Genomic DNA, 72,089 nt, shown 5'->3' on the forward strand with positions numbered 1-72,089 from the left:
GTCTTTCTATTCTACTATTTAACAAGCATAAACCGATGAAAGCACTCAATGGATGTTTAAAATTTAATTTATGTATTTGATGGCCATTGAGGGCATATTCGGCATTTTATCAGAAGAGTTTTAGATTATTATTATTATTATTTTATTAGAAGAAAATAGAAACTGGACTAATGGTCAATGAGAGTCAAACCTAATTAACCGGCATCAAGCGTTAAAATGGAGGGGTATGTCTAAAGAAAATTAGAGTGAGGGGTTATGTCTAATTCCTAATTATAAATGGGGGGTATGTCTAAAAAACCTTATTTTTTTTTATATATATAATAAAACCACCTTTTACATTCAGCCCTGCTAAAATAGGAAATCCGAAGAAACTTCACTCTTGTTTTAAGTATTCTTTCTTTGATATTAACTCGTTTGTTTCTTGGGCTGAAAATAATATCTCAAGCAATTTTTCCGATTTCAATCAATGGCAACCCAATTAACCTTTCATGGATATGATATCTTTGGTACATAAGACGCAAACTATTAATCTTATGAGAATCCGTATAATCCCTTCAGATATTCCTTGCTTTTGGTGTTGGACTGCTGGTAGATATTACTAGCACTAATGTTGCGCCACGTGCACACTAACAACTAGCATCTTTGACCACAATTAACATAGAAAACCAAAATAATAATAAAAAATTATTTTTAATTGATATAAACCGGATTATATATTTTCTCATGAAACAAACGAAATCTGAAATCTTAATATTCCCTTTCTTCTTCTTTATGGCGTAAACTTATCAATGACTTGTAAACTTACCAATCCAACACCCCCAAACAAAAGAAGGGCTTGAAATCACTACCATAATAACACTAGCTAGTCTGTCTCAGTAATCATGCCTGAAAATTTCCTTAGCTTCTCTATATATATTCAAGTAACAAATCATCATCTTTCGAAAACAACAAATCCCAAGGAAGAATCGAATCAAGTTCAAAGCCTGTCAAACCCATGCTCTAAAAAAAAAGGCTTAAACTCATTAATGGGATGGTAACAAAAGTACTTCATAAGAGACCACTTAATTTTCTGCCCAACTCCGACTTTCTTTAAAAGCTTCTCCTTCTTCCTTTTTCGCTAATCATTATGTTTTTTTTTTTAAAAGGTTCTTGATAAATAGTGGGGAGTTTTTTGCTTATATATTTAGCATCAGTAAAAGCCTTGGTCTCAATATATATAATTCATTTGGAGTTGGATTGTAAGTTTTTAAGTACGGTTAAGCTTACGCCTTAAAGAAGTGGAGTTTCTCACTAGTCAGAGACTTAGAGTCCGTTTGCTTCCTGAGAAAATATATAATCCATTTCTATATTTATCATTAAAATACTTTTTTTAAAAAAATTATATTGGTTTTTTATGTTAATTGTGGTTACTAGCTGTTAGTGTGCAACGTGGTGCAACATTAGTGCTGGTGAACAAATTCGGACTCGTAATTCTATTTAGTGAGCAAGTCTTGTATATTGTATATAAAATAAAGTTTCAGTCTCTCTTCAATTTGAGGAAGACAAACAATTGTGTTCTTTATTTTCATATATAAGATATAAGACTTACTCACTAAGCAGAATTACCAACAACATGGAAAGACTTCCTCACCAAGAATCTAGTAATTCCTGTTGGAATCTCTTGTATTTCAAATGACTAAGAGTGTGTATGCAAAGTGGAGGTGATGAACAAAGAGTGTTCTCTCCACTTTAGACCATAGAAGATAGTCCCACATTGGTTATCCACCAATAACAAGTTAAGTATATGAGAACTTCCTCTACCATAAGGGCGTGCCCTTAGGGTACAAAGACTTTTGTGTTAGGAGGGAGGACTCACCCAAAGTCACACACGTGCCCGCCCGCACGACACTGCACCGAGCCAAGTCGTGTCGGGGGGTTAAGTTCGGGCTTGGGCTTACTGTGTGTATCAAGCTAGTGGGTAGTGGCTTGGCCAATTGCCTAAACTTGTTTCAATGTTCTATTCATAGTTGCTTTCTCTTCCTTATCAGTTTTGGAAACCGATTGCTGTGACCGACTTTGCCTCTATATAATGAGGACTGTGCATCCATAGAGGGTAGATTAATATCCAGCGAAACACTTCTACAGAACTCGCGAAACCCATCCAGAGAAACAGAATTTGCAACCCCAGCTTCTTCTTCTCTTCTTCTTATACCGCCAGAGAGAGTTATACTACCGTTCTAGAGAGCAGCCTGTTCGAGTGCAAGTCAGTCTGCTAAACCATTGTATCCTGTGAGGAAGATGCCGCTACTACCTTTTGCACCACTGGAAGGGGTGAAATCTTTCCTTAAGGACAACCTAATCCGCTCCTTGGTTGTTCCCTGTTACTGCTATCCTTGTCTCTTCATTGTTTTCTTTATTCGCATCCAACAATCTTAAGGAAAGAGTCGAGATGTCTACACCAACAGACACGCCGAACAAAGAAACCAATTCAGGAGTCATGGAGGTTACTTCAAATATGAGAGATGCTGCACCTCTACTGAATGCTCGCAACTTACCGAATGTGTCAAAGATTGAATCCTTCAGCGGTTCACACTTCAAGCGATGGAGAGAAAGGGTGTTCTTAGCCTTAGATGTACTCAACTATGCAAAGTATCTTACTGATATAGCACGCATGGAGGGTTCTAATGATTTTGAAAGAAATCAAGCTGCTTGGCTTAATGGGAATAAGGTATGTCGTCATGCTATTTTGAGTACCTTATCTAATGAAATTTTTGATATTTATTGTTCAAACAAGAATGCATGTGATATATGGGAGAGTTTGAACAAAAAAATACATAATAGAGGATGCTGGTACTCAAAAATATGCTGTAGGGACTTTTCTAAAGTTCTAGATGAGAGAGGATAGAGATGTAACATCTCAAATCCATGATTTTCATGTGCTAGTTAATGATTTGAAAACTGAGGGTATTGATTTACCCGAAACCTTTGTTGCTGGATGTTTGATTGAGAAACTCCCTGAGTCTTGGAAACACTATAAGAATAGTATGAAGCATAAACGCAAACAGATGACTCTTTAGGATGTGATCATTCACATTTACATAGAGGAAAAGAACAAGACTCGGGATGAGGTGTTGTCTAAGGAATTCCATTCCAAAGCCAATATCGTTGAAAGTAATCCTAGCAAATCCAACAAAACCACTAAAAAGCAGAAGTACAAAAAAAATAAGAATTTCAAGGTCAAAGGCACTTCTTTTAAAAGGAGTGGTACTGGCAATGGAAATTGTTATATTTGTGGTAAACCGGGACATAGAGCTTTTCAGTGCAGGCACAAGAAGGACATTGATGATCCTCCCAATGCTAATTTAGTTGAGGGAGATGATATAATTGTTGATGGTAGTATCACAAGTGTTCATGGCCACTGGGAAGAAGAATTGGGTACTAGATTCTGGTGCCACCCGCCACGTCTGTGGTGATGTTAAAGCCTTCTCAGATTACATACTAGTGAAAGATGAAAATGTCTATATGGGTGACTCAAGGTATGTTCCTGTTGAGGGAACATGCAAGATTTTTTTGAAGTTAACTTCAGGAAAAACCCTTTCACTTAGTAATGTTCTCTATGTTCCTGAGATTCGTCAGAATCTGATTTCTGTGTCATTACTGGGAAAAGCTGGCATTAAGGTGACTTTTGAAAGTGACAAGTTCGTTCTGAGTAAGAATGAGAGTTTTGTTAGGAAAGACTATTGTAATAACAGTGGTCTTTTCATGTTAAATGTACTTGACAACATTATTATTAATGAGAATGAATCTGTTTCTGCTTACTTGCTTGACTCTTTTAATATATGACATGGTAGACTAGGACATGTAAATGTTCAGTATATGAAAAGGATGAAAGAATGTGGTTTATTGTCTGATATTTGAGATTTTTCTAATGATAAATGTGATATATGTGCTGAGACTAAAGCCACAAAGAAACCTTGTAGAACTATTTCTAGAGATAAAACTGGATTATTAACCCTTATTCATACGGATTTGGGTGAATTCAGAAGTATCATGTCTAGAGGGGGGAAGTTTTATTATATTACATTCATAGATGACTTCTCTAGGTACACCATGGTATATTTACTTAGAAACAAGCATGAGGCCGGTGAGATGTTTTTCAAGTACAAAGCTGAAGTTGAAAACCAACTTAACTGTAAGATTAAAAGACTTCGGTCTGACAGGGGTGGAGAATATGAGTCTAACCCCTTCTAGAACTTTTGTGACAAGAATGACATTATTCATGAAACTACTCCACCATACTCTCCTGAGTCTAATGGAGTATGTAGCAGAACGGAAAAACATAATACTAAAAGAGATGATGAATGCTATGCTATCCTTTCTGCTTGCCATATACATAATAGGATACCCAACAAGAAAATAGGGAATAAGACACCATATGAATTATGGAAAGGTCATGTACCTAACATGAAATACTTCAAAATGTGGGGGTGTCTTGCAAAGGTTCTAGTGAACAAACCTAAAAAGAGAAAATTGGGACCTAGAACTGTTGATTGTATGTTCATTGGTTATGCTCATAATAGTGTTGCATATAGATTTTTAGTAGTAAAATCTGATAACCAATTGGGAATCTTTTGTATTTCAAATGACAAAGTGTATGCAAAGTGGAGGAGATGAACAAAGGATGTTCTCTCCACTTTAGTGCATAGAAGATAGTCCCACATTGGTTATCCACCACTAGCAAGCTAAGTATATGAGAACTTCCTCTACCATAAGGGCATGCCTTTAGGGTACAAAGACTTTTGTGTTAGGAGGGATGACTCACCCAAAGCCACACACGCGCCCGCCTTCACCGCACCGAGCCGAGTCACGTCGTGTCGGGTTCGGGCTTGGGCTTGGGCTTACTGTGTGTATCTAGGTAGTGGGTAGTGGCTTGGCCAATTGCCTAAACTTGTTTTTGCTTCAACAACAAGTTTCGATGTTCTATTCATAGTTGGTTTCTCTTCTTTATCAGTTTTGGAAACCGACTGCTGTGACCGACTTTGCCTTTATATAATCAGGACTGTGCGTCCATAGAGGGTAGATTAATATCCGGCGAAACACTTCTACAGAACTCGTGAAACCCATCTGGAGAAACAGAACTCGCAACCCCAACTTTTTCTTCTCTTCTTCCTATACCGCCAGAGAGAGTTATACTGCAGTTCTAGAGAGCAGCCTATTCGAGTGCAAGTCAGTCTGTTAAACCATTGTATCCTATGAGGAAGATGCCATTGCTGTCTTTCTACACCACTAGAAGGGGCAAAATCTTTCCTTAAGGACATCTTAATCCGCGCCTTGGTTGTTCCTTGTTACTGCTGTCCTTACCTCTTCATTGTTTTCTTTATTCGCATCCAACAATTCCAAGAATCTAGTAATTGGAAACTATACAAAAGGAAATACACATGAACTTAGAAACTAAATATATAGATATATTCTAATACAACAGAGCATCTCATTTATTAAATAGAGTATTGTAATGTCGATTGTAAGTTTTTTGATTCATAGGAGCACCTTGGTTGAATGCGATCTTGTTTGTTACTGCACTGAGTAAATGGAGCTGGATTTTCTCCATTAATATTCTCCAGTAAATGGTGTTTTAGTTGCTTCTTTGTTCAGTAGCATATAGCTGATATACATATTCTTTTGGTTCATGATATTTGTTATACTACAAGAGTTTAAATCACATGCAATTGTGAGTTTGTGACTGCCAGCTTATCCGAGCTAATATTATCACATGCAATTGTGAGTTTGTGACTACGCACAATGGCATTCTTCTAGAACCTTCATGGGTCCTTTGATGGGGAACCAATAGTAAACAAGTGCATGAATCCTCAAACCAGGTACTATACCTGTAAGTGAGCTTCTGTTGCTAAAACATCTTTTGGTGTATCAAATATATTGTGCTATAAAATCACCGAGTACTCCTTACTCGGTACCTAGCCGACCAGTTCAACACATTACTCCCCATGAGTGATTAGGAATGAAAAATCATTGAGAAATCGGCCGATATTTCAATTAATAAATACTCGGGCCCGGGCGAGTTATTAGTGTGAAATCGGGCCTTTTTTTTGGCCCGCGAAACAATTAACAAAAAGTTCCAAAGCAAATTTAGGGCTCACGAAACACTGAAACATCTAACAAAAAAGGTTCGTACGCTCTTCTTTAGCAAAAGTTCAGTTCGTCTTCTCCACTCCAGGACTTCCAGGTACGCTAGCTCTTCTTCTCTCCATTTTTTTTTCTTCTTCTCCCACTTCTCCTCTTCCTCCTTCTATTCTTAAGTTCTCTCAGTTCTCCTTACTTCTTCAGTTCTTTTCTTCACTTCTCCTCCTCCTCCTTCTGTTCTCTCACTTCTTCTCCTTATTTCTTCTCCTCACTCTTTAGTGTTTAGTTGTTTACCGATTGATTTTTTTTTACAGAGATACCTTCGAGAGCTTCGAATGAACCATCTATTGGGAGTAGTGCTAATGCTACAACAACAACAACCTCAATGAAGAGGAAGTCAGATGATATATCATGGGAATGGGGTGAGTGTAGAGACCCAAATAATAGAAATTTTGTTTGGTGTTTGTTGTGTAATAAAAGGATGTCTGGAGGGATAAATCAGTTGAAGGAGCATCTAGTTCATAAGAAATAGAATGTGACGTCCTGTCCGAATGTGACCATAGAGATTCAAAAGAAAATCAATGCAATCTTGCTGCAAGTAAAAGATAAGAAGCTAGAATTCAAGGTATTCTTGAAAGACAAAATGAAGATGTTGATGAAGTCGAAGAACAAGAAATTTTTAATGGTGGTGGTAATACAAGCCAAGGTATTTCCATTGGTGGTGCTAAGAAAAGAAAAGTCGTCGACAATGTTAGAGGTTTTCTTGATCGATTATTGCTAACCGATAAAAGGAAGCAAATCACTTTGGATAAAAACAACCCTCACAAGCAAGTTTTGAAAAAAAATAACATGGAACAAGATAGCAAAGTGGGCATACCAAGTGGGATTAGCTTTCAATGCAGTACGCCCACCAAGCTTTACAGAAATAATTCATATTACAGACAAGCTAGCATATTTAGAATTTCTGGTTATTTAGTTATTTTCTTTTTGAAGTAGTTGGTTGTTAAAATATTGTACTTATTATTATTAGTATTTCCTTACAGCTATGCCCCCTCCTAGTTATCATAACATGCCGGTGACTTTACTAAAGGAGGTGTATGACAAGATAAAAGAATTTGTTAATACTTTTAGACCACGTTGGGAGCTATATGGATGTTCGATTATGTCTGACTTTTGGATCGATGGAAAAGGTAGATATTTGATAAATTTTATGGTTAGTTGTCCAAAAGGCATAGTTTTCTTGAAGTCAATTGATGCATCGGAACATGTCAAGGAAGCAATCTACATTGTAGAAATGATTAATGAAGTAATTGTCGATGTAGGGGTTAAGAATATTGTTTCAGTAAGATACTTGGATATTTATGATTTGTTTGTACAAAAGAATAAATACAAGTTACTAATTCGTTTATCAACTTACTAATGCATTTCTATTTTCAATAGTTTGTGACCGACAACAGATCCAATTATAAATTGGCGGGAACAATGTTGGAAGAAGAGCATGGTTCAATGTTCTGGACTGCTTGTGCATCGCATTGTATTAATTTGATGCTTCATGATTTTGGGAGTGGAGAGAAGACCACATTGCCTAAAATAAAGTCTATATTAGCTGAAGCAAAAGTAGTGGTGGTTTATCTCTATAACCGTGGGAGAGTGTTAGCTTGGTTATGGAAGTTGACCATAGGCAGAGAGTTACATAGATCTTGTGTAACTAGGTTTGTTACTCAGTTTTACACATTGCGGAGCCGCATGTGGGAGAATAGACATCACGTGCAGGTGTTGTTTGTTTATGAATATTGGAGAAAGAGTAATTTTGCAAAAAAACTCGATGGAAAGAGAGTTGAGAGAATAGTTGCAAAGGAGTCTTTCTGGAATAATGTTTATTTCTCTTGTCAAGTGATGGCTCCATTAGTGGATGTTTTGAGAATGGTGGATAGAGAAGAGAAGCCGTGTATGGGCTATATATATGAGGCTATGAGGAGGGCTGATGTCACAGCCCGATTTTCTAAACAATTAAAATAATGAATATTTGAAATATAAATATCTCAAACATCACTATATCCAATTGTCTAAAAACCCAGGCTATGACGGGGTGGATACAACACATGTCAAAACCTAAAACTGACATCACAACAGGATCAACTTAACAACAAAAATCTCCAAAATTCTCTTTATTACTTTATCAAAGTCTATCTTCCATCCAAAAACCATAAATATAACATTCTAAGAATAACAGGTCCTCAACATCGTATTCTCATTCCATATGAAAAGGAAACTACGTTATTACATACTTCCAAAAAAATTTTAGACCTAATAGAATAAACTCCTTACGGATTTGCTCCAATTTGCAAGAATCCAAATCACACGCCAAACTCCATCGCCTTCCACCTATGTTCCCAAGAACACACCCACGTTGCCAAAACAAAGCAAACATGGGTCAGCAAATTGAATTTGCTGGTATGAGTAGACTAAATACATATAAACATTTCAAACTTTACTTATCCAACTAACACTTTAAATCTATCATAACCTAATCATTCTCAGCTTGGAAGACAGGTAGTTCCGTCATCTCAACCGGCATAGTTCTTCCCAAGCAAAACTTATATTATCTTAACTCATTCTAATACCTCGTTTTAATATCTAAATACCGGAATTTAAAACGTACCGATATCCACTGCTGTATAAGGGTAGGACCGCGTCCCTGCACAAAATGTTATTAAGTCCTACCCTCCTGCAAAAGAAAGTTAGAACTTGCATATAACATATGTAGATATCCTATGTATTCAAAAGTAACCCAAACACTCGCATAATCAAAGAATACAACTAACCCGCAAGGCGAATACCTTAGTTCCTCTCTAGGGCAGTCCAAACAATCTGGTCATTCATGGCACATTCAATGAATACCCCTATATAACGCTTAATCGGGCCATTTATGGCACATTCAATAAATGCCCACCTAACATATGACATCAACAGTCATAAAACTCAATTTCCAAAACTTGAGGCGTAGAGAGTTCTAAAAGGGTGCGGTACATTTTGTTTACGCATTATTGAAATTTATTTTATATATCATTTCAGAGAACGAATGAGTATCTTGATTAAATTAATTTTGGTTTACGCGTTATTAGTTTTATGGATGTCTAAGTGTCATAGCATTGCATGTATCATAAAATATTCGCAAAATCACATAGTAGTTAATACCCAAACACACGATATATATAGAGGTCTTAGCCTAAAGTCAAGTATGCTAATAGCCCTAAACCTATCTTAATAACCCAAATCATAATCCGAAGTTAAAAGGTCAAATTGGGTCAATCGGGTCAAAGTCAACCATAGTCCAAAAGTCAACTCGGTCAAAGTCAAAGTCAACCCGCCAAGGGTCAACAAATAGTCAACCAACCCCAAACTCCTCTAACCCAAAAGCCCAAAGTCTAACTTAAAAGTCAAATTTTAAAAAAACAAAAAAGAAAGATATAAGCCCACGATTTTGGCCCCAAGCCCAAAATCGCTTTTTTTCTACCGTTCATCTCCTTCACTCCTTCCTTCTCCGACCACCACCGACCACCACAACGGCCACCACCGCCACCATGACAAAAAAAAACCTAAGCGGTTTTGATCCTCACTAAAAAGCCCAATCCACCGATACCACCAAAACGCGATTTTGTTATCTTACGACAAAATCGAGGTCGAAGGCCATTACAACCCTTTTTAAAGCTTCAACTTATCACACACACCTAACTACCTCCAACCACCCATAACCAATCAATAACCAACCAATAATAACCAAAATAGTTCAAACAATGCAATAGGATTTCGCTCATGGTCACATGATTCTCCGGTCGCCATTAATGTACCATGACCAACCTTCAAAGCTCTCCACTGACACCCAATCTCCACCCACCATCACCCATCTCACACCAATTAGAACACTCACAGTTCCAACATCACCACAAATCAAAAAGAATATACTTCAAACACAAAACAGAAGTACGGTTTGGGGCTTTGAGTGGCGATGGCGGCCATCAACCACCACACCCGTTGTCGGACTTCGACGTTTTAAACTCTCAACTTGTCGAAATGGATTTATCATTAGTATTTAACAATGGTAATGGTATCTAATAGAGACGACACCATTAACGAGTTTTTTTACATTCTTTGCGACATATCATTCGTATAAATCGCTTAAAGGGGTTTACACTATACAAGATATCGATATTGGCAAAAAAAATCATGTGAACAGATATCTCAGTTTTCACAAAATCGATGGTAAACAAAATAAAAACGTGAAATATCCACTCACCAATCTAGGATTATCGGCCAGCTACAAGAAAAACTTCCTTTTCTTCTTTCGAAAAATCCCCGCTTTTAAATCTAAAAAATCGTCAATTGTTTTTCCCCGAAACTCTCGTGAGAAAACTCTATTCTGTTTTCTTTACGTTAAAAACAAAACCCCCGAATAGGGAAGAAGGTTTATCCCATAAACCCACGTCTCCTATTTCCACTAACACTTATCCTATTTTTTTTTTTTTTTTTTTTTTATTATACATTATTATTATTATTAGGAAAATAAACGAAATAAAACACGGGGTATTATAATATACACACCTTAAAAGGATCTCGTCTCGAGATTCAAGGTAGAGTGTAGATTAACCAAACAACAGTACGTCAAACAATAAAAATGAGACATATGTGTATACGCAAGTATACACACCTTAAAAGGAATACCCATATACAATATCATATAGATGGACATACTAATATTCAAATCACATACTTTGAAAGTGTGTCTATATACGTATTGAACACAAAAATACGTGTATATACTAGCATACACAACTCAAAAGAAATAAACATAATTAGTCTCTTTAATTGCCAACACTTAATTAAAATCATTCTTTCTCAGTTCAACAAATTCATATCATCAACGACTTATACTATGTCCACTATCACATAGGATCAAACACCTACAATGTGATGCATGCACACCTGCTCACACACCAACGATATGCAAGTATACACCGGTTCACACACCAACGATGCATACTAACTCTACCATCACATAGGATCAAACACCAACAATGTGTGGTATGCACACTGGATCACACTCCACGGTGTACAACAGATACACTGGATCAAACTCCAAATTTCTTACTTAGATGTTATGTATATTGGATCACACACCAACGATATACATAACTTGGACAATATATAAAAAAAACTTCAGATCCAACCTTTATCAAAAGGGTTTTCCTTATTCCTTGGGTAAATTCCAAATTACTCAAATATGAAATTTTAAAATAACAATTTCTTCTTTGACCAATACTTACTTAAAAATAGAAAACTCTGTTAGGAAAACAACACTATAACATGCTTTGAACAATTTCGATTATAAATTTCATAAGAGCTAACCGTTAAAACAACCAAAGATTTTATTTTCATAATCATACGATAAATTCTTACATGCTAAGAACCAATAAAGGAACTAGTAAACAACAAATTCAAACATACCTAACATTAACCAGTGCAGTTCTTAGCATAATGTCCCAACTGTCCACATTTATAACACTTGCCTACTAGTTCATTTGGTTTAGAACATCTTCGAATAGTATGTCTAACTTCCCCGCAGTTCAAACAATTACCATCAAATCTCTTTAGCGAAGCACTCGCGTCCTTATTCACATGCTTATTGGTTTGCCTATTATATGGGTGATGCCGACTTTTTCTCCCCGCTTGACGTGGTGACTAGAAATAAGGTGTAAGCTGGCTTGTTTTGGGGCATTCTCTTTAATCTTATCATCTTTGGGTTTATTATCCAATTGTTCATATCTTAATGCCAAATCTAACACACGATCGAAAGTTTCTGAATCAAAGGGTATCAAATAACTCGATAGATATGGCTCTAGTCCACGGATGAACTTCTGGTTCTTCTTTACTTGGGTATCCACTAGATAAGGAGCATACCTCGATAGTTCATTGAACTTAGTCACGTACTCCATAACAGTTTTCCCTCCTTGGGTTAGATTAAAGAATTCCTCAGTTAATTGTTCCTTAACAGCATTAGGAACAAACCTTCCCTCAAATCTTACCTGGAAATCCTCCCAAGTCATAGTTCCCACATCCACATTATCCTTGATAGACCTCCACCAAAATAAAGTTCCAACTGGTGAGAAGCCAACTCCTGCTTCTGCACCTCAGTGAGTTGCATCTTAGCAAACACAGACTCACACATTGTAACCCATTTCTCAGCCTCAATGGCCCCTTTCTCTCCCTTGAACTTCTTGCCTCCTAAAGTAGCAAAATCCTTGTTTCTCCTAGCAAAAGAATCTCCTAGATTAGCATGTTGACCCCTCTGAATAGTTTGTACCAACTGAGTTAATATTGCTCCCAAATCAGCAGATATGGTATTACTTCCAGTACCAGTAACGTCATTGTCCTCTCCAGCCATCACCTTAAACAAAACGGACTTCTATTAGTACTCCAAACATCTTAAACTCAAACACACCCAATCACCACATTCCGAGGATCACCTAGACCTTCCCAATCTAGGCTAACCTAAGCTCCGATACCAAAATGTCACAGCCCGATTTTCTAAACAATTAAAATAATGAATATTTGAAATATAAATATCTCAAACATCACTATATCCAATTGTCTAAAAACCCAGGCTATGACGGGGTGGATACAACACATGTCAAAACCTAAAACCCACATCACAACAGGATCAACTTAACAACAAAAATCTCCAAAATTCTCTTTATTACTTTATGAAAGTCTATCTTCCATCCAAAAACCATCAATATAACATTCTAAGAATAACAGGTCCTCAACATCGTATTCTCATTCCATATGAAAAGGAAACTACGTTATTACATACTTCCAAAAAACAGACCTAATAGAATAAACTTCCTGGACTGCTCCTTGCAAGAATCCAAATCACACGCCAGTTCCATCGCTTTCCACCTATGTTCCTAAGAACACACCCACGCCAAAACAAAACAAACATGGGTCAACAAATTGAATTTGCTGGTATGAGTATAAATAAATACATATAAACATTTCAAACTTTACTTATCCAACTAACACTTTAAATCTATCATAACCTAATCATTCTCACTTGGAAGACAGTAGTTCCGCCATCTCAACCGGCATAGTTCTTCCCAAGCAAAACTTATATTATCTTAACTCATTCTAATACCTCGCTTTAATATCTAAATACCGAATTAAAACGTCTCGATATCCATTGTCAGATAAGGGTAGGACCGTCCCCGCACAAAATGTTATTAAGTCCTACCCTCCCCGCAAAAGAAAGTTAGAGCTTGCATATAACATATGTAGATATCCTATGTATTCAAAAGTAACCCAAACACTCGCATAATCAAAGAATACAACTAACCCCAGAAAGGCTTAATACCTTAGTTCCTCTCTAGGCAGTCCAAACAATCAATGGTCATTCATGGCACATTCAATGAATACCCCTATATAACGCTTAATCCGCCATTTATGGCACATTCAATAAATGCCCACCTAACATATGACATCAATTATAAAACTCAATTTCCAAAACTTGAGGCTAGAGAGTTCTAAAAGGGTATTGGTACATTTTGTTTACGCATTATTGAAATTTATTTTATATATTATTTCAGATAACGAATGAGTATCTTGATTAAATTAATTTTGGTTTACGCGTTATTAGTGTTATGGATGTCTAAGTGTTATAGCATCAAGGTCATAAAATACTGCAAAATCACATAGTAGTTAATACCCAAACACACGTATATATAGAGGTCTTAGCCTAAAGTCAAGTATGCTAATAGCCCTAGACCTATCTTAATAACCCAAATCATAATCCGAGTTAAAAGGTCAAATTGGGTCAACTAGTCAAAGTCAACCATAGTCAAAAGTCAACTCTGGTCAAAGTCAAAGTCAACCTGCCAAGGGTCAACAACAGTCAACCAACCCCAAACTCCTCTAACCCAAAAGCCCAAAGTCTAACTTAAAAGTCAAATTTAAAAAAAAACAAAAAAAAAGAAAGATATAAGCCCACGATTTTGGCCCAAGCCCAAAATCGTTTTTGCTAAATGCTCATCTCCTTCACTCCTTCCTTCTCCAAAACCACCACCACCACCACAACAGCCACCACCGCCACCATGACAAAAAAACCAAATGGTTTTGATCATCACTAAAAGCCCAATCCACCGATACCTCAAAAATGCGATTTTGTTATAATCGACAAAATCGAGGTCGACGATTACAACCCTTTTTTTAAAGCTTCAAAGCCATTTTCAATACTCACACACACCTAACTACCTCCAACCACCCATAACAAATCAATAACCAACCAATAATAACCAAAATAGTTCAAACAATGCAATAGGATTTCGCTCATGGTTGGGCCGCTCTGCCGCCATTAACACCATGACCAACCTTCAAAGCTCTCACAACACCCAATCTCCAGTCCACCATCACCCATCTCACACCAATTAGAACACTCACAGTTCCAACATCACCACAAATCAAAAAAGTATATACTTCAAACACAAAACAGAAGTACGGTTTGGGGGCTTTTGGTGCCGATGGCGGCGCCATCAACCAACCATTATCCGCACTTCGGGTAGTTTTAAACTCTCAACTTGTCGAATGGATTTATCAGAAGTACTTAACAATGGTAATGGTATCTAATAGAGACTTTAATGAAGACACCATTAATGAGTTTTTACATGACATTCGTTATAAATCGATTACTACAATATTAAAGGGGTTTACACTATACAAAGATATCGTATTGGCAAAAAAAAAACATCATGTGAACAGTATCTCGTATCACAAAATCGATGGTAAACAAAAATAAAACGCGGAAATATCCACTCACCTGCAATCTCCGATTATCAATAAGACTACAAGAAAAAAAAGTTCCTTTTCTTCTTTCTCGAAAAATCCCCGTTTTTCTCTAATGCTAAAACAAGTGTCAGTGTTTTTTCCCCCAGAAACTCTCGTGAGAAAACTCTATTCTGTTTTCTTTCTGTTAAAAACAAAACCCCCCCGAAATAGGGAAGAAGGTTTATCCCATAAACCCACGTCTCCTATTTCCACTAACACTTATCCTATTTTTATTTTTTTCTATTATACATTATTATTATTATTAGGAAAATAAACGAAATAAAACACGGGGTGTTATAGCTGAGGAGCAAATTGAAAAGAACTTGGGATCGGACACAAAGGCATGGACGAAGGTGAAGACTATTATATTGACAAGAGGTGGGAATATCAACTCCATCGTCCATTGCATGCAAGTTACAACTTCTATGTTTTTTTTTTAAAAATTAGCAAACATGGATGTCATTATTTCTACTTGAGCCTTGAGGTATATATTAAGTACTGGCTCCAAACATTTTGGTATGAAGCCTGGTTTTATCTAAATCCGTCAATCTATTTCAAGGAAACTAAAGTTGTGATGGAGACAAACAGTGTAGTTAAGGCAAGTCTTTTTAAAGCTATGGCGGTGCTTATACCTGAGTCTGAGTCGGAGAAAGCAATGGATCAATTGAAACTTTATAGAGATGCAGAGGGGACATTTGGAATAAAGGCCGCCATAAGTTGAAGAGAGACTATGCAACCCCTTAAGCTTTCATTTGATATAATAATTTAATTTAGTAGTATTTGTATTGTATCTTTTCAATTACTAACTTTAACATCATCATAACGTGTTAAATATAGATGAATGGTGGTTGCAATTTGGAAGTGATGCACTTAGCCTCGCAAAATTTACGGTTAAAGTTTTATCACAAACATGTAGTGCATCACCATGTGAACGTAACTGGAGTGCCTCTGATAATGTAAGTACCATACATTAACTAATAGAGTCAAAAACTACATTAGTCATGTAATGGTTATCTCTACAACTCTATGTAATTATTTTAATATGTTTTCTTTTTTTTGTTCTCTCATTTCAATTTCAGTTACATTCAAAGAAGAGGAATTGCCTTCTTCAATCAAAATTGAATGATCTTGTCTACATTCAATACAATCGAATGCTAGAGAAGCGATTCAAAGAAAGGTTGGCCGACAGTGATAGTGATCCTATTCTTTTGAAAGAAGTTGATGATTGAGTCATACCAAGTGAGATGCAACTTTAAGAATTCGTGATGGATGGTGATGACCTCACTTGGGAGCAAGTTCGAGCAATGAGGGGAGCTAATATTGATGTGGGGCCAAGTACAAGGAATAGAACTAGAAACTCGGTGACAATTCGATGAAGCTGACAAAGATGATGAGGTGGACTTGGAGGGTCGTACAGGAGCTGGAGAGCATGGTGAAGGAAGTCGAGATGACGATGTTAATGAAAGTGATGTTGACGATATTGATATAGATATTGAAGCTGGAGATGATCAGTAGTCATTAGTCATGGAAGCTTTGTTGGCAATTTAGCATTTTAAGTGTTTGTTGACTTGTGGTCTTTTTGTCTAAACTATTAGAGTATTAGTACTATGGAGAATAGCTTAAATGCTTAACTTCGCTAAACTTTAAAGTTTTTTTTTTTGACTGTGATATTAGCATATATTGCTATTTGGCTTCATCAATTATGATATGCAGTATACACTTTTGAGTTCTTAATTAGCTCTCCATTATTGTTGTGTTTTTTCTTTTGCTTTGTAAACCAAGTAAATAGAGTATGGAACAACTCTGCTGGGAATCGAACCCATAATCTCTGGTTTTATAGACCAGTGCCTTATCCATTAGGCCACATAGTCGTTTGTTGGTTTTATTATGTTGGTATATCAATGCTTTTACTTGTTAATTATATTTAAGTAATTTAACAGGTATATGTATAGAAATATAGTGTTTAGAAAAAATCGCCCGAGTAATCATAATTAATCCCCGACCGAGTAGACCTACTCGCTACTCGCTTTTCGACTAAGTAGCGTCCGATTTCTGATTTAACTGCACAGTAAATATATTACACTTTGTGGCATTAATTTCACGAATGATATCAGTGTTTCTCTCAACTTTCTTCTCCATTAGCAATAATAAAAGGGTTTTTATAGATTTGTACTCCTATTCGAAAACAAAATTAGACTCCCCAAATTCAGGGAAATCTTGCCCCCCCAAACTCACATAATTAATCCAAAAAAATTCTCCGTTATCTTGTGGTGAAATGTCCCAACTACCCTTTTATGTATAAAAATACCTAAATGTCCCCTTGACTTCAGAAGACCAAGTTTTTTTTAAAAAAAAAGAGCACACATGTTAGCATCTTATTCACTCTAATCAGCGCTTACGATTGCAAGACCAAAAATCATACCTTAAATTTTAACCAACAGTAATTTTTAGTAGGGTTTACTATTCTCTCTCATATTCTCCTCCATCTTACATTATCTTCTCCACTACTAACTCTTAAAATGTCGTTTGCTTCTTGTTTATCCCAAATAACCTGTTATCATGGAGATCTAGTATGCATTAAAAGTTCCAAGATAGAGAAGAATTTTGGTCGATTGTTCTATGGATGTAGACATTACGATAAGACCAACCCAAAAGCTTCTTGTGAATTTTTCAACTGGGTTGATAAGTGTTCAAATCGTTTACAAAACAAGGAAGAAGCATTGGAGGCAAGAATTGAAGCTTTAAAAGCAAAAAATCGTCAACTACTGAAGATGGTTAATTGTCAATTGGAGTTGAAGGTGAAGAAGATCAACAAAATCAAATGGTTACTGGTTGTTTGCATTATTGTACTTTTGAAATTATGGTTATCTTAGAATGGAGGTGTTTCTCTTGTTCCAGGTTTGTATTAGGGGGCAAGTTTAAATAAAATAGTAATGTTGGGGGGTGTTTCTCTAATTATAGGTTTATATTGGGGGTGCAAGTCTAAATAAAAAATTAGTAAGTAGTGTAATTCGGGTGTAGTTATTCTAGTTATACTTATAGTCTTGATTGACTGAAAAGCAACTAGAACTTTGAGTTAGAACTGTGAGTTATGAATGACAAACTCGATGTACTTTTGCCATTAATGGTCTGGAGTTATGGAGTTAGGTATTAGGAAAAAATGAATTCTTTTGACTAGATAGTGGGATAAAAATTGGAAACTAATTTTTCTATTCTTATAAACCATTTCTAGCAAGTTCCAAAAAGAGCAAACAACTCTATAAAAGTTTCTTCTCTCAGACCATTGCAATCTCACATTTCATTTTTAGTTGTGTTGTAGTTCTTAAATTCCTTGTAGAAATGGTGAAGGTGAAGTTTTGCTCGATGGAGGTGGATCATGACAAAATAGATGAATCTTGTGCTGCTATCACTACTATGTTGAAAGCACGAGTGAATAGTAGAGTTTTCATGGAGGTTGTTTTGAAGGATGATAAGTTGAGGTTAACTTCATGCCATAATTGTAGGGAATTTTGTTTCATAGAGAAGGAACGTGGAGAAGGAAGTGGAAGTCATGCACAAGCTAAAGAATCATATGGTCCACCACCAGGTTATGAGCATGTAGAGCTGAGAGATCAACTCGAGGGAAAAATGTACCTCTAGTTCCAATTCCAGCTCTAGCTCCTGCTCTTGGATTTGTTAGGAGATCTCCAAGGCATCCAGTTCCAGTTCCAGCACCACCAAAACCTCAACAAAGGCAGCAACTTAAGGAAGTGGTTCAAGCACTTCCTGCTGCTGGTGTGCCCATGCCGAAGCTTAAGAAGTGATGTTGTTATGTTGAACTGATGTTGTCTTTGTCTAGTTTGTTTTGGTGTAGGTTGTTTTATGGGTTCTATTGAGTGCTCTTGTCTGTGTTAAGCACTATTAAGAATGGTTGAAATGTTTTGAGTCTTTTGTTGAGTGCTGTCTTCAGTGCTCTTGTTATGTGTTGATCACTCTTTGAAGTGTTTCTTCTGTGTCAGGAGTCCTGTAAATGTTGCAGTAGCTTTAATATTAACTTTTTAGTTTTAAGTTGCTTACCTTTCTTGTATTAATCTTGTAAATAGAAACAACCACTTGTAATATCACCTCATCATGATCATAACAAATTAAAGACTCAAACAAAAGAAAACCATCAAATTTCATAAGTAAAAACTGCATAAGTAACAACTTCACTAGCATGAGTACCCTTTAACAAATTAACAAAAAACAAAGTGTCTACTAACAATGCAATCAAGTGACAACTTCACTAACCTTTACTCCAAATGACTACTAACAAAAAACCAAGTGTCTTAGTACTAACAAAGCATTAGTTACTAACAAAAAAACTTAAGTACACTCCTATACCAACCCCCATCCCCATCACTTGGGTCTGACAACTTGGAACTTCTTCCTTGATGTTGGCAAGGGGCCGGGAGCAAGAGGAGGCAATCTTTTCATAGTTGCTTTGAATGGTGCATCCCCCACTTGTCCTGGTGGCACCCAAGGCTGAGATGCTGGTCCTGGTGGCTTAAATGGGAGTTGATTTTTTTCCATGTGGCCTTGGCCTTTTGGTTGCTATTGGTGCCCTGACAATTCCCCCATCAGTAAATGACACCTGGGCTGTTGTAAGCACACTAGTGGATGACTTAGCTGATTGTTTAGCCAAGAAATCACCAAATGTGTGCCTTTGTTATGGTGCCTGATAAAAAAACTGTAGACACCCCATTTTTACACCCCCGGCATAATTCATTCATGATTTTGCCTTGAATTAAATTTGATCATATAAGGTGATTTGCTTTCTAGAGTCTTCATTTCTATATCAATCTTCTTTCATTTCATCTTCTTTTAGCGTCTTTAGGCTCTCCCCATCATGTTCTAGCTATGGCTGAAGTTTCCTTGCTTTCTGAGTTTTGAGCTAAAAATAACCAAAATGCCCCTGTAACCCTTTGGAGCCCAAATATCGTTTTTTCCTCTCTTTCTTTGGATGAGATTATTTCATATTTTAATTCCCTTGAAAAATCCTTCGAAATGAGTACAAGCTTGCCTAGGTTCCTTTTGGATTTCAGAAACCCTAATCTTACCCTATCCCGTTCCAACCCGTCGTGCACGCGATTCAGTGTAATATATTTTTGGAGTAAGTTTTTGACCCAAGGGTATTTTTAAGAGTTCATGGACCTTACTAACGTATTAATTAACAATTTTTGTGAAGAAGAGTTTACCTAATTTTGACCTGGTCAAAGGGAATTTGCAGCATTGAAAATATGGTCAAAATGGGCTTTTTGGTTGGATTTAGACTTGTGCTCGTGGGCTGTGGATCCAGCTCGAGTTGGAACTTTTCATTAGGTTTTCTAGCCCATTTTCAAGCCTCCAAAAACCTAGAGAACCTTCCTTATTTGTTTGATTTGATTTGATCCCAAAAATCAAGAATATTCTAGAGAATATGCCATTTTGGAGCCAAGTTTGGAAACCCTGGATTATGGGCTCATTAAGGACGTGTAGGGTTTGATTATTTGCCCTAATCCATCTAAAATATCCAAAAACCAAGGGCCAAGATCGCACCCCTTTTCCCACCTCTTGAATCAAGGGCCAGATTTAGGAGGTGCAACCAAAAAGATATCAAGCCATTGTATTTTTCTTCATCAATACTCAGCCATTGGATCAAACTCATTACCATATTTGAATCCACGCCCAAAAACTATAAATATGAGTCTCATTCACCCACAAAAAAACATCTGGAGCTAGGAATTCGGAGTTAATAATCTGGACCTAGCTATTCAGAGCTAATAGCCTAGTAGTTTTCTTTTCTTGAGTGTTCTTATTTTTTTTCTTTCTAGTTCATCATTTTAGAGTAGAATTTCTTTAGTTTAATATGGAGTTGAAGGTAAAATTTTGACTTTGAGGTTTTTCTAATGAAGTTCTTCGTGTTCTTCGTTTTTATCCTTCTTTTTCCCTCTTTCGATCTTGAGTAGAAACTTCTTTTCACCAAAAGTTGTTTTTTTTTCTCAAGTCACCTGTTTCAATCCAAAAATCACAGTTGTCAATTCTAGATCAAGTTTATCATCATCATTCATCAACAATCAATCAAGATCATCAATCAATCAATCTACAATCAAGTATGAGACAACATTCAAAACAAGGTGACATCTTTCTTTTCTCTTTTATTTAATTTAGCATTGCATATTAGGTTATTTTTTTAGTTTTATTATAGCATATAGTTATTAGTTTTTAAATAATTTAGTGAAGATCATCCAACTTGGTAGATTAATTTTCAAGCTTTCTTCGTTCGCCTATCTTAAAACATTACACCTTAATAGAAGTAAGGCTGGCTTTTACCAGGCGAGTGTGGGTGCCTAACACCTTCCCACATCGTACCTTGACTCCCGAACCCAATAATCATCTAGTTTCGAGGGCTAGTCCTTCATATAGGTTTTACTCAACTTTTCCTTAATAAAGTTAGTGGCGACTCTAAAATCAATTGCATAGACCTAGGTACATATTTTTGTGCGTACAGGTTTTTTGGCGACTCTGCTGGGGATCACCCTAGAGAGTCAAACTTACTTTTTCTTTTGAGGTGTTTCAGTTAAGATAGGAAAGAAGAAGGCTTATCCGGAAGCCAGTTGGAATAGAAAGCCAGGGTTAAGGTTATCTCGTGCAACCGTTAACTCGCTTATGGAAATGGAGAATCTACCAACTAATTCTCCTCAAGGGTCTCTTCCACTAGCGTCTCAGCTAATGGTTAGTTCCCCGCTTATCTCTCAAGGTGAACAATCATTGTCTAGCAATGGACAACCACCCCAAGGAGGTGGTTAGAGTCCAACATCACCCCCTCCTGGATCAAAAGAACTAATGAGACAAGCAATGGAGAGAATATTTCAAGAAATGCTACCAAAATTCATGAACATGGGGCAAGGACAATTGTCTCAAGGGCAATCCACTCCACTACCACCACCAAGTTTTAACCTACCTACTCCACAAGCTCAGCTGCCTACTAGGAATTTCATGCATCGATCCACCCAAATACAACTTCCTATACCAACTCAGACTCCAAGCCAACCCATCTCTTATATCGACCCTACCTACATGGCACAACCCACCGTTCACCATTCATACTACAACCCAAACCAATATACATCCACACCCATGTTCACCCCAAATTTATTCCAACCCATGAGCTCTACACCATTCATGTTCCATCCTCCATACATCACACAGACACCACAACCTACCACCTACATGAACACCCAAAATCAAAATCCTATAAGCCAAGATCAATACCAAGGCCCAGTGGTAGACAGATTGAAAAAGATTGAGGAAGCACTAACAAAGATCAAAGCGGACGAGTTTGACTTGGATAGTCTCTGTCTATATCCACAAATCAGGGTTCCACATGGTTTCGAATTCCCTAAGATGGAGAGATATGACGGAACTGGGTGTCCTAAATCCCATGTGAAAATGTACGCTAGCTACTTGCAGCCTATGGGGATCGGACCAGAACTATTGGTCCAATTATTCCAGAGGAGTTTAAAGGGTGCAACACTGACTTGGTGGATGAACACAGATGCTCAGAAGATGAGAACATGGGTTCAACTTGCAATAGCTTTTGTGACCCATTTTTCATACAATACAGACATCCAGATGGGTCAAAGACAATTGTAGGCACTCAAGCAAGGTCCAACTGAGACATTCACCGAATATGTAATCAGGTGGAAGACCAAAGCAGCTCAGATTCTAGGCAGGCCATCAGAGACAGAACAGATTTGAATGGTGGTAAAAAGTTTGAACTCCGAATATGCAAATCGATTGAGTCTCAGCTATCATCCATCTTTTCAGGCTTTGGTTTCGGTAGGGACTCAAATTGAAGATGCTTTAGCCAATGGAACTATGACTTCGATTATTTCTTCAGGTCTAAGTGATGCTCAAAAGAAGAAGCCACCTTCAGTTACTATCAACAAGGAGAAGGGCACACACGTCGTAGCCACACAAGTCCAGTCTCAACCCCATACACAAATCCAATAAAAGGTGACAACTCATCCTTCTTCCAATCAGATTGCATATCCTCCAAGATAACAAGGATATCAAAATAGAGGGTTCCCTAAGCCATAGAGGCAGTTCACAGAGCTACCGTACCCATTGTCGGTCACTCTCAAGGCTTTGATCCAGCAAGGCCTAGTTACACCATTGCAGCCTAGGCATCCTCCGAATCCACTACCATATTGGTATGATGCCTCTAAACATTGTGATTTCCATCAGTCTCTTAGACATCCTACAGAGAAGTGTGGAGCTCTTAAGCATGCGATACAAGATTTGATCGAATCAGGGAGAATTGATGCATCACATCTTGGTACTCCAAATGTTGCAACGAATCCATTACCATACTACAATGGAGAAGTTCACACATTAGAGCTTGTCAAGCAAAATCTGGCCTCATTCATTACCCTACTCAAGCAAGCATCCAAGGTTAGTGCCATGTCGCTCTTCAAGCCGTTCAATTTTCAAGATGCAATTAAAGATTACAATGTTCAAACACAAGCAAGGCCCAATGCCAAGGCTATATCGTTGGATGAAAAAGTGGCCCCTCTGTTTGCTGAATCACCAACTAAGAAAACACCATTACCGACTCCACCTTTGTTGCATGTTCTAGATAAGGAGTTTGATAAGCCCAAAGATAAGGTATATACTTCACCATCTTCTTTACGACAGTTGAAGGTTTGTGAGCCAAGTTTGTTAGAAGACCAAGAGGTCCAAGAAGTGGTACTTGAGAAGTCTACCAAGTCTATGTTTGAACCGGATGACCAGGATTCTCAAAACATCTCCCTAATAGATGATGCAGAAGATTATGGTACCGAGCTCTTTGACATGTTTTGTCCTCCTATTTTTGATGAAGGAAAAGATTCCATTTCTGCTATCAAGATCACTTCACTAGAATACAACGAAAATGACTATAGTGATGCTTTCACAGTACTTTTCTCTGAATACCAGCTTATAATGGCCAAGCAAGATTCCAATGATAAGCATTTTGAGCGTCTTACTACTAGTCTCAAAGACTTGACATCTTCCTCACACTTAGAAGATCAGATGCCGAGCTCAAGAAAATTGAAGTCATTTGCCATTGCAATATTCTGGCAGGTTATTCTTCTAATTACCTTATTGGTATTTGGTGAATGGGACTACTCTATGTTTGTCTCTTCAAGATTTAGTTCTTATCAAATCCAGAGCGAGTTGACAATAGAGAGGTTGGGAAACACCACCAACCATGGTCATATGAAATGGCCATTCAATCATCACCACTACTTTCAAGATAGGGGCACGTCTAGGCACTCATGTGTCTTTGATGTCATTCATGCACTAAACCCAGGATGGAAAGTCGACTTCGGTGGTGTGTGGCGTATAAATCACAGAGCATCAAGAAATTTGATATGTTGCTCATGGAGATACCGTATCATTCAGGAAATTCATCACTCATGCATGGAGTTGCAACACTGGTTGAGGGGTTCCGGATCAATATATCTCATATATTTGATCCCGGTCCGCTGCTTAGCACAGATAAGTTTTTTACTCTAAATTAGTTTGTTCTATTCGTTTATGAAAAAAAAAAAAAAAAAGAAATCCAAAATCCAAAAAAAATCAGATATTTCAAAAATCCAAAAAAATCAGATATTTCAAAAATCCAAAAAAAATCCAGATATTTCAAAAGACAAAAAAATAAATAAATAAAATAAAATAAAATAAAATAATAAAAAAATAATAAAAAATACAAAAATACAAAAAAAATCAAAAAAGTTTTCAAAATCCCACAGAATATGATTTACCCACTTGCTTTAGTGCAAGATGATTGAATGACTTGTGCAGATTATTATGATCCCCTCCCCCAACGATAAAAAAGGAATGGACAATGAAGCTGCTGAGTCCATTCTTTCTCATGAGCAGTCTGAGAATTGACAGACGCTAGTCATTGTGGAGACAAAGACCATCAACCTTGGCACCACAGATGAACCACATTATATACAGATTGGTATAACATTGATCCCCTCTGAGCGTTAAAGCCTGATCAAATTACTGAAGGAATCCATAGAAGTGTTGATCATACCTATGACAATCTATTGTCTTAAGGTGGTACATGATTTTCATTGTTCGAAGATGAGAGAATAACTCACCGAGAAGAAGAAATTGAGGAGGAAGAAAGTTTAGCGGTTGTGTTTGAGAAGATTTTTTAAATGTCTAAGATCACCAACATCAACATCAGCATTCAGCATTATGCATTTACCCTCGTGGAAAGGGCAAAACTCCACAACATCATTTGATCAACTACCCTACTAAAGAAAGGGAATATTCTGCATTCCATCAATCAACGGCTACTTAGCCAATCATCCAATCAGCTACCCTACTGTGGAGAGGGCAAACTCCATATTGCATCATCAACATCCATTTGCATCCATCAAAGACATGAGAGCTATCTATCAAAGAAGTCAGCTGACTCGAATCTGACTACATCAAAGAGCAGAATGCTAAGAGGAGTTCATCTATGACCAACATTCTTGAAAGCCGTGATATGAAGGAGGGCATTGATTTTCTACTGGGACTTAGATACCAATGGAGACAGATTGTTGCAAGTAAAGCTGAGCAAGCAGATCCAGACTAGAGTGGAATCTATGAACCAGAAAGTTCAAACCCAATAGTGAATGTCCATTCACTATGAAGATTCTATATGGAAAATCCTACCAATTCCGACCAATTAAAGAGATACTACTTTTTACCCAACTTTGTTTATTTTAAGATGAAGAGTATAGTGGAAATCTTAGAGAGACGATGGAACAGGCCATCTTTGATCGTTTTGTTTTTAGCTTCATAAGCCCACCTAATATAATATGTTCCCGTTTGAAGCCCATTTGAGCCTTAGCGTATTCTTTTGTTTCCCACAATATAAACCCATATCTTTTAGAAAGCCTAATAAATCCTTGGCCTACCCATAGATTACCCATACCCAATCTTATAGAACTTGTCATAGTCCAAGGGCATCATTAGTTCATTACATCCATATTTGATCATATGTATCGGACCTTCAATCACATTGTTTCACATGCAAATATGTTATATTCCAAAATATCCCAAATAAGGTGGATATTTCTTGATATATCATGAAAAAAAAAAATATAATGGTAAATATTAAATAAAATTGTTATATAACTCAAAAAATGCTTAGAATTGCAAATAAAATAAAATCAACATTTGCGGGTCCAAAATGGAAAACCTAAATCCCCAAATATCGGGGTACTATGATCATTCATTTTGAGATTTGGGATCCTCAAAATGCTTAGATCATCATCTCAAAATGGAAAACCTACCATTATTCCAATTACTCACCCCTTTATATGACAAGCTCTACTCCAAAAATATTTTTTTGATTCTATCCCTTCTTTCTGAGCCCATCACCTAAGCCTACATTATAGTCCTATGAAAGTTCGCTCTTGATCTCTAAGTCCACTATATCTCCTAGTTGAGAAGTACTTGAAAAAAAAAAAAAAAAAAAAAAAAAAAAAAAAAATGGAAGGCATTGGAGGATTCACTACTAGTGATTGCGATGTATGAGGAAGTCATCTCCAGAAGATTGGTCCTATGTTTTATGCTCTATCTATTTTGGAAGAAAGTTTTTGGGTGTCATTCAGTAAGTTGTGAATGTCAAGCAATCAAAGGGAAAATAATATCATCTACTTCATAGGTGCAAAGTTTGATCGTACTTCTATCCTATGGTCGTCCTCATGCTCATCTTCTTGTCGGTAACACATTCCCCCACCTTCATTTGTTTTTCAATCATTTGTGGTATTTCTTGTTATGTGGATAAAAAATGTTTTGTTTTCCATTGTTTTCAAAATGAATTTAAAAAAAAAAATTTGTTTTCGAAAACTTGGTTTATTTCGATTGGCTTATGATGAAAAATCTAGGATTTCAAGCACGTAGAAAATTCTGAAACAATCATATCCAAACTAAACCACGCATTGTTTTACTAACATAGCATGCATACACCACAATCTTTCTAACTATTCACGCTAACATAGTTGCATTGTTTTCATGCATATATATTGTATATTTCACTCTATTGTAATGTGTATAGAGAAATAAATTGTCTAACCTTGGTCAAAGAAGTTTCTCCCAAGTTCCACAGGTTTCCAAGACATCAGATTCCAAGAGTGAGAGCAAGGCTGCAATTGGTGAATAAAGTAAGTGAGATTCCATTATATGTTGCCCCAAAGAGTCACTGTTAGTTCGAAAGAAAAGAAAAAAAATGTGTTACCATAGCATTGCGTGGTGGACTGTGTGGCACTTCGACACGATCTGCTATTCTTCCTCTAGACGTTTGCAAGGTATGAGTTCTTATTTCCAATCTTATCTATAAAGGCTGCGGCATGAGCTTGATTCATGTCTAGACGTCAAGTGAAGTTGCATGTGATTGCGATAGTTAAAAAAACAGGTTAAAAGATTGGCTTACCATGCATGGTGCGGCAGTACTCCTCAAGCGTCGGCTTGCTGGACGCAAAGGTATGGGTTCTCCTCCTGAGCTAAGTGTTTATATAGAGCTTGAGTCGGTGCATGAGAAGGATATATTATTGGTAAGTACTCAGTACGTGTTCACGTGTTTTGAATAAGGTAAGTGGTTTTTTATAAAAAAAAAAAGGAATGAGGCGGTTTTGGTTTCTGTTTTGAGTCTGGGAAGTTTCTTTTTTGTCTCATTATTGAGATTCCTTCTTTGGTTTCTAAATGAGATGTTTGGTCTCGTATACCATATCACAGGCGGTGGGCTAGGTCCCTTTATTTGTTTTTAGTAAGTTAACTTGATACAAGATCAAACAGTTTTAAAAAACCGAAAAAGTTAGTCCCAAATCTAGTCTTTTTTTTTTTAAAAAACGCTTTTGACCCGTTTTCTTTTGGGTTTGTATAAGCCCGAGTGTCTGACCCGATTTGTTTTAGTTCACCCGGTTTGGCCTGGTTCAACCAGTTTGGCCCAGGTTGACCTGGTTGGTCCAATTGACCCGATTTTGACCAGCTGGACCGGTTTGGACAGTTTGACTAAGTTGAAAAAAAAAAAAAAAAAAAAAAAACTTTTCAAAAATAAATGATAAATACTAGTATCATGGGGTTTTTACCCTCCAGTATGAGAAAATATTCATCAAAATTTGTTTTTATATCGCACTATTGGCAACCACTTGATCATTAATATCATTTTGGTAATTCCATTTGTGCAACATTAAAATTGTTCGTGAGAACAATGTCAGTTTTTACTGACAGCCTCACGGATGGATCAGCTTGAACTCATAGTGACAGTCTTTTCCAATCCGAGTACTTGAACGTAATTGATTGATTGATTGAACTTGAATATCATCATCCCCAGCATCCATCTTTTATCTCCAACACATCTCTTATCTTCCCCAGCAGTGTTTGTCTGTGTCTTCGTCCATCTTCTTTAGAATCTCCCATCCCCAGTGGATTTTCTTGCTCTCCCCGGTGAGTCTTTCCTTTCGTCAGTGTTTGGTTATCACCATTATATGAGAATTTTTAATCTAAGTCAAAATCATGAATGAATTGATCTATCCATTTGATTTCACCAGTTTTCTAAAATGAATTTGAAAAATATCAGATTTCAAAGAATTTGTCCCTTGATTTCAAAAAGTTGTTCATCCTTATCCATCACCTTTTTTTGGCCTGAGTGTCATTATCCTAGTACACACTGATGTAATGTAAGACGTAAATACACGCATTAGAAGGTGTGATACTTTGGTTGAGTACTGAAAAAATGTAAGACGTAAAACACGCATTTGTAAGGTACGATACCATCCTCTCTTGAGTAACAACCATTTTCAACTGTGCTTTCACAAGCAACTTGAAAAAAATTGAGGATTTCAAATATCCAGGGAAAGACCCTCTTTCAAAAATATTTTTCAAATGAATTTTCAAAAAATTGCATGAGATCTTTTGGCTGGAGCTTGGCAAAAATGGTTTGTCTCCATGGCTTTGCCATTCAGTTGCAAGCAACCTCTGCCAAAGAGGGGGAACTGTAGACACCCCATATTTGCACCCCAGGCATAATTCATTCATGATTTTGCCTTGAATTAAATTTGATCATATAAGGTGATTTGCTTTATAGAGTTTTCATTTCTACATCAATCTTCTTTTAGCGTCTTTAGGGTCTCCCCATCATGTTCTAGCTATGGCTGAAGTTTCGTTGCTTTCTGAGTTTTGAGCTAAAATGACCAAAATGCCCCTATAACCCTTTGGAGCCCAAATATCGTTTTTCCTCTCTTTCTTTGGATGAGATTATTTCATATTTGAATTCCCCTCGAAAAATCCTTCGAAATGAGTACAAGCTTGCCTAGGTTCCTTTTGGATTTCAGAAACCCTAATCTTACCATATCCCGTTCCAACCCGTTGTGCGCGCAGTTCAGTGCAATATATTTTTGGAGTAAGTTTTGGACCCAAGGGTATTTTTAAGAGTTTATGGACCTTACTAATGGATTAATTAACAATTTTTGTGAAGAAGAGTTTGCCTAATTTTGACCCGGTCAAAGGGAATTTGCAGCATTGAAAATATGGTCAAAATGGGCTTTTTGGTTGGATTTGGACTTGTGCTCGTGGGCTGTGGATCCAAATCGAGTTGGACCTTTTCATTAGGTTTTCTAGCCTATTTTCAAGCCTCCAAAAACCTAGAGAACCTTCCTTATTTGTTTGATTTGATTTGATCCCAAAAATCAAGAATATTCTAGAGAATATGCCATTTTGGAGCCAAGTTTGGAAACCCTGGATTATGGGCTCATTAAGGACGTGTAGGGTTTGATTATTTGCCCTAATCCATCTAAAAGATCCAAAAACCAAGGGCCAAGATCGCACCCCTTTTCCCACCTCTTGAATCAAGGGCCAGATTTAGGAGGTGCAACCAAAAAGATATCAAGCCATTGGATTTTTCTTCATCAATACTCAGCCATTGGATCAAACTCATTACCATATTTGAATCCATGCCCAAAAGCTATAAATATGGGTCTCATTCACCCATAAAAAAACATCTGGAGTTAGGAATTCGGAGTTAATAATCTAGACCTAGCTATTCAAAGCTAATAGCCTAGTAGTTTTCTTTTCTTGAGTGTTCTTCTTATTTTTTTCTTTTCTAGTTCATCATTCTAGAGTAGAATTTCTTTAGTTTAATCTGGAGTTGAAGGTAAAATTTCAACTTTGAGGTTTTTCTAATGAAGTTCTTCATGTTCTTCGTCTTTAACCTTCTTTTCCCCTCTTTCGATCTTGAGTAGAAGCTTCTTTTTATCAAAAGTTGTTTTTTTTTTCTCAAGTCACCTATTTCAATCCAAAAATCACAGTTGTCAATTCCAGATCAAGTTTATCATCATCATTCATCAACAATCAATCAAGATCATCAATCAATCAATCTATAATCAAGTATGAGACAACATTCAAAACAAGGTGACATCTTTCTTTTCTCTTTTATTTAATTTGGCATTGCATATTAGGTTATTTTTTTTAGTTTTATTATAGCATATAGTTATTAGTTTTTAAATAATTTAGTGAAGATCATCCAACTTGGTAGATTAATTTTCAAGCTTTCTTCGTTCGCTTATCTCAAAACATTACACCTCAATAGAAGTAAGGCTGGTTTTTACCAGGTGAGTGTGAGTGCCTAACACCTTTCCACATCGTACCTTGACTCCCGAACCCAATAATCATCTAGTTTCGAGGGCTAGTCCTTCACATAGGTTTTACTCAACTTTTCCTTAATAAAGTTGGTGGCAACTCTAAAATCAATTGCATAGACATAGGTACACATTTTTGTGCGTACAAAAACATAATTTAAATTTAAATTTAAATTTAATGACTGTAATCAACCATATAAAACATAGGGAACATATGGCAACCTAACACAATTACAAAATAGATTTATACCTTAAAAACTTTTGCAGTTTTTGATCTTGTTACTCTTGGTGGTCCAAAAGTCAGAGTTGAAGGCTCAGCTGCTAATTGAGGAGTCCATAAGCCTTGTTAGTCTTGTAGCAACCATTCCTTGGCTTACTTACATTATATTTCTAGCTTCTGCATACACTTATCAAAATCTATCTTCTTATAACACTTAGCTGCACCCCAAACTAAAAACTTTAAGTATTTTGCTTTAAAGTACTTTTTGAAATTCTTGAACATATGCCTAAAACAAAACCTATGGAGATTTCTAGGAAATTCATGTTCCAGAGCCACAACCAATCCTTTCTGTCTATTAGAAATGAATGTCACAAGTTCCATATGTTTATCTAGTCCATACTTCTTCATTATATTCAAAAACCCAATCTAATTATCTTTATTCTCAAACCTAGCTATATAAATGGCCACAGGAAACAAGCCATTGTTTCCATCTAAGGCCACCATGCTTAAGCATTTCCCTCCATATTTCCCCTTCAAAAAACATCCATTTAGTATTATGATAGGTCTACATCCATTCAAGAAACCATGCAAAGAAGCAGGAAAACAAACACACATATCTTCAAATTCCAAAGTACCATCAGTTCTAGAATAACATGTTTTGGATCCTAGGTTATTATTCAAAATCGGTACCAAGTAAACAATTATTTTATTTAATTATTTAAACAATACAAACACTATACACAGCAAAAAACACACCAAATGATATACAAATATAACTAACATATCTGATCACACAACACAAGCACCATGTTTTAACTTGCTCCATAGTCACCATGCATGAATATCTTGCAAGCATTTCAACCTTGCATGCCAAGCAGTCCAATAGCTAATACTAACATGGAGTTATCTCTTGACTTTAGCCATAATTAATCTTGGAGACATGGTCTTGTATTGTACCTTCATCTGTGGTGCAATCTTTCTTGCAACCCAATTTGCATTAGCTATCCCATTCTTCAGTTCTGGATCATCACAACATATGTGTTCATTTACAAATGTTTTTAATCTCATTGTGAATCCATCAGGCCTCAGTCTCCAATAAGTAACCCAAGGGCAGTCTTTACCCTTGTAGCTACCCTTACATCTAGCTTTAATCATGTACCTTTCATTGACAATCTTCATATCAATTTCAAATCTATTCTTTATGCAATAATCTGAAATCTCATGCCTTAGAGTTGTAATGTCAGACCACTCCATACCAAATTTCCATTCATCCAAAAATATTGGCATAACTATCTTTTCTTCATTCACATACAGATTGGAGGTTTCATCAACAAACTTGTAAAACTCATCACTCCTTGGTTGCTGCCACTCTTTTTCTTCATATGATGACTGTGTACTATGGTATCCCTAATCAGGGTAAAGCTCATCAAGTTAAGGCTCCCTAGGTTGTCTACTTTGGTTTCTAAACCCAACCTCAACATCAATATCTATTGGACCATCTATTTTAAGTCCTGGTATATCCACATACTCTGGCAGGTCAGTATCTATTTCTTCATTAGACAACTTATTAAAACTACTAAGCTCATCCCAGAAGCTATCTTCCTCATCAACCACCAATACACCTTTACCCTTTCTATGTCTTCTACTATTCTTCTTTCCTTTTGTTTAACCCTTGTCTTTGTCCTTACCACTATTCTTATTTTCTTTGCTGGCATTTCCCTTGTCATTAGAACTTTTCTTCTTTTGTTTGGATTTCCCCTTGTCATTTGCATTCAAAGCTTTCTTCTTAATCAATTTTTTGAACTCAATTAGTGCACACATTGCTTCATCATCTTCTTGGCCTGGGATGTTGGAAATTCAGTGTTTTGTTGAGGTGTAGGAACATTAGGTAAGACAGTGGACACATCACTTTCACTAATTGATAAGCACCCAAAACTGTAATACTAAACCCCATAGAGACATAGTATTTTAGTCAATTATGTGTTTAATAATCATGAAATAATTATATTTTTGTACTTTTTGCAGGTTTTCGCAGTTAACGTGAATATGATAATAAAACATGCATCGAAGTACGGGAATACTGAAATTCTTGAAGTCTTCCCACGCAGCCCCAGTGAAGCCCAACAAAGCCTGATTAGAGCCGAAGATTCCAAAGGGACAAAACCAGTGCAGAACAGGTCCATATGTAAAGAAGCAGCAAACTTCCGAAGCTCACATTTTTCAAACCTGGACGCCGACTTTGGCTAGTGAATTGCTAGAGCAACCAGGACACGAACTCTACGCAAAAACAGAAAGTTGTAAAAATGCCAAAATCGACGCTGCCACTGGACACACCATATGGACCCACTTTGCGAGCCCAAAAGACATAACGAGTCAACATAGGCAGGTGGCAAGTGATATGATGGTCACAATTTTGTGTCACCTTGCAAAAGGAAAAGACGTATCAATTCAATGTTTGAATTGATTTCACAAAAGGACAAAACAAAATTAAAACATAAAAAGACAAAATTATAAAAAGTTTGTTTTTATATGAAACAAAAGGACAAACCTTTTGAAACAAGGTTTGGTTGTTTTGCCAAAAGAGGAATTAATGGACTTTGGCTTTACGGAGACCAGGAGATATATATAGGGGACCTTAACTTTGTTAGGGGGACTTCTTCAGTTAGTTAGTTTTAGTTTTAGCATATAGTTTAGTTTTTCATTATGTTGTATCATTCCAGTACGTAGCTTTCCTTCTAGTAGCTTTCATATCAGCTTCAAGTACTCTAAGTCCTTTACTTAATAAAAGTCATTTCTTTTCAAGTTTAATTCATGTTCTACATTTACTTATTTATTCTATACCGCAAGTTCAATTATTCATCCAATAACCATGAGCTAAACCACCCCACCCTCTCAGGGGGAAGGTTATGATGCTCGTGTGAGGATCCGGATTGACACTTTAATATTCCAGAATCACTACTTAGGAATTAGATGTAGATTATACATCTAGTCCCAAAATGATTGAGACTGTCCAAGTTTGGAGTGCTGATGCTCCAGATAAGTCTCGCGAGAGACCCAAAATGTCTTCATGCGGACTCTATGGTGTCGATGACGGCTCTCGATTTGTCCAAATTGATGTAGAATCGAACTAGGAGATGAAATGATATTCTAGAGATGGAATATTAGTTCGACTATTTATGCTAGTGAGATAAACTCAGAGATGCGTGCATCTTGCTAGGGATCAATACGCGACGCCGTCTCGGGTTTGTCTATGAACTTCGAGATGGATTAGAGCTGTAGTGATATGGTACTCAAACTGTGGAAACTGATTCTTGCATGAGTACGGTTAACCCTTTCTCCTATTTCTCTATCTCTGTTTATTTACATCGAAATCACCGTTATTAATTTACGTTACTTGTATTATCGTTAATTTACTTAAACCAACTAAATAACCTAAAATCTTACTCACCAAAAGTTGTAAATCCAGTTGTAAACCTTGCCGAACCCTAAGCTATGGACAATCCCTTACTCGACCTATCCTACCAAACTCACGTGAGTAAGGTAACTTGACTAAACAGACGACTAACGGACTTTGGACTTCGGACTTCGGATTGTGGACTGTGGACTTTGGACTTAAGTAAACCAAATAAGAAATTACCATTTTATCAAATGGCGCCGCTGCACGCCTAAGGACTTTGGACATTAAACGTAATAACTGGAATACATCACGTAACCCTCTCCTACCCCCTCATCTTTTTTATTTTCATTTCTTTTGCAATACTAACGTGTTACGTACCTGTTTACCCCAACTTTTTCTACTAACATATATCTGTGAACCAGATCTTGTTTATTATTATTAGCACAGTCTAAGTATTCCGTAGGAAGTTGAAGTACTGAACTGATATTACAGTCTCGGACGAGACTATAATAGTAGCGCGTGAGACTAACCTGGAGTACTAACACTCCAGTTTTCAGGTACAAGCCACTTTCATTCTCAATACTATTTTGGACTCTCTAGTCCTGTTTATCCACCATCCAGTAAGTTCACAAGCTCAGGCGTTAATTCGATCGTTGTACGAGGAATCGTGGGACGCCAGGTTTTGAATTCTTAAACTCCTCAAACTTTGTCGAGGATATTATTTGGTTAATTGCTATAACCTGTTTTACCTCGCATATTTGTGTGTTGGCATGAGAACTCTTTATATGTATAGAATTTTTCCTAAGTAAATGTGGTTCGTCATTACATATTCACATTAATACGATTAATATGATTCGAATATATTTGGATGTCTGCATAATTTCAAACCACCTGCTTAGATTATTTTTGTATGTGTATATTACATCCATTCACGTACAAGATATTACTTTGCATGAGTTCGTTCTCGACATTCCCCTAGTTCGTATCTAGTTGCACGTATTTTTAGCTATATATTATTGCATGCGTATGACGTGTTTCTGTTCACGTATAAGTAATATAGAGTTGCATGTGTAGACTTCCTGTGTAAAAACTAGCATGTGTTAATTGTATGCTTAATCATCTATTTTCGCATCTCTCGTCTTTAATTGTATGTTTCGTAATCACGTCTCCATAATACATTAATTACGTAAACTAAAAATAATATAAAAAAATAAAATAAATAAAAATAAAATAAAAAAAAAAAATAAATAAAAAAATCCTAATAATAAAAATTTCAATATAATTATCTTAATAATACCCCGCATAATACACCATCATAAATCATCATCCTATTCCATCAGTGTCTAGCAATCGTGAAAGATTGAGGTTACCTAATTAAGGAACGTGCTAGCTCGGACAACCTCCCTCAAATCTCTCATGTGACCTGGCTGCTGGAATATTCACACATTATCCTAGCTTACCTGCTCAAGTTAGCAATAGCTCAGGAAGACGTGCTTTAACTCCCTCCTTCCTTAATTCTCAATCCTCTTGTCATAATTCGTTCCTTATGAGCCTTGAATTAACATTTCTGTTTGTATGAGACTACGGTCTGGAAAATATAAGGAATTAGAACTTACATATCGTCATCAGAAGTACAATAAACAACTGCTTAAGTTATCTCCTAGACATAATTCTTCCTCCGTAAACCAACCTCGCCAAGTATCTCTGTTGCCATTATCTCCATTACTTATGGCCCAGGAAAATCCCATAGTCGAGAAACCGCTTTTGGACTTCTATACTGCCTTACAGGAAGGACCTGCTTCCTGCATTAAACTCGATGAGATTGCGGGAGATTTTCGCATTCCACCAAATGTTTTTGGTTTGTTACTTGTTTACCATGGTCTAGACCATGAAAAACCGTACAATCACCTTTGTCGAATGCAGCAAGTAGCCACGACTTTCCACCATCCAACCGTTACTAACGAACAAGTCTTGCTTAGGTTGTTTCCCTTCACTTTAGCTGATAAAGCTTCTGTTTGGATCGCAGGCGAAGCACCGTAATCCCTTGATACATGGGCCAAACTTGTACAAGCATTCATGATAAAATTCTATACTCAGAAGAAAACTACATAAATGCTTCCGAAGATTCAATTCTTTCGCCAGCACCCCAGGAATCCTTTACGGAAGCATGGAGCAGATTTACTGATCTGCTTCTCGAATGTCCCCATCATCAACTGGACACCGCTGTCTTATCCCGTTCATTCTTTAATGGTCTCTCTGACCATCAAAAGGAAACATTAGATATCATGAACGACGACTGTTTCATGGACAAAGGCGCCACTGAAGCATACACTTTTCTCGAGAAACTGGCTTCATGAAACACCCATTGGGGTAACACTGATTCTTCCAGATCTTCTAAAGACACTCCTACCAAAGTTATGTCTATGTTCGAGGTCAAACCCGATCCAGAATTAAAAACTCTGATCGAGTCCCTAACCAAAAAGGTCGATGCTCTTTCGGTTCAAGTAAATGATCAGAAACCCAAACAAGTCATGCCTGCCAACACTTCCCCATGTCTTCTTTGCTTAAGTCCTGAGCACTCCAATTTTTATTGTCCTTTGGCATACGAGTGCCCTCCCTAACCATCCGAAGAGGCTTGTGCTTTCAACATCCCTAATGCACCTTGGCGACAACATCCAAATTTGGCGTGGCGTCCCCCTACTCAACAACAAGCTCCTCCGGGTGTCAACAACGCTCCTATACGACCACTCGCGAACTACAATTCCTACCATCAAGGAAATCCTCCGGCAATTCCAGCAAGGGCAAAGTTATTTTCCCAACAATGCAAATATAGGGTACCAAAACAACTGCAGCCTTGTTCCCGTTAATCAAGGATATGGCTACAAAAATCAACCCGTAAACAATAACCGTGAACTTGTTCCTGCTACTCCACTGGTACAATCGACTGCCAATAAAACAACTGAAACTTTTCTGACTTACATGGATCAATAGAATCAAATCCTAGCATCTATCTAACAGTCTCTTTAGCTGTTAGCACATGATAAAAGTCAAAAGGGTGTGTTTTCTGGCCAAACAGTTCCTAACCCAAAGCCCACAAACATTGCCTTTGAACTCAACAATGCACTAGGATCTAGTATTACCAGCCAGGGTGAGGTAAATGCCATCACCACTCTTCGTTCTGGCCGAACCATCGACAATCATATACGTATGCCAGACGTTGAATCAATGGAAGCCACGGCTGACGTCCTTCCAACTCCTACCTCGCAACCTATAGTGGATAAAGTTGTTCCTTCCAAATCTACATCCACGTCACTAGGGAAAGACGCCACTGATCCATATGTGAAATTCCACCCAAAAGCTCTGTTCCCTACCCGTTTGGCAAAGAGCAAACCTGACAAACATTTCGATGAGATTTGTGAAATCTTCAAAAATTTGACCATAAACCTACCTTTTCTAGATACACTTAAGCATTTGCCCAAGCATGCCAAGTTTTTGAAGGACATGTGCACCAACAAACGACGAATGAATGTTCCTCAACAAGTGTTCCTCACTGGCCGGTTCCTTCCGTTACTACTACCAATGGTGTGGTTAAATACAAAGACCTAGGTCGACCAACTATACCATGCACGTTGGGCAACAAGTATACTGCTACTGCACTTCTAGACCTAGGTGCGAGTGTTAACTTACTTCCCTACTACTTATTCAAGCAGTTAGGACTTCATGAATTAAAACCTACCAACATGACCCTGGAACTCGCGGATCACTCCATTAAGTACCCAAAGGGCATCATAGAAAACGTCTGAGTAAAGGTTCAAGATTTCTACTACCTTGTTGATTTTGTAATTCTAGATACCGAAGTTGTCTATGATTCCATTCCTATCATTTTAGGACGTCTATTTCTTGCAACTGCTAATGCTCTCATCAATTGTCAGGATGGTTAAATGACAATGTCTTTTGGGAATCTTTATATAGAAGTCAATGTATTCAACTTAATGAAACAACTTCCCGATCCTGATATTGAGGGTGAGATTAGCCTGGTTGATAGTCTGGCATAGGAATATTTCGCAAACTCTTTTCCCCTAAACGAGACACACCAATTTCTTTCTTTTGATAATCCTGAGTTTGACGATGACTCATACATTAAGGATGTCCATGCTTTATTAGAGTTAGTACCACTATTTAACCCTACTGTTGCATTGCTAACTGATTTAGAAGAACTGAAATTGCTATTTTCCATTGAAGAGACGGCCCCTCATGAATCCTTGATCCCCACTCATCCAACTCCAGATTTAAAACCTCTACCCTCTGATTTGAAGTATGTGCATCTCGATCCCGATGGTAGTCACCCTATAATAATTTCTTCTTAATTGACTATCGACAAAGAAGCACGTTTGATGCGTGCCATTCGTGAACACTGTTCTGCTATCGGTTGGTCATTAGATGATATCAAGGGAATAGACATTAGCGAATGCACGCATCGCATACATCTCAATGATGGCACAAAGACATCGCGGAAACCGCAACGTCGCCTTAACCCCGCCATAAAAAAGGTGGTGAGGGAGGAAGTTTTACGCGTTTACTTGATGCGGGTATCATATACCATATCTCTAATAGTGACTGGGTTAGTCCTGTCCATGTTGTTCCCAAAAAGACCGGCATTCAAGTTGTACAAAATAAAAATGGTGAATGCATCTCCACTCGCAGTCCATTGAAATGGAGAATTTGCATTGACTATCGCAAACTTAATGCCAGAACACGTAAATATCATTTTCCTCTTCCATTCATTGACCAGATGCTAGAATGTTTAGCCGGTCATGCTTACTACTATTTTCTTGATGGCTATTCCGGCTACTTCCAAATTGTCATCGATCTCGCCGATCAAGAAAAGACAACTTTCACATGTCCCTTTGAAACCTTTGCATACAAACGAATGCCTTTTGGTCTTTACAATTCCCTAGGAACTTTCCAACGCTGCATGCTTCAGATTTTCAGCGATATGGTGGAACGTTATATGGAAGTCTTCATGGACGATTTTTCCATTTATGGAAAATCCTTTGACGATTGCCTATCCAACCTTTCTAACATGTTAACACGTTGTGAAGAAAAAAATCTGGTACTTAATTGGGAGAAGTGTCATTTCATGGTTACCAAATAAATTGTTCTAGGTCATATTGTTTCGAAAGACAGGATAGAGGTTGATAAAGCTAAAATTGTTAAAATTGCTTCGCTACCTTTTCTTCGAATAGTTCATGATATCCGTGCCTTTTTAGGCCATGCTGGGTTTTATTCAGGATTTTTCTAAAGTTGCTCGACCTTTAACCAATCTCCTACTTAAGGATGCAGTCTTCGACTTCAATTTCGAGTGCAAACAAGCTTTTGAAACTTTAAAAACCGCTCTGACTATCGCTTCTATAATTCAACCCCCTGATTGGTCTCAACCATTCGAACTGATGTGTGACGCTAGCGACTTTGCTATTGGCGCCGTACTAGGCCAACGACGTGATGAGAAACCAGTTGTCATTTACTATGCTAGTAAAACTCTTAATGACGCTCAACTTAATTATATAACAACTGAGAAAGAGTTCCTAGCCATTGTCTATGCTTTAGATAAGTTTCGCCCTTACATAGTTGGATTATCCACCATCGTATATACTGACCATGCCGCACTTCGGTACCTACTTGCGAAAAAAGACGCGAAACAACGATTATTCCGCAGGATCCTTTTCTTGCAAGAATTCACCCTAGAAATCAAAGACAAGAAAGGAACCGAAAATGTCGTGGCCGACCATTTATCAAGGCTGGTTGGTGACATTGACAGTGATTCTGAAGCCATCTGTGATTCATTCCCAGATGAATATTTATACTCCATTTTCTACTTTCCATGGTACGTTGATATCGTTAACTACCTAGTTACTGAGGAAGTTTCTTCCTCTTTGTCACGTCCTGATCGTAAAAAGTTCTTATCCACTGTAAAATTTTATTTCTGGGATGACCCCTACCTCTTTAAGTATTGTTCCGACCAACTCATTCGTCGTTGTATTCCCGACTGGGAGCACACCGACGTATTATCTTTTTGCCATGAACAATCTTGCGATGGTCATTTCAGTGGGAAGAAAATTGCGGTCAAGGTTTTACAATGTGGTTTTTAATGGCCTACCCTTTTTCGTGATGCACATGAACATTGCAAAGCTTGCATTCGTTGTCAACATCTAGGTCGAATTACCCAACACAATATGATGCCCTTAAATCCTATCTTAATTATGCAAATTTTTTATGTTTGGGGCATTGATTTTATGGGACCCTTCCCTATTTCTCAAGGTTTTCTCTACATTCTAGTCGTTGTAGACTATGTGTTTAAATGGATCGAGGCACTCGTATGTCGTTCAAATGACCATAAGACTATCGTGAAATTTGTAAAAGAAAACATTTTCTCTCGTTTTGGTGTCCCCAAAGCTACCATCAGTGATGGGGGGTACAAATTTTTGTAATAAATTTTTTGGGTTTTTAATGAAGAAATATGGAGTTAATCACAAAGTTGCTACTCCATATCACCCACAGACGAGTGGCCAAGTGGAAATCTCCAACAGAGAGATAAAGTCCATTCTGGAGAAAACTGTCAATCCATCAAGAAAAAGACCGGGTCTCTCGCTTTATCGAAACCTTGGGCATACCAAACAAACATTTAAGACACCTATAAGGATGTCTCCTTACCGCATTATTTTTGAAAAACCTTGTCATCTGCTAGTTGAACTTGAGCATCATGCCTTTTGGGCCATCAAAAGCCTCAATTACAATATCAACAAGGCAAGCGAGAAGCGAAAACTGTAATTAAATAAGCTTGAGGAAATTCAGAGTGATGCTTATGATCTCTCGAAATCCTACAAAGCTAATATGAAAAGAGTGCACGACAAACACATTTTGAGTAAAGATTTCAAAATTGGCCAAAAAGTTTTACTTTACAACTCCAGATTACATATTTTTCCTCGTAAATTGAAAACACGATGGTCTGGTCCTTTCATTGTGTCAGCTGTGACCCATTATGGGGCAATCTCTTTGCTTAATCCACAAGATAATAGCGAATTTCAAGTAAATAGACAACACCTTAAACATTACCATGAGTTACGCTCCCCAACTATTAAATATACTCTTCTTCAAGATCCGGTCTACATATACTAGATGTTTCGTTTGGCATAATCAATCTTGTTTCTATAGAGGTATGCCATTTTGGTAGTTAGGCCATCTTCTATTTTATGATCTCAAAAGTTCTTTGAAGTGTGTGGTTGCAAGCGCCGGAATCGTAGTTCACAAAAACTCTATTTCAGAACTGAGTATAAATGTCTTCTGCAACATGAGCAAACGTTCCTACTGGTAAACGATGGGTACCAAAAATTTCACCTCCTTCCTTCTCTTCCCTTTTCTACTCTCTACCTCACGAACTTTAGCTAATCATTTGGTATAAGTCTCACTCATCACGAATAGATAATGGCCGTATTATTTTTGCTCGTAAACGACATGCGCGAAGGATGGGGTGGTGTATGCATTGTCAAACACCTTTCTATCCAGGTCTTGATTTCCTATTCGATACTAGCCGGTATAAGGTATACTTTTGTCTGACACCAACTGCGCAGGATAAACTTCATTGCCGCACCATTTCTCCCACGGGTTGGGAATCGTCTTAAGGATCTGACGTTAAAAGACTCACAAATGTCTTGAGAATCGACCTTTAAAAGACTCGATTCATCTTGAGGATCTGACGTTAAAAGACTCACCTCGTAGATATGTATATATTATTGCCTTTTAAAAATTCCCCTTGCATTAAGTTGTGCACATAGAGATTCGTGTTCAACCTCAGATGTTACATACTAGGAACACGTACGGGCAATGGATTCCACCAGACCAACCCCTAGAATTGGTTACTTTGAGTTCCCTTTGGGGCGGTTTGAGGATAGCCATATGTAATTAGGGCAATATTATTAGACCGTAGCGTACACGGTCCAGGATGGTACCGTCCTGCCCCTAGTCCCATAATACATAAAGGTAAAGTCACAGTCTGGCTAGATTGGGTTTGCTCCAGAGCCGACATGACAGTTTCCTATGAATTTAGATGGTGACTCTTATGAACATCTAGTGTTGTTCACATTAATCTCTCTTGTATAGAAATAAAAACTTTGTTTATAAATAAAACACCCCTCCTTCTTTTCAAAAATTGTTGTAGCCTTTGAGAATGACTCATATAATTGGATGGAATTTTTCATACCGATCATTTCGATAGCTCATTCATCCAATTCGTAGTCCGAACGAGTCGTGGGTGAGCGTTTAGATTTTTTAGGCTTAAATTGGGCTTTAGGCTTGATTTGGGCTTGGGAAAATTTTTGGGCCCAACCAAATCTTGTTATTCTCAGCCCATTTAAAACCGATACACCCAACCATAAGCGTCATCATTCCATCCTTCGTCTCCCACAAAAACTAGATCTTGTTCCCTCTCGATTTAGTCTCGCACGAGACAGGCCCGCATTAAACCCAAGTCTCGCATGAGACCCCCATAGCTTAGAATCAAATTCCCTTCCGTCAGCAACTCCAAATTCTTCCCCTCATCTCAAATCAATATCCATCCTCTTCCTACGATCACCAATGGCCGGAAACACGCGAATTTCGGTGGAGAAAAATTTTGGTTCACAATTTGAAAATGGGATGTTTGCTCCATTTTTTGATACGGAAATACACTCTATAGGATGGAAGTATTTGTTGTATGCCAATGGTGGGATATATTCAACGGATTTGGTGTTGAAATTTTATGACAATGGGAGCTTTAATGGCGACCATTTTTGGGTCAACATCGACGGCGTGCGCCGCGAAGTCACACCCGCTTTGATCTCCAGGATCACGGGCATACCTCTCAACCAACCACGTCGGTCGACTCGCCAGCGATGCAGTGTATCCACGGACTTACGACCTAATGCTCGACACGTTAATCGAGGGAGAGTATAATATGGGTGGAAAATGCGCATATCAGCGCTCGGTGCGACGGAATTAGCTGGTCATGACTCAATGGTTGGGACAGAATGTCATTGGCACCTCGAAGCCATAAGACATCAACAAGATATTTATCCACCTACTCTAGATCCTCCAGGAGCGCAAGGGTAACTTCTGCATAGTCACCTTTCTTTTTGATAACATTACACATGCCACACTCAGGTCAGCCCCTCTTGCCGTTCTTGTAACGCAAATTATGATTAATTTGGGTTTCGTGTCTGCCACCCCATTACTCCCTATGCTACCATATGAGAATATGCTTGTTTTTAAGAAATGCATACTGTCCCCATTGGAACTCACAGCACCAATAGCAGCTGAACACGCTAACGTAGGTCCAACTCACCCACCCTTCTTTGATGAGACTGCTATGAGCAAGATGAGCCATCCTATGGAAGCCTTATGTGCTATGAACAGTGGCATGAGAGACATGTACACTTTCCAAGTATCAATGAAACATACCATGGGTGAGTTGAGAGAGGATATGACCACTCGCCACGAGTCGCTGACAGACAGCATGGGCAAATTTCAGCAAGAAATGCGAACTTCCATGAAGGCATTTCAGAATCATATGACTACTCGCCAAAACAAGTTCCAGCGAATGCTCATGGCAAACCAGCACCAGTTTCAAGCTCAGGTGATGGATACTCTAGGTGATATCCAGGAGCAGTTAGCCTCCACGAGAGCTCCTACTGCACGCCGCCGCAGGACTCCTAGTTCTTCTTCTGCAGCCCCTGAGGATTCTCAGTTGACAGTTTATTTTTCCAGTCTTGTAAATTATTTATGTCGAATATTTTATTTACGTGTTTGCATTTTAATTTTCCAAACCTAGGATGTCTATTATTTCCTACATTTTCCAAAACTTCTGCCTTGTCAAATATTATATTAGTTATTATATATCTTCAATATTATATTATATATAGGTAGAAACATATATAATAATATTAGTAATAATAATATATATATAATTATATATGCATATATATTTTTGATGTCACACTTAACGACAAATTTTCCTATCCACTAACGTTTTGCAAAACGGTCAGAAAACGGTCATGAAAACGCACAAAAAACGGTCAGAAAACGGCTCCATTTTCTTTCTATAAATAGAAAGTTCACCACATCCTTCACATTCACTGCTATTTTCTTCCCTCTACACTTCTTCTTTAATTACTAAATCATTTTTTTAGTTCTTACCAAATTTCAAGCTTTATGGATGCACTAGAAAAGTTTGAGCAACGGCAAATTGAATATGCTACTCAAGTCTTCATGCTCGTTTGTTTTATTATAGTAATGTTGTTAATGTGCCATGCATATAGTCCTATCTAATATTTAGGTTTCTATTTTATTCCCCGTGTCATTATGGTGTGTTTTCACATCTCTGTATGTTGTTACATCTTATTGTGATATTATATCTACATTTTCCTTGTCCTTCTACTTACACTATTTACGTTAAAAAAAAGGGGCACTCCTTGTAGTCACATGCCCCATTCTTCCCATCCACTTTTGCGACCTGTTTCAAAAGATACACGTGGTCTAACTACCCTGTGACACCTTGATTCGTATTTTCTGCATCTTTAGATTGGTGCCTATTTATAGATAGGCTAGACACCTCTAAAATCCAATCTTCCCTTTCCCACTAAATTTTCTTCACCACTCCATCTTTAATGGCACTCACTCGAATTTTCGTGCCCGAGCAAAATTTTATAGAAAATTTCCAGAGCGGTCTATTTCACCCATATTTTGATACTGAAATTTTACGTTAAGGTTGGTTCCCTCTATTACATCATAAGGAGGCTCTTTATTCCAGAGAATTGGTCCTGCTATTCTATAAACACGGTTATTTCCAAAACGGGCAATTCTTTGTCTGTGCAAACGGTTGCAAGTGTGAATTGACTATGGAAATCATCTCCGAGGTACTTCAAATTCCCATTAAGAACTAGGGGGGTACACCTTCAGGATTCACCATTCGACAATATCAGGCATCTGATGTTTGCAACTATCCTTTATGGCGAATACAACCGGAAAAACCGCATTGTTTATCAGCAATCCTTGCAAAGAAACCAATTATCTGTGATCCAATGGCTAGCTCATAATGTGCTCGGCACATCTAAGACTTCCGAAATAACAAAACCCCTCCTCCATCTACTCTGGGTCTTGTAGACTAAATGCAATGATTTTTGTATAATTAAATTTCTCTGGAACGCGATCGCACGTGCCAGGAAAAAGGCATCCCCTTTGCCAACCATTGTGACACTTATCATGTTGCATTGGGGTTTTCCTATTACTACTCCTAATACACCTCTCAGAACAGCTAACATTCTCACCATTCACTCAGTTTGCATGAACGGTTTTTGGACTCCCGACGTTGCTAAGAAACATGCCTGTGCAGAAACCGACGAAGCTTGTTGTCAACATCTTCACTGAAAATGCAATACACAACGTATTTAATCCTATGGAAGGCCTTCGTCTAATTCACCAAGGACTAATGACATTATACACACGTCAGAACATTATCATCACTAGTCTTTTTGAATTTCATGACCTGCGGACAATACAAGACGAGGAACAAGCACAATTCTTGTATAGCCACAACCAGTTCTTGGCAAATCACACTCTCATAATGGAGAACCACGCCGAGATTTACCAGACACAGAGCGCCCTGTTGCACGGATTGACGGCATCGAGAATCTTATAAATGGATTTCTCTCACAAAAGGATCCTCGCCGTTACTTGGGCCCATGACACAATTTAGATTTTGCAATTTTATGTTTTTTGCAGTCATTTTCTTTTTAGCTGTTAGTATAATGCAATTTTCCTATGGTTATAAATGTCATTTGTTTTTACTTAATCATTTCCATCGTATTCTAATTTTTGGTTTATCATTGTCTACAGGTGGTATCTTTCTTCACACGTCTTCTACAATGGCAGCTCCAAAGATTATTCCAGAATAATCTTTCCATATGTTGCTGAATTCTCCTGTATATGGAGATCTTTTCAGAGACTTCATCACACAAGTTAGTTGGAATTCATTCATTCTACACCCTAAGTAGACATACTCTCCAGGTTTGGCAACTTATTTTTATGATCATATGGAGGATCCACCTGTTGTACATGGTTTCATGTTGAACGGATTTGTAATCCGTATTGGTAACACCCGACACCTTTTTTACGAGCCATGAGTTGATATGGCTTTGGACCTTCCTTATATTCAGCCCGACACCCCCATTCAATACATGATACAAAACAACTTTAATGACTATTCTTGGGAAGATTTTGCCGCCCGTTATAGCGATGGCCTCGCCCAAGTCATTGAACGTGCAGAAGTTAGCCGATGGCTAGGCAACACTATTCCACTAGCCAGTATGACTATGAATGTTGGGACTGCCATGCTGTTTATCCTTCTGAACATCATGGGAGATTGGCATTTTTCCACTGCCTCCGAATCAGCTTGTAAGACTTTCCATCCTCTGGCCCAGCAACATACCGCCTTCGACATCACAGACCTAGTAATTAAGAACCTTAAAAGGGCTCAGTTTTTTCGGCAGCACTATATCACTTTGCCAGTTACAGCATGCAGGATAATGAAGATGTACTTCCCACAGTTTGCGGCCACTTTTCATGACTGGGTAAAGGTAGACTCTATGTGTCCAACAAACAAGATAATTTGTTCTTTGCGATTTCGGGTATGGCGGTGCCTTTCAAGGCATCTAAAGAAAGTTCATTGCTTCCCTAATGACGATAACATGATAGCTCATCTGGACACTTCTAGAAAGAGGAAGTGGAGCGAAATCTGGAAGACTATGATAGATTGGTGTGATGTAAAGGAATGACATTTATATAAAGATGATGCAAGAATGGACCTAGCCCCAGTTTGTAATTGGGGCAATGTGAGTTGATGTACATATTTGTTTTACGTTTTGATATGAGAAATAAATAACTTAACAGTGTGCTTTCACTTTTATGTTGTATAATATATAATGTGTTACCATAATTTTCTGTGGAAGATGTCAGCTATATTTTTTGCTCAAAGCCTCTCAGTTATATTCTTTCTTCCTCTTAACACTTTGAGGACATAACGTCCGACTATTTGGGGGTGGTGAGAACCTTTCGCAAAAATTAAGCATTCATAGTTGTATATAATTTTATTTTATGTCTAAATAAGTGTATTTAGTGACAAAATCTCGTTTTCTTTTCTGTGATGAAAAATATTTAGAAATCTCACCATAGCATCAGAATTAGGACTTGTTCTTAGAAACTTAAGTTAATACGTATGCAATAATTTTTATATCTTTTCATGAGCATTCATGCACTGACTATCATTAAATGTACAAAGCAGTAAATTTCTGGGACCCACGGTTAGACAATTTAGTTTCCATATCTTGTAAGAATCTAACTAAAAAGCCTCAAAATGTGTGATATACGAGTAATGATACAGAGGAGTAGTTTTTCCAAATAGAGAAGTTCACACGTCTACTTACTTAATTACTACCCGAATACTAGGCGAGAATTTAGGCCTTCTTTGGATCGATATAGCAAAAAATTCACACCTGTAAATTTTTTTACCGCTAGTCGCCCCACTGAACCTTTCATTAATCCTTTCTATTTCACAAAAATTCATTACCCATCTATCAACCACAAATAAATAAGCCTACCTAGATTATGAGTATGAGAAATAGAATGAAGTGGGGAAAAATGAATAGAAAAACTTGTCACAAATCAAAATCAGTTACCTGCCTTAGAAGAAAAGAAAAAGAAAAATAGAAATATGTTTCCAAAAATCAAAAGAAATATTAAAGTTAGAATTTCCCCCAAAATCAAATCAAAAGGGAATACAAAAGCTAAAAAAAGCAAAGTATGGAAACCCATGTTAGAAGCAGAAAAGAAAATAAGGATTTCTCTAGTATAAATATCTTGAAGACCTTATTCTCTCATACTTATCATTTTTGAATTTTCCATTCCATTTTCTTCTACACTACCACCTAAGCCCCATAAAACCTAATAAATATCTCTAGCTCAATTAAGAGTAAGGTGGTATGGTAATAAGTAGTAGTTGTGAATTCTTGACCTCGGCTCCTCTGACTGTCATTGAGTATATGAGGAAATGTGTGCCCACTGCACACTGGAGTTAGCAAAACTTGAGTGGAAAAATGAGAGAGAAATTATGTTTTGACACATACCTGTGAGAACCTACTTAAGGACGCTATCCAAAGGATCCAGAAACAGCCCTGCTTGTACATTTCATTGTAAAGATCACTGTATGCATGCTCATATGTAGATGTTTTGATTATTGTATGTATATTAACTTGAATTTCGAAAGAGTTATAGATATCTGAGATTAATTAAAGAAACAAGCCTTTGTTACTGATTCGTTGTAGTATAAATGAAGTTTGTGAGTATCTTCTCTGGAAAACTCTCACAAGGCTATAACTCATCCACTAGGGAATTCCTAGTGGTTCAAGGCCTTGTTGCATATGGTCAATGCAACCACACTCTGCAAAATGAGACTTAGCTTAGAACAACACATTTTTGGCCACTTATTATTTTAATGTCTCTTCTTTGCTTACGGACAAACAAAGTGCTGTTTGGGGGTGGTGTGATAAGCACCCAAAACTGTAATACTAAACCCCATAGAGATATAGTGTTTTGGTCAATTATGTGTTTAATAATCATGAAATAATTATATTTTCGTACTTTTTGTAGGTTTCCGCAGTTAACGTCTGGAATTCTTGAAGTCTTCCCACTCAGCCTCAGTGAAGCCCAACAAAGCCTGATTAGAGGCGAAGATTCCAAAGGGATAAAACCAATGCAGAATGGGTCCACATGTAAAAAAGCAACAAACTTTCGAAGCTCACATCTTTCAAACCTGGATGCCAACTTCGGCTAGTGAATTGCCAGAGCAACCAGGGGGACGAACTCTACGTAAAGATAGAAAATTGTAAAAATACCAAAATCGGCGCCGCCACTGGACACACCACGTGGACCCACTCTACGGGCCCAAAAGGCATGACAAGTCAGCATAGGCAGGTAGCAAGTGATGGTCACAATTTTGTGCCACCTTGTAAAAGGAAAAGACCTATCAATTCACTGTTTGAATTGATTTCACAAAAGGACAAAACAAAATTAAAATATAAAAAGACAAAGTTATAAAAAAAGTTTGTTTTTATATGAAACAAGGTTTGGTTATTTTGCCAAAAGAGGAATTAATGGACTTTGGATTTACGGAGACCAGGAGATATATATAGGGGACCTTACCTTTGTTAGGGGGACTTCTTCAGTTAGTTAGTTTTAGTTTTAGCATATAGTTTAGCTTTTCATTATGCTGTATCATTCCAATACGTAACTTTCCTTCCAGTAGCTTTCATACCAGCTTCAAATACTGTAAGTCCTTTACTTAATAAAAGTCATTTCTTTTCAAGTTTAATTCATGTTCTGCATTTACTTATTTATTGTATACAACAAGTTCAATTATTCATCCAATGACCATGAGCTAACCCCCCCCCCCCCTCAGGGGGAGGGTTATGATGCTCGTGTGAGGATCCGGATTGACACTTTAATGTTCCAGAATCACTTATTAGGAATTAGGTGTAGATTATACATCCAGTCCCAAAATGATTGAGACTGTCCAAGTTTGGAGTGCTGATGCTCTAGAACAGTCTCACGAGAGACCAAAAATGTCTCGTGCGAGACTCTATGGTGTCAGACAGCTCTCTGATTTGTCCAGCAGATGTAGAATCGAACTAGGAGCTGAAATGATATTCCAGAGATGGAATATTAGTTCGACTTCTTATGCTAGTGAGATAAACTCAGAGATGTGTGCATCTTGCTAGGGGTCAATACTCGACGTCATCTCGGGTTTGTCTATGAGATCGAGACGGATTAGAGCTGTAGTGATATGGTACTCAAACTGTGGAAACTGATTCTTGCATGAGTACGGCTAACCCTTTTCCCTGTTTCTCTATCTATGTTTATTTACGTTGAAATCACCGTTATTAATTTACGTTACTTGCATTACCATTAATTTACTTAAACCAACTAAATAACCTAAAATCCTACTCACCAAAAGTTGTAAATCCAGTTGTAAACCTTGCCAAGCCCTAAGGTATGGACGATCCCTTAGTCGACCTATCCTACCAAACCCACGTGAGTAAGGTAACTTGACTAAACGGATGTCTAACGGACTTTGGACTTTGGACTTCGGACTTCAGACTTCGAACTGTGGACTTTGGACTTAAGTAAACCAAACAAGAAATTACCGTTTATCACTAATATCATTTTCCACAAATATATGGCAATATCCATCATCATCAACAACTAACAAATCAAACATTCCTAAAAGACCACTATCACTGTTTACATACACTTGCTTACCACTAACAAGGTAGAATATCTTAATGTTCATATAATCCAACTTTGACATGTGACTAGGTTGACTAACATCTACAGTGAAGTCTATCATATTCAAATGGTCACCATTAACATCAAACATTTCCTTAACTGGATATTTTGATTTGTAATGCAAATGTGATAATTCCTCCCTATTTTTGTTTTTGAAAATAATCCAGCATAATGTATCTTCAAATTTTTCTTATCACCCATTTCTGTAACATAAACTTTAGACATGCCCCATACAATTTAGACTTACACCCCAACCATTGTTAACATACAAATTATGTGTATCCCCCTTGTTAACATATAAAATATATATAACCCCCCTCCTTCCATGCATAAAAAATTAAATCTTTTTATCGAAATCATCAAACGTAACTGCATGCATAAAAATGATATCTTTATCGATTTCCAAACTACCAAATCAACATATTCCATCATTATACTTAAAAAAAAAAACTCTAAAATGTAATATAATTACCTACAAATCACAGTAAAAACTCGTCCTTGCTTGTCCTCTTCAAGTCGCAACAGAATTTGCATCGCACAACAGTTTAAAATAACAACGAAGACCACTTTGTTATGAAGACTAACAGTAAAACACCATGAATCCACACTCAAACAACATGAATCCACACAAACAGTTTTGCTAGAGTCACTTCACCTTTTCCCGCCCAAAAAATGAGAGCCAATACTAAAATTTGATTGTTGGTTAAAATAAATGGTATGTTAAAAATATTTGGGTAAAAGATTTTTGGTCTTGCAATCGTGACCGTTGATTAGAGTGAATAAGATGCTAACACGTGTGCTCTCTTTTTTAAAAAAAAAACTTGGTCTTCTAAAGTCAAGGGGACAGTTAGGTATTTTTACACATAAAAGGGTAGTTGGGACATTTCACCATGAGATAACAGAGATTTTTTTTGGATTAACACAGTGTGTGAGTTTGGGGGAGGGGGGGGGGGCAAGTCTAATTTTGTTTTCAAATAGGGGTGAAGATCTATAAAATATCATTTTTTTCCTTTGGCTCTTTGTTTTTTTTTTTTTTTTTTTTTTTTTATTTTTATTATTGGCAAGCCTGTTTCAAATGAGATCAGTAACTCTTTAATGCTGGCGGGTTCGAGCCCCAGACCTCTAGTATTATCACCTAAAGGTTTTACCGACTTTACTAGTCGCACCTGCTTTGTTTTGTTTTGGTTCTCAGTTATCTTTATCAATATCATTTATCATTGTAGAGGTTTGGTGTTTAGGAGACAACGACCTGATGATCTGTTTAATAGGGAATGACTGCACTCTTCTTGGGATAAAAGTTGCCTACATATCAAGTTTCTTGGGGTAAACTTGAATCAAACCTTACATAGTTCATCTCTCTCTACTTATAGATGTTTGAGCTAACTCTCTTTATTTTCTCCAGGCCATTATGAAGTGTAGATCCACCTTGTGTGCTATCTTGATGATTCGCCATTACTCTGATGTTACAAAATAAATGTCTCCTTGATTGTTGCGTTGACTGAGCTCTAGGATTGCACTAGTTGATTTGCTTTCATATATGGCTGTAACTGCTGCTTGGGACAACCTGGGTTTGGGTCATTGGTATACTCTGCTTGATTGGTACGAGATGATAGAATGCAACCTGGTGTGTGGACACGTGTACTGTAGTACAGAACGAAGGGTACTTACACATCCCCTTTATTTGATCCGTTCTTTGGACAGTTGTGCTGTGAAAAAGGAAGGGTAAAATAAAGCTTTAAAACACATGTCAGACTGTTGGTATGTTTAATTAGCTTTTGAAAAATGTGTGGGAACTATTGGGCTAGATTCGTGGGCCCAAAATCACGGCAGTTTGTGGGCGAATAATGATTGTGTTATGTGGGAAAACAAAATGTTTTGTATTCTCTCGAGGTTTTGGCAGCTTAGGGGTTTTGGCGTGTTAAGGTGTTTCACTTCTTCATTTTTCCAATCTAGGAAAAAGCTGAGCGAAAGAAAGAAAAAGAAAAGAAAAAACTTTTCCAACCTTTGGTATCAGGTGCGTCTCTTGAATTTGAATTTTTTTTTTTTATCATTTTGTTTATTTTGCTTTTGTAATGTCGATCACTAGCAGTAGCTTGAGTGGGAAAGTGGAGGTTGATCAGTGGAGAGAGAGAACCTTGAGTGAGGATGGTGATGATGTTAGGGCATCACGCTTTCTGGAGGTGATAAAAATCTTTGTCTTCTTTTTAAATTGGAGACGCGATGAGTGAGCTGAGTAGGTCGGTGTTGGATAATTTTGGGGACTTGAGGAGGGAGTTTGGGATTGATTGTCCTGACTTGATGATATACGACCTGAGTGGTGAACAAAATGTGTTCGGGTTGGATTACGTACCTCGGGACGGTGGGGTTGTCATTACATATGGTCAACTGAAGGCGGGGTTGAGGTTGTCGTTCTCACGTCTGACCTTGGACGTTCTGAACTTCTGTGGCAAACCACATTTGAAATTTGTAGGAAATAGTTGGAGGGTGCTGCACGTGCTGGATTTATTGAGACTCAGAGGTTATAACATCTGTTTGTCTAACGTGCTGGAGCATTTCTCCATAAAAATTTCTTCTGCTTTGAATTTTGGTTTTCAAGTGATGAAGGATAAGTCACCAGTGATTGTTGGTGTGAGTAAAGAGGAGTGGTGGCAGAGGCCTCTGTTGGTTGTGGGGAATTATTATCCTCTTGGATGTGTTGTGGAGAATCGTAGTGTAAGGACTGCTGATAGGTCATTTCATTTGATGTGGGTCGTTCTGTGTTGTTTGTGTTGGTTGTAAGTTTGATATGATGACGTTCTGATGTTTGTTTGTTTTGTAGAGGTCATAGTTCGGAGTCGTACGTCCTCGGGGGCTATTAAAAAGTTTGCTAGGCTGACTTTGGACCAGAAGGCGTCTTTGTTGGGGTAGGTTGCGCACTACTTCAAGAGGCGTGGAGGGGAGAAGATCAATAAGAAGAAAGCTGAGCAAAAGAAGAGGACTCGAAAACTTGTTTTTGATATTTTTTATTCTAGCTCGGATACAAAGATGGTGAGGGAGAGCCAGAAGGTACGACCTGTTTCTAGAGTGAGAACGACTGGAGGAGCTACTGATAGCCAATCTGCTCCAAGACGTTATGAGGGGGGGTGATGGTGATCGATCTGGTGCAGGTGGAAGTGTTGATGCTTCTGCTCCTTTTTGGAGGCCTCAACTGAAAAGGCACTCTGAGGTGGCTGAGATTGAGGGGGCGAAGAGGTCCCGAACTGAGTTTGATCTTGAGGAACGACCTAGTGCTGGGGAAGGTCGCTCTTCTGCAGGTCGGGCTCCTTTAAAGAAGATGAACCTGAAGGAGTTGGCAGTTGATGTTGGGGTAGCTGATGCCCGGGGCAAGAAGAAGGCTAGTGAGACTGAGCCAGTTGCCCAGAAGTGCAAGGGGTCGGGGAGTGCGGCCCCAAGTGACAAAAGTGGTGATGCCGTTATGGATAGGCTTGTCACCTATGAGGACCCGGTGAGTGGGCTGAGTAAGTTTGTGAAGAATGAAGACTGTAGTTTTAAGAACTCCTTGGTTGCTTGAGGGCTGCTGGAGAGCATTACTTTGGATGGAGATAGGCAACAACTAGATAATGGGAAGGACTTGGGAATGAACCTGAAAGATATGGATCGCTCCCTGTGCTTTGTAAGTGTGTCTCTGATCTGAGCTTTGTTTTGTTCTTTGATTTTACTGCGTTGTGATTTACTTTGTTTGTTGTTGGGTCCTGGCTATGTATAGGAAGCTGAGGGAGATGACCACTATCTCCGACCTATACAGGAAGGAGCTGGATGCTCTCTTTTCCTACGAAGGAGGCCTATGACAAGTTGCTCGTTGTTCAGGAGGTGGAATGACCTGAAGTGTCTGGGCTGAGGTCGCAGGTCGGTGACCTTGCTGGGAAGGTGGCTTTGCTGCAACCATCTCTCGATGCTTCAAGGGTGGAGGTTCAAAGATCGGGTTGTGAAGTGAGTGCAAGAATGTGCGTCGTTCTTTGAACGAAGGGACTCAACAGAATATAACGACACGGTGGAATTTAGTAGAGAGCGGTGATATTTACATTCTGGTGGATGACTTCCTGGAGCTAGAACGTAAGTATAAAACCCTGAAGAGGTCGGTTGAAAGTGGGGCTACAACAGTAGTTATGGATAGTGTTGTTACAGATGCTAGTAAACGACCTGATCTATCATCTAACCTTGGTGTTGCTCCAGCCGTTCAGCCAACTGAAGAAGTCTCCACAGAAGTTGTAAATGCAAGTGGTGATCTAGCTGGTGGTCCTGTTGGTGAAAAGGGTGGCCCACTGGAGCCTTTGAATGTGGAGAATCTTCCCTATGTCCTCTAACTGTGCTCTTTTTGTGATTGTTGAATTTTTGAACTATGTTTTTTATACTGAGAAATTGATAATTTTTTATGATAGGGGTGCTAAGGTTGTTTTCTCTGGATAACCTAGGGGACTTAGCATCTAACCAAATTATGTAAGTAGTAAAATATTTAAATTACTTACTTGTTCTTCATTGATATTGTCTTTGAACTTTCTTTGACTGTGATTGAATGAATGTGATTGTATGATGACCGGTGCTGCATAGTCTTGACAACTTCTTTGGACTATGATAGATCGTCTAATGTTCGAAGGTCGTAATCGTTTGGTTCACGACCTGACTAGATGAGTGTAGCCATCACCTAGGTCTCCTTTTGTGCGTTGATTGGGTCGTTCCTTTAAGGGAAACTCCTATTGATTGATAACTAGCCTTTGAGTGGTAGTTATAGTTGAGCACAACTTAACCCTGTTCAAAGGCCTTAAGTTGACTGTGGGTCCTTTTGGGGGTCCCAAATGTTTGTATTTGGCTGATAATTGTGTGGAATTTTCAGTTGAATCATGCTTAACCCTGGCGTTAGTGTTAAGTTTATTTAGGGTCCTTTTGGGGGACCTTGGGTTGGGTTGATTGATAATTAACCACTGTGTGGTAATTATAGTTGAGTCAATCTTAACTCCGTCTTTGATATACGACCTGACATTATGACGTCCTAGGTTGGGTTGCGTAATGCAAGATGCATGGTACTCATGTAATGCGAACGATGACATTTGTACTCAAAATGTTGATGAAATTTTATTCATATTGACTGATACATCTGGAGAAAAACTTATTGATAAAATCGTTTTAGGAGAGTTGTATTCCAAGGTCAGGGAGGCATATCACCGAGCTGAGTTTTGATCCAGTATGCTCTATTTCCAACGACTTTGTCAACGATGTAGGGGCCTTCCCATGTTGGGTCGAGTTTAGCTGGAGCTAGAGTCTTTTTGAGGACTAGGTCGCCATCTTGGAAAGATCTTTGAATGATTTTCTTGTTATAAGATCGTTCGATTGCTTGGTGGTACCGAGCTAGGAATATTGCAGTTGTTCGCTTTCTAGAAAATTGACTTCTTTTGCCAATATGGTGTCATTTTCTCCTGATTCGACGATGTCAGAACGTGTGGTTGTGATTGTGAGTTCTGATGGTATGAATGCCTCTGTTCTGAAGCAAAGTGTGAAAGGAGATTCATTGGTACTGGCTTTGGCTGTTGTTCTGTATGCCCATAGAATGTTCTCGAGTTGTTCTGGCCATTGACTTTTCTTGCTCTCCAACTTCTTTTAGATATTTTCTTTGATTGCTTTGTTGGTAGCATTTGCTTGACCATTACTTTGTGCATATCTAGCTAGGTGTAGAAAATGTTTGAATAATGCGCCATTTTTGTGGAAATGTCTTGACTTGTGAGCCAGCAATTTGAGTTCCGTTATCCATGACAAGGGTGCGGGGTAAACCAAATCTTGTGATGATATTGGTCCATATGAAGTTGATGATGTGAACTTCTTTGACTTGGACTAGTGGGACTGCTTCAACTCATTTGGTGAAGTAATTTGTGGCTGCTAGGACGTATTTGAGTCCTATTTTCTTCTATGGGATGAATGGTCCCATGATGTCTAGCCCCACATATGAAAGGGCCATGGGTTGGCTGTGTTGATCAGCTCTTGTGTTGGACTTAGATGGTTGTGTCCAAATGTTTGACATTGGTGGCATCTGAGAACATACTTCTTTGCCTCGATGTGCATGCCTGGCCAATAATACCCTTGGGCGATTGCTTTGTGAGCTAGAGATCTTGCTCCTGCATGGTTACCACATTCACCTTTGTGAATTTTGTCTAAAATGAGTTGGCCTTCGCGCGGAGTTATGCACCTTAAGTGGGGTCCACCTGTGGATTTATGGAACAATTATCTGTTGATCACGGTGTATCTGGGAGCTCAGAATTTTATGGCACGAGCGTTCTTTGCTTCTACTGGGAGCTCCCCATGTATGATAAATTGCAGAAATGGGCCCATACAAGATTGAGTGATCTCTTCTTTGGATGAGGGCTGAAAGTCTGTGAGGCTGTTGACACTTTCTTGCTGGTATGCGGGCCTCTCCAGGATGTCATTGTAGACTGTGGTTGGACGTGTTTCTTGGGTTTTCGAGGCTAAGAAAGCCAGGTTGTCTGCATATCTGTTGTCCTCTCGAGGAATATGCTCCAAGGAGAATGTTTTGAACGAGCTGACGATGCCATTAACGACCTGAGCATATTTGGCCAAGTTTGCTCCGTTTGTTACATACTCTTTGGTGATCTGTTTGACGATTAGCTGTAAGTCACTGTGAGCTTTAAGTTTCTATACTTGTAGTTGTTGTGTCATGTGAAAGCCTGCGATTAATGCTTTATATTTCGCTTCGTTATTGGATGTTGCGAAATCGATCTTGATTGACTTCTGTAGCTATATTCCTTCTGGTGAAGTTAACACAACCCCCAGTCCACTACCGCTGTTGTTGCATTCTCCATCTACGTAGAGGTCCATGTGTCTGGGGTGGATGGTTGATGAAATGAAATAATTGGCTCAGGTTCCCAGTTGATATCTTCGACGGGGAAGTCTGCCAAGAAATCAGTAACGACCTGACCTTTCCGATACGTTATGGGAATGAAGTCGAAATGATGTTCTCCGAGTTCTTTAGCCCATTTGGCCATGCAGGCTGTTTTGTTGCTAGAACTCAAGACCTGTTTGATGGGTACATCTGTGATGACTTTGATGTTGTGAGCTTGGAAGTAAGGTCGAACTTCCAAGCTGAGTACAGCAAAGACAACATCATTTTATCCATTGGAGAGTAATGCTTTTCTGAATCTGCTAACGTCTTGCTGGTGAAGTAGACTGGCTTTTCGATTCCTTCGTGTTTGGGAAAAAGAACCGAGCTGATAGCAAAGTCGGTAGTTACAAGCTAAATCCCTAGCTAGTGTCTCTCCTTCAGTTGGTTTGGACAGGACGGGCAGAGTTGACAGGTAAGCTTTTAGGTCGTTGAAAGCTTTGTGGCATTCGTCTATCTATGTGAATGTTGCGCCCTTTTTTAGTATTTGCAGGAATGGTTTGCACTTGTCAGATGCACTTGAGATGACTATGTTGAGGGTTGAGACCATGCCAAATAATTTGTAGATTTGTTGTTTGGAAGTTGGTTCTGCCATCTCGAGGAGAGCTCGTATCTATTCTGGGTTTGCTTCGATGCGCCCTTGTGAAATGAGGTACCCTAGGAATTTCTCTGAAGCTACCCTAAATACACATTTTGCTGGGTTGAGCTTCATTTTGTTTTGGCCCAGTCTTTCAAAGGCTTCCTATAGGTGAGAAATGTGATCTTTAGCCTTTTCGCTTTTGACTACCATATCGCCAATGTAGACTTCCATAGTATCACCCAGCAAGTCTTTGAACATCTTTGAACCAGTCTTTGGTAGGTCGCGCCTGCGTTCTTCAAGCCGAATGATAGGATGTTGTAGCAGAACGTTCCCTGCTCGGTTATGAAGGATGTTTTTTCCTGGTCTTCCTCTGCCAGTGGTATTTGATTGTATCCACTACATGCGTCTATGAATGATAGGAGTTTGTGACCACAAGTTTGATCTACCAGTATGTCAATTCTTGGCGGGGGAAGTTGTCCTTGGGGCAGTGCTTATTGACGTTGGTGAAGTATATGCAGAGTCATACCTGGCCATTCTTCTTGGGAACGGCTACGATGTTAGCTAGCCAGGTCGGGTACTCGACTTCTCTGATGAATCCCATATTTTTTAGCTTTTCTATTTCTTCATTTATGGCTCTCTGAAATTTAAGAGCCAGTTTGCGAGGTCGTTGATTGATAGGCTTTACATTTGGATTGACATTTAATTTGTCGCAAGCGATCTGTGGGTCGATTCCAGACATATCGATATACAACCAAGCAAAAATATCTTTATTGAGAGATAAAAATTTGACAAGTTATTCTTTGAGCTTGGGGTCTAAATCAGCCCTACATAGACAAACTTTGGGTCATCACCTGTGCCCAGATTGACCTTTTCTCCTGGTTCTATTTGTACTTGTTTCCCTTTGAGATTGTCTGTTGCTGCTGGTGGAGGGCTGGAAGCTTGAGGATCTTGCTTCTTTGGGACGTCTTTTCCTTCGACGACCTGAGGCTTGGGCGTGGTTGTTGTGCTGACGTGATTGCATCGGTGAGCTTCTAGTTGGTTGCTTCTGAGCTCCATGATGCCTCGGGATCCGGGGAATCGTAAGACTTAGTGTAGGGTTGATGGAATTGCTTGGATCTTGTGAATCCATCAGCGTCCCAAAATGGCAGTGTAGGACGACTTGACATCAATCACACTGAAGCGTGTTAAAGTTTTGACCATGTCCTTTTTTTCTCCAATAGAGACTGGTAGGATGACGTCTCCAATAACATCTATGCGTTCTCCGTTGAACCCATAGAGTGGTGCATTTGACTCTATCATCACCGAGTCTGGTAGGTGCATGTCCTTGTATGTTTGATAGAAAAGTATGTCGCATGAGCTGCCTGGATCGATGAGAACTCTTTTAACTGTCCACCCAGTTGATTTTGATGTGCACTACCAGGGCATCATTGTGGGTAGGCACATCTTGTCTAGATCTTCCTTGGTGAATGAAATTGTTGTTGTTGTTTGAGGGTTGGTATGATTGATCACTTCAGCTTTGTGGGAGAGGTGGTAGATTTCTTGAAGTGCTCCTACTCGTCTGCGCTTTTCCCGACCTGAGGTTTCATCGTTGGAGGTGTATGTAATCATGTTGATTACCTTTTCCTCATCGTGGTTAGAGGAGTGATATCTCCTGTTGTGCCTCGACCGATCTGGAGATTTAGATCGTCGGGCTATTCTGCTCCTGCTTCTGTTGTTAGCAGGTCGTTCATGGCTTCGACTCCTACTTCTGTGGCTTTTGGCATCCAGCTTATGCCTGAGGTCGATTTCTGGCAGGAACTCTTTCAATTTGCCCTCCTCGACTAAGTCTTGGAGGTAGTGCTTGAGGCTCCAACATTCATTAGTGTCATGGTGGTGGAGCTTGTGAAAATGGCAGTATGGACGTTCTGGTATGGCGATCACCTTGTTGATGTTGGGCTTGAAGTATGGTGCTGTATATATCTTCTTCAGGATCTGGCTTGGCGTCCTGGAGAAGTTGGAGAATTCCCTTTTTGTAAGAGGGCTTGTTGGAGCTGGAGCCCTTGTTGTGGTTGTTGTTGTTGTTGTTGCCTGAGTATTGATTATTTTCTTTGGGTCCTCGTTTGTCGCTTGCTGCGAGGACTTCTTTTCCTTTGCGCTGGGCCAGCCATTCCTCGTACTTGATGTAATTGTCAATTCTGTGGTACAGGTCGTTTAAACGTTCTGGTTTGTTTCGCATCAGAGATTCTGCTAGGTCGGAGTCGTCTAGGAGAGCGTTGGTGAATGCTAAAGTTGCAAAGCTGTCTTTTAGGCCTGTGTAACGCCCGTATTTAAAATATGTATTTTTCTATTTATTAATTAATTTAATTATTTATTTAATATTTGTTGGATTGGATTTGGGATATGTGGGTATGGTTTCTGGGTCCGAGTTTGTATTGGGCTTGGGTTTCAAACCAAAGTATATAATCACATTGTTCTAGAGAATAGGGTTCTTGGAGAATAAAAAAATAATAAAAATGGAGGCAGAGATAAAAGCTGGATTGCTGGAGGGTGGAGCGCGACGATTCGGACTAGGAGGAATTCATCGAGCTGTTAGTTAAGGTGAGTAGTTATATTTTTACTCTATTTCACAAAAGCTTTACTGTCAGAGTTTTTGTTCGCGCTTAGTTTTCTGCTTTTCCTATGTCGGGTTATTTTTCTCGTCGTCACATGGGATTTTTGGACTGGTTAGATGTTAGTACAGTTATTTAGTTAAGCATTGAAATTCTTTATTTAACTGTTGGAACAAGGAAGAGGTCGGAAATGGGGGCGCAAGTCTAGAGAACAGAGAAATCTTCTCTGCCTACTGTTTGAACTTGTATTAGGTTTATTAGGTTGTTATGTTGGTTGGATGTTTGATTGGGTGCTTGGGAGTGTGGTGGAAGCTTGAACAACTGTGTTAATGGCGACCAGAAATCGCCCAGTTTAGATTAAATTTTGTTGTTTGGGTTTTTTTTGTTTGGGTATTTGAATGGGTTGTTGGTAATGGGATTAGGAGGATTGATGGAGGTTGGAATGAGGGCTGTCGAATGGGAGCTGTCGAAGCTCTGTTAATGGCGGACGAGATGTCAATCTAGTGTGGAGGAAGGGTTAAATGAAATTTATAAGGTAGTCGTGTTGGTTGTCGATGGAAGGGGGTGTGTTTGAGTGTGTGGGGGTTGTCGGAGGTGGTAGAAGCCATTAATGGCGGCGAGAAACTTCCAGATCTAGTTGGTTGAAGAATTCGGAATGTAAGAATTAGAGTTTTTGTGTTTGACAAAGTTGTAAGGGTTTTTGCAAGGAGTGAAACCGATGGGTTGATGAAGTGAGGGGTGGTGGCCGGAAATTTGAGCTGGTGGTGGAGGCTGCTAGAGGAAGGAGATGACCGGTTTGGGCCTGGGGCTTGGGCCTTGGTTGGTTTCTTTGGGCCAATCTATTTTGTTTTGATTGGGCCGGTTGTGTTTTAAGTTGTTGGGCCAGAACAGTTTTGTTAAGTTTGGACCAGTTCTATTTTGTTTTGATTGGGCCCGGTTTTGTTTTAAGTTGTGGACCAGTTCAGTTTAAAGTTTTTGGGCCAGTTTCTAATATTGTTCGGGGCCAGTCCATAGGACTTAATAGAGATCCAAATGGGTCTTTCAACATGTAGACTTTTGGGTTCTAAGGTTTAGGTTTGGGCTTGGCCAGTTGGGTCCGAACCATTACCTTGGTCATGAGCCCATGAGCCATGCACCTTGACCTTAGCCATGAACCATGGCTATGACCGCACACCTGTTGAACATAGAAACGACAGTTTGACTTCGACCATAATGTGTTGACTTTGACCATGATGTGTTGACATTGACTTTGACCGTTGACTGTGGAATGTTGACTTTTTCCAATTTTTCACATGTTTAAAAATATGGACAAATGTAGTAATAAAATATTGTCGAACATTGTATAACCTTGTTTGTCATTATCTAATTAAGATTTGACGTAAGTAGTGCGTAAAACATATAAATATTGGCACGTAACTAGAGGGGAATTTTGATAATAAGAATTTGATATATATGTTTTTATGAGTATTAAATTATATACGGACTTAGATTCATGGACTTTAGATTTTTGGGATTTGATTGTGGACTGTGGACTGTTTAATTGTGCTACGTTTTATGTTGTAAATTGTGTGGACAAATCTAATGCTAAAATGCTGTGGAAGCTTGTATAAATTTGGTTGTCATTATCTAATTAAGATTTGACGTTGATATTGTGACATTATATAATATGTTGTAATATATATATTAAATACAATAATTTTGGAGAAATAAATGTATAAACACTCCATTATTTTATCTGTGAGATGCTACTAGGAGGTAGTAGAGTATTTGTGGATATTTCCCACGGGAGTGTGGCGTAATGCAATAATATATTGGCACGTGACAGAATGAAAGTGGTTATGAGATATATTGAGATATTTCTAAATATTATGGCTTAGTGCAATATATAATTGGCACGTGAAATAATAAGTTTCGATATTTGATATAGAGATATTCGGATAGCGTGCAATGAATAGTATTGGCACGTGATAATGTGGATTGTATTATAACGAGAAATGTTGAGCTTCAGTACCATTAAGTATAATGGCATGGGATAGAATAAGAATTATTTTGAGATATATATGTATGACACCTGAATAAATTACGTAACGAAAATCCTAGAACCTGACTACCACAACTCATGTGATTTGCCCTGTGTGGGCGTATGTGATATGATTGGCCCTTGTGTAGGGTGTATGTGATGATGATTGACCCTTGTGTAGGGCAATCGTAGCCGAATAGTGGCTTGATTATTCCGTTCGCAAAATAGAACGAGACGCGCGATATTTTATGCCGAATAGTGGCAGTACTTGCATAATGGCTTTCGTGTGAGGGTTACCTGGTGTGCGGCATCCCGCCAGTGGTAGTTACGCCTGGAGTGGCTCATTATGTAAGGAGAGGCATGTGGATGTACATGTTCGGCGTTGGAAAGCGATTGTGGTAGCCAGGGAAACTAGGTAAGACATAGATACGACGTGATTTTAGGAACACGCAAAGAAAGCCTTAATTAATATAATTATGGTAATATGTTAGTTAATGATATATCTTTAGATGGATGATTGTATATGGTTTTGCAGAATGGTGGGTCAAACTACTTACTTGGGCAGAGATGACCCACTCTGTTATTGAGCATGAAATGCGGTACGGATATAATATGTTTGGTTGGTTATTTGTTTAGTTAGAACCTAAGGCGCCTCGATGGAGGAACTACATGCCTTATTTATGATGTGTACAGTTTGTTGTGTGGTTAGTGGGAAGTTAAGGCGCCTCTGTGGAGGAACTACCTGCCTTAATTATTGTACTTAAGGATATTGTATTAGTCGTTGAAAGTTAAGGCGCCTCGATGGAGGAACTAACTGCCATATGGATTGTGTATATATTTGGTATAAGTATATGTTGTATTTTATAGCTACTCACACCAGCATTTTTATAATGCTGACCCGATTTGCATGTTTGCTTATCGGGTATGTTCATTAAATGAACATAGTTGATAAGTCTTGACAGGTTTAGTGTTGAAGAAAATTGGTTGCTGCTTGTGGTTTGTGTTAGCGTCGCATTTCAAGATAGGCTTTGTTTTCCTTTGAGGTGATATAGATTTTCAGTTGAGATAAGGTTATTTGCATTTTCATTTGTAAATTTTTGTAATGAAGAGGACTTTTGTTTAAGTTAAAATTTTATTGGTTTTTAATTATCCGCATTTTTAAACTGTTTATGGGTTTTTGGAAGTGGAGAGTCCGTCACACCTCGGAGATCGAAGAGTCGGGAACAAATAATGTTTTTCCGAATTCTGTCGAAATTCGGGGTGTGACAGCCTGCCTCCATTGAGAGGAGTTCCTTCTTGAAATGTCCTAGGAAGAAGCAAATCGTCTCGTCATGTGCTTGTTTGAGTTGAAACAAAAAGTCTAGGTCGGCTTGCTTTTTCCTGTTGTAGACGAACTCTGCTGCGAACGTCTCAGCTAGCTTGTCCAAGTTGCTGATTGAATCAGGAGTGAGCGTGTAGAACCATTCTAAAGCTTCATCTTTCAGGCTGGCTAGAAAGAGCTTACACTTCAGGTAGTCGTACTCTGGAGCGCTGTAGAGTGTGAGAGTCTGGCTGAAACGAGCTACGTGCTGGCCTGGACATGAGCTACTGTCGTACAACAGGAATTTTGGTTGGATGAATTCTGAGGGAGGCTGCTTGTCTCTGATTTCAGTTATGAATGGTGACGCCTTGTACGTCTGGAGTATCTTTTGGGCGATCTGGATCGCGCTTGTCTTGTCATTCGACTTCTCCAACCTTTGTGCGAAGTCTTCTAACCTTTGATTGGTGGTGGTGGTGAGGGTTGTGACGGCGTTGTTCTCCACTGCGTCTGGAGTGTCGTTGTTGGCATTGGAGGTGGCCTGCTCGCGCATCGTTTGGTTTTCTTGTTGTAATGCGATGAAGGCCTCCTGGAACGTCTTCATTTGATCTGCTAACATCTAAAGTGAGGGGTTCATGGTGGTTTTTCTTACCAGCTTCGTGGGCTTAAGAAAAGAGTGTGTGTTCTTTTCTTAAGGAAACGAACCGGCAGACGGCGCCAATGTAGAGGTTTGGTGTTTAGGGGACAACGACCTGATGATCTGTTTGATAGGGAATGGCTGCACTCCTCTTGGGATAAGAGTTACCTACATATCAAGTTTCTTGGGGTAAACTTGAATCAAGCCTTACGTAGTTCATTTCTCTCTATTTATAGATGTTTAGCTAACTTTTCTTATTTGCTCCAGGCCGTTATGAAGTGTAGATCCACCTTGCTATCTTGATAATTCGCCATTACTCTAATATTACAAAGTAAATATCTCCTTGATTGTTGCGGGGCACTAGTTGATTTGCTTCCATATATAGCTGTAACTGCTGCTTGGGACGACCTGGATTTAAATTGTTGGCACGCTCTGTTGATTGGTACGAGCTGATAGAATACGACCTGGGGTGTGGACACGTGTAATGTAGTGCAGAACGGAAGGTAGTTACAATCATTATCATTGATTGAAGTGATGATCACAATTAAAGACAAGGGGACTCTGTGATGCTTTTCCAATTTTCTTTCAGTTTGACACTGTGTCGTCTTTTTCTTGTTTGCTAATAATGATGTATTCAAACTTCCATGCTTTAGGATTTTGTCAGTAAGTTTAGATGTTATGAGTACTCTGCATAAGGCATATATGGACAAAATGGTAGCTAGATATATATATCTAGAACAATACAAAATACATTTCTAATGCCCCCTACTATAATATAGCCAAAGAAATCGTAAACAATGATTTAGCATAACAATACAACTTCTCTGCGATCTAATTGTTGGTGCACAATATATATTCGTAGGGTCCTAAAAAATAAATCGAAGTCTCATATCTCTTTTTCTTGCACGCAAGTAAGCAAAGTCTCATTTCTCAACATCTCCCCTGACCAAAAATGTGGTGCTAACGAATGCCGTGACGTATGATAAGAAACTCGTGGTCATGTTCATTCCTTGTAGCCCGTTTTGATGTTTCTATCATATAGGAAGGCATTTGGGAAAAAGTAACTTGTAGTGTTGAAGACAGTTTCTTGAAAAGAAATTATAAGTGTGGGAAACATGGAGGCCAGGCTTCCCTTTCATGTCTCACATGTTAAGCAACCTCGTGCAACTATAAATAGGATTCACACTGTTTTTCTAATTGTTGCTATACTAGCTTTACTCTACTATCGTTTCTCTGTTATTTTTAAATCAAATGGAAAGATATCCATTTTCCCATGGCTTTTCATTACTGTTTCAGAGTTACTACTTTGGCTATTTTGGTTTCTTGGTCAAGCGTATCGATGGAAGCCCATAACACGAACTGTCTTTCCAGAGAGATTGCCAGGGGACGAAAAGCTACTCCTATCGACGTGTTTATATTCACTTGTGATCCAACAAGGGAGCCAACAATAGGTGTCATGAATACGGTGATATCGGCAATGTGTCTAGACTATCCTACGGATAAGCTATCTGTCTATCTTTTGATGATGCTGTTAGAAAAATGATTTGAAATCCATTTAAATATGAATGGTGCGCCTATTTAAATGGGTTTTTCAAACAATGCGTAATGTGAAAAAAACTTTCAAAATGATGCATTTGTTTGAAAACATCGAAACAAAGATCATCATGAAAAGGTGCAACCTTTCGAAATAGGCACCTGGTTCAAAACAAATTATATGCCGAAATGGTGTGTCCTTTCAAACATGTGACTTTTCAAAGAGTTGCTACTTTTTCCCAAGAGTCACCGTTGTTTTAAAAAGGCACCACTCACCTATAAATAGTGGATAAATTTGGAGAAAAATATACCGGATCACACGAGTTCGATCTTTTCTCTCCTCCCTACGTTCTATCAAATACTATGTTGTGTTACGAGTCCATAGAAATGAAGTCTTGGCTTTCTATGTATGAAATCCGTTCTATCTTGGGAGATAGTTTCCCATCAACCTTCAAGCACGAGGGGGGAAAATGGGACATATCTACACTAGGCCGGATTTAATTAAGAAGACTTACAAAAGACAAAAGGTTTGTATAGTTTGGTAATTGGTAAAAAAATGCAAATTATTACTTTGCATGCAATCAAGGAAGCTTATAGTTTTCTCGCATCCCCAATTTTGCAGGTGCTGACTAGCAAAGTCGGTAAAACCTTTGGGTGATGATACCAGAAGTCTGGGACTCTTACCAATAAAAAAAAAAAAGCAAGCTTATAGTTTTGCGTGAAAAATGGATCCCATTTTGTAAGAAGTATGGAATTAAAACAAGAGCTCCAGAAGCTTCTCTCTAATTGGAAGAATGAAAATATTGACAATTTCGACTTGGAATTCATTAAGAACCATAACAGAATGATGGTATACATGCATTTTGTTTATATAGTTATATCATATCATCTGTTTTGGATTAAAATTTAACATGCTGTAGTTGATGGACTCAAATGCAGTCAAGCTATGAAAAGTTTAAGGAGAGTGTGGAGAAAGCAAGAGAAAGTGGTGAAACTTGTTTATATCCTGGTCAAGAGCGCCCTGCTCTCATCGAGGTAAGGCATCAAAAAATCAGCTCAAAACACAAATAAGCCATTGAGGTTCATGAGGTTTATCAATAATGCCTTGTTACTTTAATTTTTTTAGGAGCAAAGTAGTATGTGGGAATGAAGTAGATAGAAGCTAAGAAAACCATTTTTTTAAGTTTTATTTTCTAACAACTAAATACTCCTCCCATTTTGCTTCTTCCATTTGTTTACTTTGGACTTTTCAGGTGATACGTGATAAGACAATGGATGAAAATGACAAGAACCAGGTCCAGATGCCCCTTCTTGTTCATGTTTCGCGTGAGAAAAGACCAAACTATCATCACAACTTCAAAGCTGGAGCTATTAACGTCCTTGTATGTAGTAATCGTTCTCTCTGAAACGAAAACATGTTCATTTCAATGGTCGTCGAGAAGAAATAGCCTAAATGACACTTATTTTGTTCATTACCATGCCATGTTTCAGCTTCGCGTGTCAGGCATAATAAGCAATGCACCTTTTGTACTAGTCTTGGATTGTGACATGTATTGCAATGCCCAACATCTGCTCGACAAGCAATGTGTTTCCACCTGGATCCTCTGCTCTCTCGCTCATTATCCTTCGTTCAATTTCCTCAGTGCTTCCACAACCTCAGCAAAAATGACATTTACAACAACACAATGAGATTAATATTCAAGGTATGAAAAGAAAATATAATTAAGTTTGATTCATTATTAGGATAATGCTTTACATCAAAGTGGGTACAAGCAAGTTAGATTCTTGATTTTACACTTCTATTATTGATTCTATTTCAGATATGGTAGTATGGTTTAGATGGTCTGAGGGGACCAGTTCTCTCTGGGACTGGATTTTACCTTAAGAGGGAATCATTGTACAAAACCTCTAGACAAGAAGGTACATACTATTATAGTAAGATATGGTTCAATTACATTACAGACTTGAGCACTGAAAAATGTCCAGTTTCTAAATCGTAATCACTTTTCATTAGCTTTCACAATATGCACATTTTACAGGACATTGTTTAAGATTATTTGTTTTTTGTTCAATAACGTCGATATTTAGACCATTATTGTTCTTGCCATATTGAAACTAAAAGCTAAGCATGTGTACTGATTATCGAATTATTTGGCTCAATATTGATCTCTTTAAGCAAAAAAGCTGTTTGGTACTTCGGATGGATTCATCACATCAACACGGGGATATAAAAGAGATAATGTCATTGACAATGAAGTCACAACAAAGAAACTTCTAGAGGAGGATAGATTTGTGGCATCTAGCTTGTACATATGAACAAAATACAGAATGGGGAAAACAGGAAGTCCTAATACATAAACAAGTGGCATCTGTGTATCCATTCTATTAGAATGACGCAACTTATGTACGTATCATGTTTGATCAATCACAGGTAGGTTTCAGGTACCAATCTGTAGGAGAAGATGTCCTAACAGGGATGCTCTTGCATAGCAAAGGGTGGATTTCGGTATATTGTGATCCTCAAAGACCAGCATTTTTAGGCACTGGTAACACAAATCTGTATGACACGTTGATTCAATTCACAAGATGGATGTCTGGGTTGTTACAAGTCAGTTTATCAAAGTTATGCCCTCTAACTTATCGGCCATCTCAAATGCCAGTTCTTCAAATTATGGGTTACTCATACATTATTTATGCCTCTAAACTCTGTCTTTGTACTTTGCCATTGTATCATTCCCCAACTATGTCTCTTGAATGGCATCGCATTGTACCCTAAGGTAAAACATGAATGCCACATTTTTTTTTCGTGATTCAAACTATACTACATCATCTTAACATCAATTTTTCTCTTTTACAGGTTTCAGATCCTTGGTTTGCAATCTTTGCTATCGTTTACGTTTCTCCCACTTTACAACATTTAGTAGAAACTATCTCTAATGGTGGATCCTTCAAGATGTATTGGAATGAAGAAAGACTTTGGTTTATACAATCAGTTATACCTTACTTGTTTGCATGGACATTTTTATGAAGATGATGGGAATGAAGGATATCAATTTCAATCCCACAGATAAACGTTTAAAGGAAGAAGAAATCGAAAGATACCAAAGGGACATATATGACTTCAATATAGATGAAAAGTTCCAACTTATCCTGGCTACAACTGCCAGTCTCAACATAGCATCTTTATTTGTTGGCATAACAAGGGTGATTGGTGGAAAAACCTGCAGTGACTTGTTTGGGCAGATTTTCCTCTCATTCATGATAGGAGTTGTTAATTACCCGACAATAGAAGCGACGATCGTTAGGAAGGATAAGGCAGTGTCTTTGTCACTTGTGATTATTGGTTATCAAGTAGGATCTCTGTTATTATAATTGTTTAAGAGTAGAGTGACGTATACAAAATAAAGTCAATTGTAAATTTTATTCATTATCAGTGTATTCCCAGAAGTAGGGGTGGAATTTGAGCTAATTGAGCCAAGCTTCACTATGCTCTTGGCTCGGCTCGTTTATTTAAACAAGTTTTAATATAGGTTCAAGCTTGGCTCATATATTATACTAGCATCATGCACGTGCGATGCACGTATTAACAGTACAATACATCCACAACAATAGAAATCTTAACAATAGGTCAGCTAACAATACAGTCACATACTATCATTTAATAGTTAGGTTTAAACTTCTAGTTATGAGTATCATTTGCTGTTTAGATAAATAAGCTTTTTTGCCGCAATGGAAACAATAAGTTTTTGCTTAGGGTTTACAGACAAAGTTTCTGGACTCAAACTTGAAATCTATGAATTGCATGTGAGCTTTTTCTACTAATTACGCATCAAAAAGAATATTAATACACTGAGAGTTCATACTCAAGAAAGAAATGAGGTTTATTAATCAATTGCCAATCAACATTCAATAACAATATGAAAATAAAAAAAGACTACAAAATATCAAATGCAGTAAAAATACATAGAACATGAGTTCGGGCACACAGGGCATCCTTTCGCATCGTCATAAGCCTAAATCCAGATCGCATCATATTAATATCCTTGTTGATGATACATCATCCTCCTTAGTAGTTTTGTTAAGAGTCTGATTCCTAATAAAAATGGTGTCGGTTTAGATCTTGACGCGTACCGGAATTTAGACAAACTTCCCCATGCACCCCTGTGAACTTCTTGTATCTGTGTTATGATGGAAAGTGGTTGACGAAAAAAGTGGACATAAAAATTGTAGTGCTGCAACTCAAACTGCTCGAACCATGCACTACTTCCGAGAAAGCTTTCACACCACCACCACTTGTGTTCGTTGCATAGAGGCATGTGTACCTAAGAGTTCCTGTGAATGAAATGATTAGTCCCTACTGCACTGATTTAAATATTCTAAGAAGGCAGTATCGCACATCCTATGAAATGAAAATTCGGAAAAGAAAATTAGAACACAACTTGAAGCTAACATAAAAAATGATAAGTAATTTCACATGGTGCTTAACAGAATGAAAAATGATTTAATTAGGGTGAGTTATGAATAATTAATTAGGCTGCTTAACAATCTATGGTGAGTTATTTTTTGGTGGAGGTTCAAGTTATTAGATTTCCACCTGGCTTTAATGAGGCTAAGATGCCTTGGTTTCTGGGTTTGGGTAAGAGGAATTCGGCCAAGGCATCTGCTTCTAATTACCATAAGAACCTTACGTCCCTCATCTTCATAGCTATCGACCCAATCTGATATAATCAAATCTCTAGTTGGGCTTTTAATAACAGACCTCTTTGCCAAAGTCTGAGCCCCGTTTTTCATTGAGACAGGAGGTGAAACCCCTCTGAAGGTTTAAAGACAACCATCATCTTTATATAGTTCTACATGAGTAATTGATAAGAATATATCCACAATAGCAAGGGCATTCTGTTGAGTATGTTATCCAACTTCTTGTGAATCCACATAGCTTAACCCTGCAAATTTATGATCACAGGCAGGTGACTATACCAGTGTTCCCTTGCGCCAGCATAGTAGTTGTCAACATTTGGTAATCCGTTGTTCCTAGAAGATGTATCCTCCTCAAAATGTTTTCCCACTAATAAGCTAGCATCTTCAAATTTGACTCTATTGTTCAATTTCATCATGTTTCTATTGCAGTTATGTGAATTATTGTCTAGGACACCTTCCATTACTTTTATGCCAAGTGAGATTGTACCTTCAACCAGCATCCAGCAACTACATCATCATTGTTAAAACGCTTCATACCAGATTGAGAACTATCAGGAAGAGAACTTGCTTCAGTGGCAATTTCTTTTGGAGCAATAGTCTGAGAAGCAACTCGCTAGAAGTAGAAGCTGAAAGAACTGATATAAAGCTGCTCCAGGCAAATCCTGAGTCATTAAAAAATTCATATTAAGGTGAGACTAAAGCAGCTTCCAAATCAAGACATTAATACTACACATCTAATCATCGTGTAAATAAACTCAAAGCTTTTATGAAGTTCTGATCAACAAAGTACAAAAAAAAAGACAACCATGCAGGACTGAAAGAAAGACAAAGTTCACTTTAACAGTATGAAGATAAGAAAGCCACAAAAATTTGACTGAAGCCATTTCCTCCAGAAAGAATATAGTCGAAAACCAGACTCACGAAAATAAAATCAGATTATCACTTCAGGTACCTGAAGCAACATGAATAAACATCACTCTAAATCACGAATATTAAAAAGGACTTCAATTTGCATCTGAACAAACCCCAACAAAATATCAGCATATTTAAAGGCATATTAATATCAACATGAGTCGCTCGCAATGAGGATGTGCA

General features: G+C 38.1%; 1 protein-coding gene and 2 long non-coding RNA genes across 4 annotated transcripts in view; 1 reads left to right on the forward strand and 2 right to left on the reverse strand.

Moving 5' to 3' along the window:
• Positions 1–19,201: 19,201 nt before the first annotated feature.
• LOC147505696 (uncharacterized) lies at positions 19,202–27,563 on the reverse strand. Its single transcript, XR_015220653.1, has 4 exons — positions 27,473–27,563; positions 27,278–27,382; positions 27,116–27,185; positions 19,202–20,999 (listed from the first exon to the last, which is right to left on the reverse strand). It is a non-coding gene; the product is annotated as an uncharacterized LOC147505696 (long non-coding RNA).
• Positions 27,564–66,863: 39,300 nt separating this feature from the next.
• LOC147505697 (quillaic acid 3-O-glycosyltransferase CSL1-like) lies at positions 66,864–69,723 on the forward strand. 2 transcript variants are annotated; one of them, XM_086558174.1, is made up of 8 exons: positions 66,901–67,146; positions 67,236–67,331; positions 67,550–67,678; positions 67,788–67,999; positions 68,117–68,216; positions 68,473–68,640; positions 68,728–69,073; positions 69,154–69,723. In XM_086558174.1, exons 1-4 carry the CDS (start codon positions 67,045–67,047, stop codon positions 67,983–67,985), a joined length of 525 nt encoding a protein of 174 aa, XP_086414300.1. In that variant the 5' UTR covers positions 66,901–67,044; the 3' UTR covers positions 67,986–67,999; positions 68,117–68,216; positions 68,473–68,640; positions 68,728–69,073; positions 69,154–69,723. The 2 variants fall into 2 exon arrangements, with proteins under 2 accessions (XP_086414301.1, XP_086414300.1); XM_086558175.1 differs by having other exon boundaries at positions 66,864–67,146; positions 68,481–68,640; positions 68,728–69,723.
• Positions 69,724–70,159: 436 nt separating this feature from the next.
• Positions 70,160–72,089, reverse strand: part of LOC147505698 (uncharacterized) — a 2,794-nt gene continuing 864 nt past the window's right edge. Inside the window, exons 2-3 of the long non-coding RNA XR_015193429.1 lie at positions 71,482–71,656; positions 70,160–70,628 (exon numbers count right to left, since the gene is read on the reverse strand). This is a non-coding gene — a long non-coding RNA (uncharacterized LOC147505698). The remainder of the gene's footprint in view (positions 70,629–71,481; positions 71,657–72,089) is intronic.

The sequence above is a fragment of the Coptis chinensis genome, chromosome 4 (genome assembly GCF_015680905.1).
Source record: "Coptis chinensis isolate HL-2020 chromosome 4, ASM1568090v1, whole genome shotgun sequence".
Lineage (NCBI taxonomy): Eukaryota > Viridiplantae > Streptophyta > Magnoliopsida > Ranunculales > Ranunculaceae > Coptis > Coptis chinensis.

What these genes read in the sequence shown, in the direction of transcription:
- LOC147505697 (XM_086558175.1), top strand. Translation starts at nt 67,045, where the DNA reads ATGGAATTAAAACAAGAGCTCCAGAAGCTTCTCTCTAATTGGAAGAAT. An exon ending in AGCGCCCTGCTCTCATCGAG is followed by an intron (nt 67,332 to 67,549) that starts GTAAGGCATCAA and finishes TGGACTTTTCAG; the next exon opens with GTGATACGTGATAAGACAAT. An exon ending in CTGGAGCTATTAACGTCCTT is followed by an intron (nt 67,679 to 67,787) that starts GTATGTAGTAAT and finishes GCCATGTTTCAG; the next exon opens with CTTCGCGTGTCAGGCATAAT.